Source organism: Panicum virgatum, chromosome 2N (assembly GCF_016808335.1).
Source record: "Panicum virgatum strain AP13 chromosome 2N, P.virgatum_v5, whole genome shotgun sequence".
Classification (NCBI taxonomy): domain Eukaryota; kingdom Viridiplantae; phylum Streptophyta; class Magnoliopsida; order Poales; family Poaceae; genus Panicum; species Panicum virgatum.
This window is the reverse complement of record NC_053146.1, coordinates 44,276,583-44,345,958: the sequence shown is the minus strand read 5'-3', so window position 1 is coordinate 44,345,958 and position 69,376 is coordinate 44,276,583. Positions and strand designations below refer to the sequence as shown.

At 48.3% G+C, this 69,376-nt stretch overlaps 5 protein-coding genes across 7 annotated transcripts; 2 read left to right on the top strand and 3 right to left on the bottom strand.

Annotated features, from left to right (window-relative positions):
• The first annotated feature begins 15,581 nt into the window (after positions 1-15,581).
• LOC120660624 (dihydrolipoyllysine-residue acetyltransferase component 4 of pyruvate dehydrogenase complex, chloroplastic-like) lies at positions 15,582-18,827 on the top strand. Of its 2 annotated transcripts, XM_039939220.1 has the most exons (6): positions 15,582-16,959; positions 17,063-17,254; positions 17,368-17,455; positions 17,535-17,605; positions 17,711-17,794; positions 18,572-18,827. In XM_039939220.1, exons 1-6 carry the CDS (start codon positions 16,135-16,137, stop codon positions 18,674-18,676), a joined length of 1,365 nt encoding a protein of 454 aa, XP_039795154.1. In that variant the 5' UTR covers positions 15,582-16,134; the 3' UTR covers positions 18,677-18,827. The 2 variants fall into 2 exon arrangements, with proteins under 2 accessions (XP_039795154.1, XP_039795155.1); XM_039939221.1 differs by lacking the exon at positions 17,063-17,254.
• A 191-nt stretch (positions 18,828-19,018) lies between these two features.
• On the bottom strand, positions 19,019-20,042 carry LOC120660625 (heavy metal-associated isoprenylated plant protein 25-like). The gene is made up of 3 exons (XM_039939223.1): positions 19,839-20,042; positions 19,665-19,746; positions 19,019-19,590 (listed from the first exon to the last, which is right to left on the bottom strand). The coding sequence occupies exons 1-3, from the start codon at positions 19,848-19,850 to the stop codon at positions 19,415-19,417; spliced, it is 270 nt and encodes an 89-aa protein (XP_039795157.1). The 5' UTR covers positions 19,851-20,042; the 3' UTR covers positions 19,019-19,414.
• Positions 20,043-20,554: 512 nt separating this feature from the next.
• Positions 20,555-29,267, bottom strand: LOC120660623 (DNA mismatch repair protein MSH6-like). 2 transcript variants are annotated; one of them, XM_039939219.1, is made up of 21 exons: positions 28,027-29,267; positions 27,846-27,942; positions 27,545-27,647; positions 27,405-27,458; positions 27,250-27,324; positions 27,060-27,128; positions 26,901-26,984; positions 26,510-26,707; positions 25,878-26,383; positions 25,671-25,800; positions 24,782-24,873; positions 24,411-24,592; positions 24,015-24,217; positions 23,825-23,926; positions 23,045-23,207; positions 22,162-22,451; positions 21,945-22,082; positions 21,781-21,860; positions 21,570-21,666; positions 21,351-21,480; positions 20,555-21,221 (listed from the first exon to the last, which is right to left on the bottom strand). In XM_039939219.1, exons 1-21 carry the CDS (start codon positions 28,907-28,909, stop codon positions 20,977-20,979), a joined length of 3,921 nt encoding a protein of 1,306 aa, XP_039795153.1. In that variant the 5' UTR covers positions 28,910-29,267; the 3' UTR covers positions 20,555-20,976. The 2 variants fall into 2 exon arrangements, with proteins under 2 accessions (XP_039795153.1, XP_039795152.1); XM_039939218.1 differs by having other exon boundaries at positions 26,510-26,733; positions 26,813-26,984; positions 28,027-29,173.
• A 2,033-nt stretch (positions 29,268-31,300) lies between these two features.
• Positions 31,301-36,383, top strand: LOC120660620. Its single transcript, XM_039939216.1, has 6 exons — positions 31,301-31,460; positions 33,027-33,145; positions 33,219-33,302; positions 33,427-33,554; positions 33,881-33,960; positions 34,360-36,383. The coding sequence occupies exons 1-6, from the start codon at positions 31,316-31,318 to the stop codon at positions 35,367-35,369; spliced, it is 1,566 nt and encodes a 521-aa protein (XP_039795150.1). The 5' UTR covers positions 31,301-31,315; the 3' UTR covers positions 35,370-36,383.
• Positions 36,384-36,593: 210 nt separating this feature from the next.
• On the bottom strand, positions 36,594-41,556 carry LOC120660621 (probable ubiquitin receptor RAD23). Its single transcript, XM_039939217.1, has 11 exons — positions 41,351-41,556; positions 40,315-40,476; positions 39,910-39,957; positions 38,852-38,925; positions 38,671-38,733; positions 38,330-38,510; positions 37,639-37,776; positions 37,444-37,557; positions 37,249-37,367; positions 37,099-37,174; positions 36,594-37,006 (listed from the first exon to the last, which is right to left on the bottom strand). Exons 1-11 carry the CDS (start codon positions 41,414-41,416, stop codon positions 36,860-36,862), a joined length of 1,188 nt encoding a protein of 395 aa, XP_039795151.1. The 5' UTR covers positions 41,417-41,556; the 3' UTR covers positions 36,594-36,859.
• Between the last annotated feature and the right edge of the window lie 27,820 nt (positions 41,557-69,376).

Genomic DNA, 69,376 nt, shown 5'->3' with positions numbered 1-69,376 from the left:
TGGATGTCGCGGATTAGCTCCTTGCCCTCGGGGACGGGGATGCATCGTTGCATGACACCCGAGGGACTGCGTTTGTATAGCTCGTTGTCGATTAGAACGAAGGACTTGGCCCGCCTAGCGAGGCGCCGCGCCTGAGTATGGTTCGAGGGTAGGACCCCTCGAATCATCCAGTCAAGGGACTGGACGCGCCAATCTTGCAAGGTGGGGACCTCTTCGACTTCCATTGCTTCGGCCTCGTCCGCGGAGGTGGTCTCGAAGTCAATGTTCATGGGCTCGACCCCGTCCGCCGGGGGGTTCCCGCCGGGGGACCCGGGGGACGAGGGGCCCGGCTCTGCCGGATCCTTGAATTCGGTGGAGGGCTTGGTGATGTCGCGAGCGAAGATGTTCGGGGGGACGGTGGTCCGCCCCGACGCGATCTTGGCTAATTTGTCGGCATCCTTGTTGTACTTGCGCGGGACATGATTGAGCTCTAGGCCGTTGAATTTATCTTCGAGGCGGCGCACTGCATTGCAGTACGCCTCCATCTTCGGGTCGAGACAGTTAGACTCCTTCATTACTTGGTCGATGACGAGTTGAGAGTCACCGCGCGCGTCGAGGCGTTTAACGCCGAGCTCGATGGCGATGCGGAGGCCACTGAGGAGGGCCTCGTAATCCGCCATATTATTAGACGCAGGGAAATGCAAATGTATCACATACCGCATGTGTTCTCTGAGGGGTGAGATGAAGAGGAGGCCGGCACCGGCGCCGGTCTTCATCACTGACCCGTCGAAATACATAGTCCAGCATTCGGCCTGGATTTGTGGTGGGGGTAGCTGAATGTCCGTCCATTCAGCCACGAAGTCAGCCAAGATTTGGGACTTGATCGCTTTGCGGGGGGCGTAGATGAGAGTCTCTCCCATCAGTTCCACAGACCATATGGCAATTCTACCCTCGGCTTCCCGGTTGCGGGCTATCTCTCCTAAAGGAAAAGACGAGACCACGGTGACGGGATGGGCCTCAAAGTAGTGGCGCAGCTTGCGCCGAGCCAGAACCACTGCGTAGAGCAGCTTCTGAATCTGTGCATAGCGTGTCTTAGTTTCAGACAACACTTCGCTGATGTAGTACACCGGCCATTGGACGGGGAGAGCATGGCCCTCCTCTTGTCTTTCGACCACGATCACCGCGCTGACCACTTGGGTCGTCTCAACAACGTACAGATAGAGGGGCTCGCCGTCCGTGGGTGGTGTAAGAATGGGAGCGTGAGTGAGCGATGCCTTCAGCCTTTCGAGGGCTTCTTAGGCTTCGGGGGTCCATGTGAAACGCTCGGTTTTCCTCAAGAGTCGATACAGGGGTAAGCCTTTCTCGCCGAGATGCGAGATGAATCGGGTAAGAGATGCTAGGCATCCCATAACCCTATGTACCCCCTTTAGGTCTCGGACCGGTCCCATCCGAGTGATGGCCGAGACTTTGTCAGTGTTGGGTTCGATGCCCCGCTGGGAGACAATGAAACCCAAGACCATGCCTCGAGGCACGCCGAACACGCATTTCTCGGGGTTGAGTTTTACCCCTTTGGCCCGTAGGCAATCGAATGCAATCCTGAGATCGGCAACCAGGTCGTCCGCCTTCCTGGTTTTTACAACGATATCGTCGACATATGCCTCTACGTTCCGCCCGAGATGGCCTCCGAAAATGTGGAGCATACACCGCTGGTATGTGGCTCCGGCGTTTCTGAGGCCAAAGGGCATCGTAACGTAGCAGTACATGCCAAAAGGTGTGATAAAAGAAGTCGCGAGCTGGTCGGACTCTTTCATCTTGATTTGGTGGTAACCGGAGTAAGCATCAAGAAAGGATAAGAGTTCGCACCCTGCAGTAGAATCTATAATCTGATCAATTCATGGCAAAGGAAAGGGAACCTTCGGACATGTCTTATTTAAACTAGTATAATCTACGCACATCCTCCAGGTTCCATTCTTTTTCTTCACTAATACGGGATTAGCTAGCCATTCGGGATGGAATACCTCCTTGATGAATCCGGCCGCCAGAAGTTTCTGCAACTCCTCGCCGATCGCTCGGCGTTTGAGCTCGTCGAAGCGTCGCAGGCGCTGCTTCATCGGCTTGGAGTTGGGTCGGATATCAAGGGAGTGCTCGGCGACCTTCCTTGGTATGCCAGGCATGTCCGAGGGGCTCCACGCTAAGATGTCAGCGTTGGCGTGGAGAAAATCGACGAGCACCACTTCCTATTTGCCGTCGAGGGTGGCGCTGATCTGCAACGTCTTGTCGTGGGGGTGGCTCGGGTCAAGGGGCACCTTCTTGATACCCTCGCCGGGTTCGAAGCTCCCGGCATGTCAGTGCGTGGAGTCCAAGGCCTCGCTTGCCATTTTGTCGAGGGTGGCTGCGAGGGCCTCGTCCTCTGCTTGAGCCTCCGCGCGCTCAACACACTCAACGTCGCACTCGTAGGCGTGCTCGAACGAAGAGCCGATGGTGATGACGCCCTTTGGACCCGGCATCTTCAGCTTGAGGTAGGCGTAGTTGGGGACGGCCATGAACTTGGCGTAGTAGGGACGACCAAGTATGGCATGATAGGATCCCTGGAACCCCACCACCTCAAAGGCGAGTACTTCCTTGCGGAAGTTAGCTGCCGTGCCGAAGCAGATAGGCAGATCGATCTGGACGAGGGGTTGGACGCGCTTTCCCAGCGCAACGCCATGAAATGGCGACTTGCTGGGGCGAAGCTTGTCCAGTCCAATCCCCATGAGCTCCAAGGTGTGGGCGTACATGATGTTTAGGCTGCTGCCTCCGTCCATGAGCACCTTGGAGAAGCGGGTGTTGCCGATGATGGGATCGACAACGAGGGGATATCGTCCCGGGTGCGGGACGTAGTCGGGGTGGTCCTCGTGGCCAAAGGAAATGGTGTCCTTCGACCAGTCGAGGTAGGATGGTGTGGCCTTGGTGACGGAGAAAACTTCCCGGCGCTCGCTCTTGCGCTGCCGAGAAGTCATGTTCGTCGTTGCTCCTCCAAAGATGAAGAAGGCGTTCTCCACTGGGGGGAACTTGTCATCTCCACCTTTGTTGCCCGCATCCTTCTTCTTGTCTTCGTCGCGTTGCGCGACGTGGTTGTAGTATTTCTTGAGCATCCCGCATTGCTCGAGGGTATGATTGACCGGGCCCTTGTGGTAAGGGCACGACTTCTTAAGCATGTCGTCGAACTGGCCACCAGCACCTCGAGGGGGGCCTCAAGGTCCTTTGCGGTCTGGGGCGGCAGCGAAGGCCTCTTCGGAGTCCTCTGCCCGCCCCGACCCGTACTAGTTTGGTGGGACCGGCTTCTTTCCCTTCCTCCCCCGCTTCTGTTTCTTGGCGGGGGCGTTGAACTTGAGGTTGCTGCCCTCCGCGGGCGCATCGTCCTTGCGCTTGCTCGACTTGTCATCGAAAATGGCACCAACAGCCTCCTCGCCGGCGGCGTAGTTGGTTGCGGCATCGAACAACTCATTGGTGTTGGCGGGTCAGCTTCTCGCAAGCTCGTGCACTAGGTTCCTGCACGTCGTACCCTCGAGGAAGGCGTTGATGACCTCGACGTGGGTGACGCTAGGGAGCTCGGTGCATTGCATTGAGAAGTGCCGCACGTAGTCGCGCAGGGACTCGTTGGGCTTCTGACGACACCCTTTGAGGTCCCAGGAGTTCCCAGGGTGCACGTAGGTGCCCTGGAAATTGCCCACGAAGATCTGTACCAAGTCGGACCAGTTGTGGATCTGATCCGTGGGCAGATGCTCGAGCCACGTTCTTATGGCGTCAGCAAGGTGAAGGGGAAGGTTGCGGATGATGACCGCGTCCTCCGTCGCGCCGCCTAGCTGGCACGCTAGGCGGTAGTCGTTGAGCCAGACTGCAGGGTCAGTCTCGCCCGAGTACTTGACGAGGGTGTTGGGTTGTCGAAAGCGCGGGGGAAAAGATGCAGTACGGATCTCCCAGCTGAACACCCGGGTGCCCGGAGGCTCCGGTGACTCACCCCTGTCGTGCTCGGGGTTGAAGCGTCCACCCCGTCGAGGGGTGTATCTCCTGCCGTCGATGATGCAGCGGGCGTCGCCGTCGCCGGCATGCCCGCGTGTGTCACGGATTCGCTCCCTTACGGGAACTCTCTCGATGCGCTCGTGCACCGAGGGTGCCTTCGCACCGGGCGCTACGGCTGACTTGCCCTTCCCTGCTGGTGGTGTGTGCACAGAAACCTCGCGGTCCTGTTGCGCAGTCTCGCCATGCTGCTCCGGGGCTTTCGTGCGCATACGAGACGCAGAACTCTCGGCCTGCTGCAGGGCAGCCTGCTGTCGATGGCTTGGGCATAGCTTGGAGTAGATAGGCCGCAGCGACGAGTTTTTTGCCGGCCGTCTTCAATTCCGGGGGTTTGTCGACGTTGTCGTCGGCCAGGATGCGCTCCCGGGCAACACGTCCTGCCACCTGGGCATGTGCACCACACGCGGTATGCTACTGCTCGAGTGCGGTGCGCAGCTCCTGGGTCTGCCAACGCTGCTCGTCGAGCTTGGCTTGAAGCTCCTTGAGCTGTGGCAGCTGTGCTTGCCGCACCGCCGAGCTTGACGAAGAAGAGGGGGCTGCAGGCGGCACCACCGGTTGGATCACCTGCGCGTCAGCTCCGCCGTTCCCGTCATCACCCGGAGCGTTGTCGTCTTGCCCGTCCGCGAGCTGGACCATGAGGCACTCCCGGGCAGGATCGTAATCCCCCTTGCTGGAGTCTTCGGAGCAGGTGAGGTAATTAGCCGTCGCCAGCTAGAACGAGTGGAGAGCGTCGGGGTCGTAAACCCCGGAGTAGTCCTCGGCCTCCCCGGCCGTGAAGTTGTTCATGAAGAAGTTGACATCGTTGGTGATTGAGCTCGCCATCTCGGGGTAGGATTCATCAGGAGTCGACGCGATGAGGCTGCGGATCGACAGAAGATGATGACCCGACAGATCCTCATACTTGGTGAAGTTAGCGCTGGTTGACGAGGCACAGGCGGCAGCGTTGCGCATCCCGAAGGGGAAGGGCGACGGCGAGGTCGAGCCCCCCTGGGAGGCACTAGTGCTGCAGCAGGTGACGGTGCCGGCGCAGATGACACCGAGGCACATGATGACGAAGCGGTGGCCCCGTTGGCCATGATGCTGAGTTGCGACATACCAGCCCCAACCCACGTGGGGGAGCTATAGCGTGCCGCACGGCACCGCTCCGCGCGTGCTTGTCGCTAACGGTGGCCCGAACGCCTGTTGCGCTAGGCTGGTGGTGTCGGAGCGACGAGGTTGCGTCTGGGCGAGAGGAGCTGCATGAGGTAACCGTTGCCGGTTGCTCTGAACTCGAGACTCCCGAACCAGATCACGTGTCCAGCTGGGAGCGGATCCGAGACACCCATGGGGTATGTGCTGGATCTGCCCGCCATCCCTGGAGATTCAAAAGGGAACAAGAGAGAAAAGTGTCACGCAGCCCCCCTACCTGGCGCGCCAACTGTCGGCGTCCCGACCCGGGGGTCTGGATCCCAACTAGTAAATGCTGCGTGTTACCTCGTCCCAGATGATGATGCAAGAGGCAACACAGTAACGCATGGTTTATCCTAGTTCCGGCCGCGGGGCCATACGTCGAGCAAAGGGGGTGTGCGAGGGTACTGTATTATCTTGCACCCGGAGTGCTTGTAGTAGGGGATACAAGCGAGGCGAGAGAGGGAGGGAAGCTCCCAGGTCTCTGCTAGAAGAGGAGTCGGGTATGGCGATGATTGTGAGTGTAGGTGACCGCGGTAGCTGATGTCCAGAAGCGTCCGAAAAGGGAGTCAGCCAGTCCGTTCCGCCACTCGTCCGTCCGTTTAAAGGAAGCCCGCCTCCTCCTTTTATAGTCACAAGGAGGGGCAGTGTACATGACTGGGGCGTGGAAGTCGTAGTTTTCCCCTGAATCGCGGGGGTACAGTGATTGAACACTGTAGGAAGTACACTGTGGGGCATGGCGTCAGGCGTGGCAGTCATCCTGGATATCGTCCTTGGTCCTGCGGAGATCGCGCCGGCGTCCTGCCAGCCCCTGCGGGCGGTGTGGTCATCACTGTAGGGTGTACGGGCCTCTAGATATGGCGTTCCATGGGCCCTGCAGGTCAGGGTCCTGCGTGCCCCAGCGGTGGCGAGGGGGGAGGTCTGGGACTTCAGCTACGTGTGCTGAGCATCCCTCGAGGAGGGGTACGTGGCATCGCCGGGTCCTTTCCCAAGCAGGAGACGGGTCCGGGGCTATGCGTATGATGAGGTGGAGTCCGGTCAACCGGAGTTGGCAGAATAGTAACGAGGACTGTGATGAGCGCGTCTTGTCCCGCGTCGCATGTTCCACAGTGACGCCACAGCGTCCGGGATGGCGGAGAAGTGACCGAAGTTGGCGGATGGGACTCTGGTCGTAGCCATCATGAGGAATGGCGGTCTGACACCGTCTGTCCTGGGCGCCGTGGAGGAGTTGTCGGCTTTTAATTCCCCCGTATGGCAAGCGGTTGAGCGGCGGGGCCGTTTGTCCTTATGCCAAGGGGTGGCCTCGAGCAAGGAGGAGGTGCGTTGCTTGCTCGAGGGTAGTTCCTCTACCCTCGAGCGAGACGGAGGTGCGTTGCTTGCTCGAGGGTAGTTCCGCTACCCTCGAGCGAGGCGGAGATGCGGGGCGCAGTCGAGGGTCTCGATAGGAGCCCTCGAGCGAGGCGGAGATCGTCCCGCGGGCCCGAGAGGGGTGCGAATGGGCCGCATGCTGGGCTTTGTTGAGTCCTTTCCTTTCTTTCAGATTGGAAGGAGGCCGTGGGCCTTCGTGGGCCCAGTTGCCTTAACATGTGTTTGCGTTTTAAAGCGATCTTAGTACCCCGATTAGGGTATCCCTAATCGTGGTACCCGACAATAGTTGTAGCTCGTCGTCGGTGACTGTGGTGCTAGGGTTCCGAGAGCGGCGGTGATGGAGGAGCTGCTTCGACGGAAACCCTTGACGACGATGGTGGTCCAGACGTCGTCCTCGGTGATCTTTTTGTCCGCGATTTGGTGTGGGTCCTCCCAGCTATTCTTGGTCATTTGTTTGGGGCTCCACCAGATCAGCTGCGGCTTCTCTTCCTTCTGTTGGTTCATCCAACGAAAGGATTTTATGGGGCATCCGTTTCCTTAGGTGTTCGATGTTCTTACAGTTTTGCTTGTTCTCCTTGGTGCTGGGCTTGTGTATGGATGTCATGGGGCAAGTCAAGACGATGGGTCCAATAGCTGATGGGTGGTACTAGAGGATGTGCTGGAGCTTTCCAATTAAGAGTATTAAATGTGAATAACTGACAAAACTCATTGCATAACCCCCAGATAATAAGTAGTAAATGTAGTGCTTTCGGCCCCCGTATCGCTCCTCCCTGGAGCGGCTCAGGCGGAACCGACGTATCCCTGAGCGCCGCCGCCCCCCAGCCCTGCCCTCGTCTCGCCACCACCCGAGCAGATGCCGGAAGTCCGTGCGGTTGCAAGGAAGGCGGCGGCGGGGCTCCAACTTCTCCTTTTTTTCCTCTCCTTCCCTCCCCTCGCCCTCCCTTGGTGGCTGCCCCGTCTATGGCGCCGGCGGCTATCCCCGGCTCGAAAACGGCCGGATCCGCCTCGGGAGCGGCCGGATCTGCGCCCTCGGCTGCCATTCTTGCCCTCCGTGGGTCTCGGCGTGGTGGAACGCCCCACTGCACAGCGGTGGCGGCGCCCGCGGCCAGGGTGCAGCATATCGCGGTGGCGGCGGCTGTGGCCTCGGCCGCCAGATCCGCCCTTCCTTGGCCTAGGCGCAGCGGTGGCGGTGCCCGTGGCCGGGGCATGGCGGGGCGTGTTGGCAGTGGCGGCTGCGGCGGCGCGTGCAACCGGGGCACGGCGGGACGCGATGGCAGCGGCCGGTGCGCGGCGGCGAAGACTACTGCGGCTGCCCTGGGGCGCGAAGACGGCGGCGTTCGCGGCCTGGGCAGTCGGGGTGGCATGGCTGCTAAGGTCCCCAGCGGGGGTGCAATGGCAATGGCATCCGCGGCCTGGACGGCGCCTGCGGCTACCACGGCATGCTACAGCAGAGGCTACTCCGGCCCAGCTCTTGCTTCTACGGCGTTTTGTCAACCTGCACGGCGGTGAGTCGGCGGCGCCTCGATGGCGCGTGCCGACAGCGGTTAGCTCGGGCGTTGGCCAGCGTTGCCATGGTGGCATCGTTGGCTGCGGCCGTGCGGTGCCTCACCAGTACCTCCATGGTGGTGGGGCTAGTGATGTCGGTCGTCTCTTTTTACCGTGGTGATGATGCGGGTGAAAACCTGTAGCAGCACCATCCAAATTAAACCGGCTTAAATGCACTAACCATCATCTTAATACTTAATCAAGTTACTGTGCACTTAAAATGGTGTAACCTGACAGGCTGTCGGGTAAAATCCCGATTAAACTACTGTACTCCAGGATCACAATTGCACTTAGACCCGTACGAAGACGAACCCAGGTGATACCAGCATACAGAAATCTTTAAATTAATTTACAACACATGTTTTACATAAAAATCTTAAATACAAGCGACAGAGTTTAAAACACAGCGGAAATTTAAAACTGAGTTCGAAATACAATACGGTAACCACGACGATGATATAAGGTGAGCTCCACATCCTGCCCACCGATGTGATGCCAACCTGCCCAATCTTCACGGGGAAGACGGGGCCCACTCGACGGTCCACCCAGGAGGAAGCGGCTGTCCAATCCAGGACGCACATACCTCCTCGAAGTCAGCGGGAACGCAACCTGCTTAGAAGGGTTACAACAACAACCCTGAGTATACTAATACTCAGCAAGGCTTACCCGACTTTGGGTATACTTAGCCCATTACCTAGACATGTAAAGCTTTTTGGCTCTGGAGTTCTTTTGCTGAAAGGCTGCTAGAAGTGAATCCTTACTTTCAATATTTTAGCTCCATTTACTATACCAAGTATGAACTAAATTCGCCTAATCATCTAGAGCACACATGGTGGAACAGATTATCTTTCAGTAACTCCCAAACCGGCCTTTTCCATTCCGTATTCATTCCACTTTCTTACTACAATGTGACAAAGTGACCAAGGTTCTCTTAACCGAGAGAGATGGCGAATCGATCTGATTTAACCTTGCAAGGTGGACCTAACTCACACGACACGTGAAAACCACGTCGGGCCACACACGTCAACTGTTCCCATCCTCACCCCGACGTCTGAATCACGCCTGCCAAAACCCGGGTGAAGGGTCCCTCACGGCGAACTCCCAGAGAACCCGAAGGCGACATACAATCCAACACCCGCCATCATCCCACTCCCAGAATAGCAGGTCGCGATTCAAAGTATCATTGCAATTCAGGCAATTAGCTTACCGGTTTCGACAACCTCCTACTTCCGGCATGTGGTTAGTACTGTTCAAACTCGGTCAGCACTGCCAACAACGGTACGGTCCTCAATCGACACAGGCGGAGGCTTACTTTTCATCCATTCCATACCAATAATCCACTCATTTCCGCCCGGTCTCCATTTCTTTTTACTCAACAACTCATTTCAAAGCCGTAGCTAAGGAACCAAGATCCTAAAACTCGCAAGTGACAGTAATCACTCGACTTTTACCGAGATCCTACTTAGCATGGCATTGCTAACGATACCTGCACACTAGTATGGACTCTCAGGTACCAAGGGAGAACATGCATACTAGGGTTTCATACAACTCCTAATACTTAAATGCACAAATACTTAAGTAAACATTGAATAATTAAATTATGGTTATGCTCCGGGGCTTGCCTTGCAGGTCAGCGGGGTTAACGAGGTCTTCTGGAGCGTGCTCAACGGCGTCCTTCTGCGGCTCTTCTGCTCGTGGCTCCTGGACCGGCTCAGCGATCAGCTCGTAGGCGGCTTCGTTCGCGGCGTCTACACGAATACAAATATGCCATGCAACAGTTAGGACACAGTGCAATGCATGAGTGCTTATGATGCGATGCAAAGAACTCATTTTAGCCTGAAGTGTTTCCTTCGAAAAACAACTACTAAACTTGCTTAGGGTAGCAGGGATTTTAAAAACAGAGGCTTGTTTTGCATGCATGAAACAATTAACTAACAACACTAATAAGGAAAAGAGCATAGCTAGGGCAATATAAAAGTAAAAACCTAACTTGCATACATGTTCTAGCAACAAAAATTTACCAGCTTAACTTGAAAGCAGTATGCATGCCACCCAAATTTTTCTATCATTTAACGACGATCGAAAGCATTTATTTTAACCCTAGATAAGAATTTTAACAAGAATAGCTCCACCAACATGCACATAGGCCATGTACCTGAAAGTTTTACAGTGGACTACACATATAAGAAGTAAGCCACTGTGAATTTTTCATAATTTTTAGAGCCATGGAACTACCGACATTAAATAAACTAGGTCAAATGCAAACTGAATTTTCAACAGGGGCAAAAGTGACATTTCACATGAAAAAGTATTTTTCCTCTGAAGATCTCGATTTTAGAAACCTAACAAAATTTACTTTGCATTTTTAGGAATTTCCTGTGATTTTCTATGCAATTAAGAAGTTTCAGCCGAGATAAAGAAATAAAATGGAAAACATTAAAAAGGGGGGCTGACAGCCGAGCCCCACTCGCCAGGGAGCCCAGCCCGCCCCCTCCTCTGCTTCGGTCGCACGGGCGGCGCGCGCTGGCCGGCGCAGCGGCGCTACGCCCGCCGGCCCGCGGCTTGCCGGCGGCGGGTCTTGCCCGGCCGCAGCCAAGGCTGCTCGGCGGCGCCGGCGCAGGGCGGTCGGGGGTCAGGGGCGCGCACGGGGCGGGGCACAGGGGCGCGCGCGGGTAGGGCGGCGGCGGCTTGCGGCGGCGGCGTTCCGGCCGCTGCGAAGCTCGGCGGCGGCGGGAGTGGGCGGCGTGGGCTTCAGGGAGTCTAGGCGGCCCTAGGGCGCGCGGCAGCGGCGCGCGGGCTGGAGCAGGAAGGCCCGGCGGCGCGCACAGTGGGGGTGGTGCACGGTCACGGCGGCGATTCGGCGGCGGCGGCCGCGGATTCGGGTGGGGAGAGGGTCGGGGAGGGCGAGTAGGGTGCGGCCGTGCTCACCGTGGCTCGATTTCGAACGGAGGAGGTCCGGAAGAGGGGCTCGACGGAGAGGCGAAGCTCCGGCGGCGGACGGCGATGGCAGCCGGCGCTCTGGAGGTTGATTCGGCTGGGTTTTGGCTCAAATGGGCACGGGGTGGAGTGGAGACGGTGGACGGCAAGGCTGCGCAGCTCGGGGCGCGACCTAGCTCCGCGCGAGCCTGAGGATGGGGATGGAAGGGAAGGACGGAACAGGACGGGAAGGTTCGAGGCGTCCGCGTGGCTAAGAGCGGCGCTCAGACGCCGAGGTCGAGCACGATTGCCGACGCGTGGCGTCGCTCGCCGGCGGCCAGCGGTGGTATGGGCGTCGGGGGCGTCACAGTAGAAGCACTGGAGACTACTGTTTACTCGCTAAATGATTTTGACTCCAGTTTGACCCGCTAAAACTCCAAATTTCATATAGGTACTTGAAATTTGGTCAAAATAAAAGTTGTAGAGGAAGGAAAGATCTACAACTTTCATTTTGGGCGAAAATTGATTTGAAGCTCAGATCAAGGAGAAAAACGAGATCGAACATCGCTAAGTCGAAAGTTACTAAACGAACGCGATTAGCGCTAACGACGAATTGAGTCCACAATTAGCGAGATAAATCGTGATTAGCGAGCACAATTAACACAGGGGTGTTACAAAACCCTTCCTTCCTGGGACGACATTGATGGCGCTATTGGCGTCATTTCCTTGCTGAAGGCAATGTCGAGCATCTCTAGCTCTGACTTCGGCTCTTGCCTGAGGCTATCGGCTTGGGTGTTGGTCATGGACGGTTCCTTCAGCGTGGGCTGCTACCGGAGGGCGCTTTTCTCTTTTTTCCTTTTTTTTAAAAGAAAAATAAAAAAAGTTTCAAGCCGTGTTGTAGGTTGTGGTGGCTCGTGTCGATGTCCCAATCCGACCGGGGCAGTGTTTGTGGAAGCCCGGGTCGATGTCCCAATCTGATCGGGTGGAGTTTTAGTTGCGGCTCGCGTCGATGACCCAATCCGACCGGCTGGTGTTGTGTGCTTGAGTTGGTGTGGTGTGGTGCTTGTTGATGTCCCAATCCAACCGCCTGGTGTCGCTAGCTGTAGGTTTGTAGCGGTAGGTGTTGTAGTTTTAGTCTGTTCGGTTTTCGGACCCGGTTTACCTATAAACAGGGTCAATTCTCTTCTTTTTATTAATATACGCCGAACCGCAAGCTTCAGGATCTTTCAAAAAAAATAGTAAATGTACCAAACAATTAGACTTAATTGATTCTCTCACGATTTTCCGTACATTCGTGTAATTAGTTTTATAATTAATTTATATTTAATATAATTAGTGTGGTAAAAGCTGCCGAAAACTTTTTTAACCAAACTCTTTTAGCAACTATAAACGCGCCCTAACTGATGGGATAGACATCCGTCTTCGGGGGGGGGGGGGGGGGGGGGCAGCCTTTTTTTGCTGGTGCATTTTTTTAATTTTAATAAACGAGATCGGTATTGGCTACACAGCTCATAAGGCGGCGGACTCTGTTCCCTCTCGCGAGGCGTCGACACGGGCACGCGGCAGACGATAACGTTTAGCCTCCAAAGCATCACATCTCGGGGCCTGTTTAGTTCCCAAAATTTCCCGTGTGCTACAGTAACTTCGAATGTTTAACCACTGATTAGGAGTATTAAATGTGGATAACTGATAAAACTCATTCCATAACCCCAGGTAAAAAATCGCGAGACGAATCTAATGAACCTAATTATGCAATGATTAGACAATGTCGTGCTACAGTAACCAATCTCTAATGACGGATTAATTAGGCTTAATAGATTCGTCTCGCGATTTCCCGTCTATCCATGTAATTAGATTTACAATTAGGTTATGTTTAGTTTTCCTAATCTTCGGTTGAAAATTGCTATAATAAATTTCCCGTCTATGCTGTAATTAGATTTACAATTAGATCCGGGTAATTAGATGTGAGATGTTGGTTAAAAAAGTTGCCGCGAGCAGGGTTCACCAAACCGGTGGGAACCAGTCCGGTTTGACCGGACCGGTCCGGCCCAGTTCCGGTTTGGGCCGGTATCAAACCGGCCCAAATTCAAATTTCAAATTTGAATTCAAAAAAATGAAAAATTCCCAAAAAAATTCTTAAAAATACTTCAAGGTGCGACGAATCTAATGGTGTCAAATTTTCTCAAAAATTCATTCATTTAGTATAGTTTGCGGGGATTTGGAGTTAAACAAAAAAACGTGCATATAAAAGTATACAAATACAATGTAAAAGTAGTACAAAAGAGGGTTGAAGGGTTCATTTAAGCTAAAATATATTATACAAACATTTTATTTAGTATACTTTGTGGGCATTTGAATTTAAACCAAAAAAGAAAAAAAATTTGATTTTGGCCGGTTACCAGTCAAACCGACCGGTTACCAGTCAAACCGATCGGTAAACCGGCCAAACCGGCCGGTAAACCGATCCAACCGGCCGGTAAGCTGGTCCGAACCAGTTGAACTGCGAAATTTGAATTCCACCGGTTCCGACCGGTAACCGGCCAAACCGGACCGGTATACCGGTACCGGAGTCCGGCGGTTTGGCCGGACCTGTCGGAAATTAAAACCCTGGCCGCGAGAGCCAGCAGCGTCACATCTCACATCTCACATCTCAGTCTCGGACCTGAGGTGGGTTCAACTCTCTTGTGGTCCGGCGCGAGGCCGCGAGGGAGGAGCAGGAGGAGGGACACGCGACGGAGCGAGCCGTGGTGTGCGGACCGCCGTGAGGGAGGAGGAGGGCGGCGCGGAGCGGAGCGGGCGGACCGGCGAATTGAGGCCGGCGGCGAGCACCCTGCGCCAGAGAGGAGGAAGAAAGGCGAGCGGAACTCGATGCGGCCGAAGCAGGGGAGGTGGACGGCGGATTTGGCAATGGAGAGGTGCCCCTGCAGGTCGACGGCGATGCCGAGGTCGGCCTCGGCCGCACGGACGAGAGGGCCAGGAGGCGGGCCTGCGGGCGGGAAGCGAAGCTCGAGGCCGCCATGACCTTCGCTGCGCACCGTGGTCGACAGCTCCGCCCCGGGCGCAGCTCCGCGCGCGCCGCCGCCGGCCGGCCACGCCTCGCCATCCCACCCCGCGCGCACCGCCCCGCCGCCCGCGCCCTGTCCGCTTGGACGTCGCCGGGAGTAGGGTCCTCCGCGTGCGCCGCCAAGCCCTCCTCCATCCGCCACCGGTGGCAGGGTCCTCCGCGCGTGCTGCGGAGTCCCCCCTCCCCTCCGCCGTCGCGGCGGACCCGCGTGGCCCTCCGCCGCCTCCCCGCGCACCTGAGCAGACACTGCGGCTGCCGCAACGCCCGCGCCAGATCCGCCGGAGAAGGAGAGGGAGGGGGAGGGGCGACCGGTCGAGCGGATCTAGGTCGGTGGAGAGGGAGAGGGAGAGGGAGGCCGGCGCGCGCGCGAGCTTCGCCGGTGGAGGGAGGGAGCGGAGGGCGGTGCCGCCGCGGCCGGCGCACGCGGAGGGAGTAGCGGCCGGCGCGCGCGTGGAGGGAGAAGGGGTCGGCACGCGCGGAGGGAGCGGCGGCCGCCACCGCCATAGGAGAGGGGCCCCTGATCTGCCACCGACGGCCAGCACACACACGAGCTCCGCTGCCGCGGCCGAGAGGGGGAAGGGGAGCAGAGGGCCGCCGCGCCGCGCTCGGGGAGGAGCAGAGGGCCGCCGGCGGCGGCGGCGTGGAGGGAGCAGAGAAGGAGATGGCCCTGGGCGTCCGCCGCCGCGCCGGTGGCCGGAGAGAGGGGCGTAGGTGGCCGGTCGCGGGAGAGAGAGGCAGAGGGGTAGGGGGAGCTCGGGGAGGGAAGAAAGAGAGAAACATAGGGAAATAAAGAGCTGGAGGATGACACGTGGACCCCAGCTGTGGTAGTTGGTATAGAGAAGGGATATAGAGAATGGATGAGTGCAGTGAAACTGAAAATAGAGTAAAGAATCTTAGAGCCTGCTTGGTTGAGGTCCAATATGTGCCGTTTCAAGCTATTGTCATGGTAAAAGTTTGGCGCTCACTTGGTTCAAAACCAAAATAAGTTGGCGGGCCGAAGTCTTTTGCCAAAGCGACAGTATTCCGATGCCCACATTTTGGCTGTTCCGGCCAGACTCCCTGCTCCATCATGAACATCGGCAATTGATTTTGACATAAAACCAATCAGTGGCTAAAATATTGGCTAACACATTTTGGCACCAAATCAATGTGCTGTCCATAAATTTTTGCCCAAGTTTTGGCAAAAAAATTTGGCATGCCAATATTTTGGCCTGCCCTCATTTTGGCAAATTAAACTTTGGAGCTGAACCAAGCAGGCTCCTAATGACTAGAATGAAATATTCTATTTAGAGGATGAATTTAGAGTAGCGCTAGGGCAGTGCCTTACTGCTCCGAGATATACAGCAGGGCCATCGACGGCCTTCGCCGCGAATTGTCGATCGAACGGTCCAGACAAGATTTGGATCGCGATCGCGCTGACGCCAGAGATGCAGGCGTCACGGAGCATCACCGAACTAGCACCCAGGTCCCACATGGGCATATTTTTTGAACGCCTCTCATCTGGGTACAGCTGTAGCATCTGTTCATACACGCACGCACGCACCACCCTACACACGCACACCACACTCACACCACACGTGTACAAGCAGACCTACAACTACACACAGATATGAAGACCGCGTCCTTCTGGGAATCACCGGAAACCTCCAAGGCTCCGTAGGCAACGGGCGCGTTGCACTCCCTTTGTGGCACCACGCGTGAGAGGCAAACGCTTGGAATCCATCCAAACGGAGACTATACAACAGGGAACTACTGTTCCGGTGGGAAAATCACGAGTTCGAGCGCGCTCGAACCGTGACCGGCGGCCTCCACACCCGGAGGTCTCGCCACCCGAGCTACGGCTCGGTCCCGGTCCCACATGGGCACATGACAGTGGGTTCCGCCTTCAACTAACGCTCCGGTTCGTCTCCCCACCTCGCGCCGCCGCCGCCGCGCGGGTCGCCGGATTCCGCCGCCCCCTCGTTCTCCTCGCCCCTTCCGAGTCCTGACTCCCGAGAGTTAGTTCATTTCTTCGGGGGACGAATCCCCCGCGGGTCATGGCGTCACTGGCTTCCCCCTCCTTCTCCATCCACACCGTCCCGGGGCGGGCGCGCCTTGCTGCTGCCGCGGGGGCGCCACCGCGGCGGCGGAGATTGGCTGTGGTGCGGGCGAAGGTGCGGGAGATATTCATGCCGGCGCTGAGCTCAACGATGACGGAGGGGAAGATTGTCTCCTGGACCGCCGCCGAGGGGGACCGCGTCGCCAAGGGCGACCCCGTGGTGGTCGTCGAGTCAGACAAGGCCGACATGGACGTGGAGACGTTCCACGACGGAATCGTCGCAGCCGTCCTCGTCCCGGCCGGCGGGACCGCGCCCGTGGGCGCCCCCATCGCCCTCCTCGCCGAGTCCGAGGAGGAGGTCGCGCTGGCGCGGGCGCGCGCACAGTCCCTCTCCCAGGGACAGAGCCAGGAACAGCCCTCTCCCCATGCCACCGCAGCCGCCGCCACCCCGGCACCACCTCCTCCAGCGACAAAAGGCGTTGCGACGCCTTATGCCAAGAAGCTCGCGAAGCAGCACAGGGTGGACATCGCCGGGGTTGTCGGCACGGGGCCACACGGGCGCGTCACGGCGGCTAACGTTCAGGCAGCTGCTGGCATCAAACCGAAGCCAAAGGTCACTCCACCTCCACCCCCTGCCGCCGTTCGCCCTGCACCTCCGATGGCCTCGGGTGCAGTGCTGCCACCACTGCCCGGTGGCAGGGTGGTGCCGTTCACAACAATGCAGGCGGCGGTGAGCAGGAACATGGTGGAGAGCTTGTCAGTGCCAACGTTCCGGGTTGGCTACTCCATGATCACTGATAAGCTCGATGCACTTTATGAAAAGGTACCATTTCTATTGATCTCGTGCACAGTGTTGAATGTCACCTTGAGATGCTGCTCAATTGTTCATGTGTTTAGTGATTGTCGGATTGAAATGGGTGTGGTAGGTTAAGTCGAAGGGGGTTACAAAGACAGTGCTGCTGGTGAAGGCAGCAGCCATGGCCCTAACCCAGCACCCTGTTGTAAATGCTAGCTGCAGAGATGGAAAGAGCTTCAGCTACAACACTAATGTGAACATTGGAGTGGCTGTTGCACTTGAGGGTGGTCTTCTTACGCCTGTCCTGGATGATGCTGATAAGGTTCATGGTTATTGAAATTGCTGTGTTGTCTGTTAAGTGATGTAGGTTTGTAGCATGCGAGTACATCTATATTTTTATTGAATAAGTGAATAGCTCCAACAATTACATGGCAGTTGGATATATATCTGCTTGCACAAAAGTGGAGAGTTCTGCTCAAGAAGGCACGCACCAAGCAGCTACAACCAAATGAATATAACTCAGGTATCGATTGTTTTGAGTGCTGTGCTAATGTTTGCTGTTCCTGATAACTTTGCTTACCTAAAGAACTGATGATGTATAGGGACATTTACACTGTCCAATTTGGGTATGTTTGGGGTGGATAGATTTGATGCAATCCTTCCAGCTGGTCAGGTACGGTTTTCTCCCTGCTGCCCACGTAGTTAATATGAAATGCTGATGGAATTGTATTTATGAAATGTAATAATAAGATTGATTATATGTAATGGCTCGGTGCAGGGAGCTATCATGGCTGTTGGAGCATCAAAACCTACTGTGGTGGCTGATAAGGATAGTTTTTTCAGTATCAAGAGTGAAATGCTGGTTAGTTTGTTGTCCTATCTATATAATTTGTATGCGAAGAAGCTCTGGTTGTTGACTTTTGTTTAGTCTGCTGTCCTATATATGCAATTGTGAAGATCAATATGTGTGTGTGTGCCCTAGCGCATATAATTGAAGTGTGTTTCATTGTATCTACCATAGCTAACCTACAGTAAAGTGTCATTACATTTGTTTTGGCAATAGCATAGCAAGATACCTAGCTAAAATCCCATACCAAAATTTGTGTGATCAATGTTATTGATTCTTAGGACATGCAAGTGAAAGCTATTTCACAGTATCTTTTTTACGTGATGGTTCATAATATGAACTTAGTGTGATAAGGAGCTGCACAACTGCGCCTGAATGTTGCCTTAAAAAAGAAGAAAAAAAAGAAAACTGCATCTCAATGTAAGAGGCATAGAGTGCTGACTAACTGCAGCTTCAGGTAGTATTATGTGATGAGTATTACAATGCTCAGCATTCTTATTCATTACTAATGAATTTTTTTGGCTGTCATAAATACATGCTGACTCTTGATTCCTTAATATACACACTAATAACCTCCCATAATGTGCTATAAAATTTTATTTTGATAACAAGAACTACTACTACTTAAGACCTATAAACATTCATCCACATTGACACACCATCATAATCATATTCACAAAACAACAAAAAGCTTTTTGAACCAAGAGTGCGGAAATGTTCTATAGTAGCAACCAATTTGTCTTGCAGAGATGCTACTCATGAATTTAACCTAGTTAATCCTTGCATTTCCAGGTGAATGTTACTGCTGATCACAGAATTATCTACGGTGCTGATTTGGCAGCATTCCTGCAGACGTTTGCAAAGATTGTTGAGGATCCTGCAAGCCTCACATTGTAAAGATAGTTCCATATGATGGTTCTATGATTTCTTTGATTCCTAATTGGGAGACATTGCCAATAAATAATAATGCTATATAGAGTTTGTAAAGGGATTAACAGAAGAATAATGAGCCACTTCTTAATTTTGCTCCCACAGAGAACTTTATAAACTATACACTTCCAAATCATGGACCTGCCTGTTTTCAGTTTGGGTCTACTTTTTTCTTGGATGCGGATCCCGATTCAAGAAATAATGAATAGTATGCATACTACAGAGCGCTAAAAAAATTCTCTAAATGAAGTGCAAGACGGCTTCTGTTGTCACACTATCCTGGCTTGGACCATACTGATTGGCAAGAAATTGGATAAAGCATATCTTTATTGTTTCCAGCAAAGGTTAAAGAAAATGCTGACGGGGAAGAGCATAGCCTCTCTGGTAAGAGTCTTACATATGGTCTGTAAACTCCTGATTTATGGTGGAGTTTTAGTGTGGTCATCGACAACCATTCTGGAAATAGTGCTGGTATGGCAACTTTAAGTTGTGACTGAAATGAAATACTGAAATTTTCTGGCTACGTCATCAAGCCTTACAGAACAAAATGATGCATAGTACACACATCTTCTGGTGCTGCGAGAAGGTCTCGCTCCAAAGGTTTCAAGCTCAGCTGCACTCTACCGGAACTGAAGTCACGAGTAGTATGATGAGCACCAATCAATGGTGGCGCTGGTGCGGGTAAGAGACGGCGCCCTGTTTCTTTCAGGGCATGTGGCCGGGGCCGCCGTCCTGGGCGGCCGGCGCGGCCTCGCTGACGTCGAGGATCTCGACGCGGCGGTTGGTCCGCTTCCTGATCTTGATGGCCACGTCCTGCGGGCTGAAGGCGCCGCACACCATCACCCGGCCGTGCTTCTTGTCGATCAGGTGGCTCTCCAGCTCTGCACAGAACGTTTTCATGTCGGGGAAGGGACTCCTCATCAGGCTGAAAATTCCAGAGAGATTGCGTGTCTACCTCGGATCTGGAGGAGCGCCCTTCGGATCCTCTGGTAGCACCCGTTGCAGTCGATGCTCATCCTCAGGGTCATGCAGTAGTACTGCAAAGTCACAGCAGACACGTCATCGCCTTCCAGGTTTCAAAAAATGCTCTGCTCGAACTGAAAGCCACAGAAATGGCGGCGGCACTTACCCTGTAGTCCATGGAGCAGGAGGAGGAGCTCTTCTTAGCCCGGCGCACAGCGGGTTCGACCTGACAGGAGAGGTGCAGAGTGTGAGAGGCTCCAGTGAGAGCGAGGGCTGTGTGTCAATGGCAGTTAAAAGCAGGGGATTAGCGTGAGAGGCGTGGCTTGATTCTTGCTTCTTGTGCTTTGTTTTGCTTTGAACTTGAGGGCTGAGCCTCTTTATGGTCGAGTCACCTGCTCGGTTCATTCCAATCCCGTGTGGGCTCGACCGGTGAGCGTTCTGGGAATCAGATTCTGGGGCAGCGCAGGCTGGCTTCCATGCGGTGTCCTTTTCGCTTCCACAGCTTTTGTTCCGGCTGCCTGGTCTTTGCCTCTTTGGCACGTTGATTTGGACGCAGGACCGATCGGTATGGATGGATGCTCGTATGCTTTCAGATTTTTGTATACTCAGATTCACCTGGCCTTAAAGATATTCTTGGAACAGTATGATATCCGGTTTAGTTTTTTTTTTTTTTGCGAAGTCCGACTATGGGCATTCCTTTTACAAGATTTCTGCAAGTCCAAGTGCTCATAACAGATCAAAGGGGACGTTTGGATCGAGGGTGTCTTGTTGGAAAGTTTGGATTCTGGATCAAATTTCAACCAAGTACAGAACTTCCAACAAAATGCACGGCATCCGAACACCGCCCGAATGACCCAAAAAAGTCCAGAAAGGACAGGCATGGAAGTAGCTAAGCCTAAATTGGCTTGCAAGCGCAGTTCCTGATTTCCGTTTCCCTATACACCTTCCATGGAACCATCTCTTAAAATCTCGGAAGTTTTTACGCAGCTCAGTTTAAAATTTGAGCCATCTACCCTCTGATCATACAGTGGCCTAACACATCACAATCCAGTACGGGTGACCATCCTTGGGCTTCTATCACAGAGCAAAGAAAATTGTTGGAAGGGATAGTAAAGCTACGTGGACGACGTTGAATCGTCTCCATCTATGGTACATGTCCCAATTCTTTACACGGGCTTGAGCCATGACGATTCCACAATGAGCTGTACTACAGCGCTCTCAACATGACAGCGATCCAAAACAAAGCCACCAAGGTAGCAAAATGCGTCAATCTCCACTAAGCGAACAGGTCATGCAACAATTTTTTAACCTTCCACAGCCAGCACCTTGGCAAGCTTCTGCGCTTCATGGAGCATTCTTATACTCGCTGCCTGATCACCAGGATGAGGCCATGCCTTCACAATGCGTAACACATCCCTGATGGCAGAAAACTCATCTTCGTGCTGTGAACTGGCATGCTTATCTTTGGTAACACAGCATCGCTTCCCGTAGTTGGCCTCAAAGTCAATTGACTTCTCGTTTGCCCTTAGAAGCACCGAAGCAGGTATTCCTGAGTATCAGGGGTGAAGACAACATGAGCATCGTAGTATATGCTAACATAGTAAGGCCTTGGGAAAAGGAGCATTTCAATTTTGAGCAAAATACATGCTGAGAATGAACATATTAGCTTGAAAATAACCTGCCAATCGAGCAACATTTACACCGTAGCTTTTGGGGCATGCACCAGCTGTTAATCTATAAAGGAAAGTCACTTCTTCCAGACCTCCTTCACCCTTGCCTACCTCGCATGCCATATGACACAGCGATACCTGTGATGTGCAATATTCATATATGCATGTTACAACATTGGATAAGGTTGGATCCAAAAAGAACAAAAAGAAAAGGTATGTATTGTTACCTTGGTATCCTTGTGTTCCACTGCTAACCTATGGTAGTGTGTAGAAAACAAGCCTAGACACTGCACCTGATGGACTAGATAATCCAGAACAGAGGCCCTGTTTTAGTAAGAGCAAGTCAGTGAGCATTACAGATAACTGAGACTCCACGAGAATAAACAGGTATAAGGAGTACTCAAACAAATCAATGTTATGATCTGTAATTCAACTTACGCGATAGCTTGTCCATCAGAAGTTGATGTACCCCGCCCAAGCTCATCTAAAGCCACAAAAGAGTTCTTGGTAGCTGATGACTGAAGCAAAATTTTAAAAAATGGTGAGAAAACACACAATTTTAAAAATAATACACATCATCATATCTCGAAGGAAGAACTTACAAGCACCGAGGCAGTTTCCATGAGCTCCACCAAGAATGTACTTTGGCCGGCCATAATATGATCCCTTGCTCCCATTCGAACAAAGATTCGGTCAACAAGAGAAAGTTCAAGGTTTTCTGCAGGAACATCTGCTCCAATCTGGGAAACAACAAGAAGTCAGTCCTCCTGAACAAGCAATGATGACACCTGACAGAATGAGAGATAAAGACAGTATTACCTGAGCCAATATAATGGTAAGACAAACTTGGCGCAAAAGAGTTGATTTACCACCCATATTTGGACCAGTAAGAACAATAAAGCTGGAATTCCCTGGCCCACCTATCTTAACATCATTGGGTACAAAAGAACCCTTGCCCAAGGAATCACTTCGTAGAATGGGATGTCCAAGATTTCTGGCATGGAAAGTAGGAGTATCATCTGAGCCATTTGATTCTTTGATAGTTGGACAGCAACTTGGTCCCTCAAAATAATTACTTGCAATAGCAAGACTTATTAAAACATCAAGCTCTGCATGATAAAATCAAACGCAGCATTTAGAGTAGAAAATCTACCAACACAAAGTCTGTCATATGTATTTATGCATCTTTATTAGAAATAAACTAGCATGATAACAATTCTTTACTAATCATGCATCACCTGACAAACTGTGTAATACTTAGTCATTAACCAACATGCTTGTTTGCTCTTGTCAATCAAGATTCCATGTAGTAGATCATGCAAACACACGCTTTTCCGAAGAAGGAAAGACAATATATACTTGGCAGGTAATCAGTTGGTCTATGCAAAAATAGTAACCTGTTTTCAATAAATCCCTCAACTTAAATGGTCTAACAACCTTGCAGCTAGATATTCAGTAAAAAAATACAGTACCAAACATTCTCAGTATTTTTTAATAATATCGTAGCTTCTTTGATGAAATGATAAACAGCTCTCCTGTGCGTTCGAGGGGGAAAAAATCATAGCAACCCGGAGTACAGTACATGATAGAGGAGCAACTAGGAGGGAATATCATAGAACAATAGGAATATTGGTAACCTTAGGTAAACTAAAACTATAGACTATAGTGCAAGAAAAGAAAATAATGTCGCATGAAGTGTTACCAGCAACAACAGAAACCAGTTGCCTCCACTCGCTGTGATGCTCCACAAATAGCTGAATCAGATTCTGAAGAATGCCTTTCAATTTTGATTCTTTCTCTGCCTCAGCTTTTGAAAGTTCTGATATTAGTTCTTTCAGTTCTGGCGTCCAGTACCTATAGGAACCCTGGATGGAACATTTAAATGTTCAGGTAAAGTGAAAAAATGTGCAGTAATTTAATGAAAGAGAGGGAACAAATGAATCCAGCAATAGATGATGAACAGTCACTGAGAATCTGAGTCAATTAAAATGAGCTTGTTTTAAGGCTCTTCTCTAGTCAGCATTACTAAAGGGATTTCCCAGATAAGTTGCCAGAAACATAAATATCAGAACCAACTCCAAGCAAATTATTCAAAGTCCAACTAAAGCCGAAAATTGATACAGGACTTGAGGACTAAACTTTGAGGCATGACCATGATGTTTACCCTAGTTTACGCATAATGGCACAACAAAGTTGCAAAAACTTTGAATATGACCATGATGTTTACCCTAGTTTACGCACAATGACACAATAAAGTTGCAACTAAACATTTCGTGTTTACCCTTTAAGTTTATCAGAAAGCGTTGACTAAAGACTCTGAAAAATGTCCAATTGACTGCAGTATTAGTGCAAGGTACACATATTTGTAAAACCAGGATTGGATATATATTACATAAACCAAGCATGTGCAACAGTAGGAACTCACACATATACTTATGCACTTATTTACATTTAAATACAAGAGAGGTAAAAACATTATTACTTTTTTTGTAGACTGCAACTGATAATTCCCTGGAACAGAACCTCCCAAGCTCTCAGGCACTTCAATTAGGTACATATCTTTTCCAACATTAACATAGGTAACCTGAAGCCATTGTTTATTAATTATTAGTGATTGGCAAAGATACTATTAAATGATGCAAAGCTTGAAAAGAAGCAAGGTGCAGCACTACCGATGCACATCTCAAAAGTTTCCGTTGCTCCTTCAGGTATTCTTTTAGACTGGATTCAATTTCCTGTATTGCATTGCAAGTGGCATCATATTCAGGATCACAACCTTGAAGAGGAATGATCCGACCGTTGCGATCTGCTTCTGACCAATCAAATGCATCTCTGAATCGGTCCAAAATATATGATACATTCGGTAGCCCTTTGCCTGTAAAAAGTTGTCGCTTGCAAGGGTTACCTAATGCTTCAAATGCCATTATATTAAAATAATGGAACCAAAATAGGAAAATAAAAAAAGAAGACAAAAGGAGGAACTTATGGGTGTATCAAGAAAAGTAATGAGAAGATGCATTTAGAAATGGTCATTTGTTGTAGAGTATTGAAGAAAGCTATTATTCTACCTGGTGAGAGCAAATCATTTAGTTGAGAATCCACAGAATCTTCTGTGCATATCAATGTACTAATCAAAGAACATGCATGGAACATCTGCTCGCAACCACGAAGAGCTGCAGTAAACTGTTGAAGCAGTCTCTTTGATGCATCTTCATAAAGAACAATTGATGAACTTCTTTTGTTTCCGTCACTGCAGAGGAAGTTTAGCATGAGCCATTCAGGTTAGAAAGAGCCAAAAGATTTGAAAGATCCCAAAGTAGAAAAGCAACAGAGTATTCTGAAGGTAAACACAGAAACGGTTGGCAGCAACCAAAAGGCGCGACAATCCAGTTTGTTGCATCGTATATCTATTTATATACCACATAATATACTGAATTACCATCTAGAGAAAAGACGTGCAAGCAAGCGTTCCATGTCAGGGAGCCTACACAAATCCTTACGAAACTGGGCAGCATAGTTGTTACCAACTCCCTGAAAAGAAGAAAATTCGAGCGATGATGCAAAATCATAGGAAACATGATAATAAAGCTATATGTTGCAGTACAGTACAAACAGATGTACGATCAGCATAACACAGTACGTGTTAAACATCAGTTTGAAATCTCTGGAGTTTTCCTTTGACCATTCTTAATCTATGGCACAGTTCAATATATAGGAATCTGCACAAGTTCTCACTATAAATACATGTAAAACAGTACAATGAGGAATCTCCTCGGCCCTCTCTCATCAATGACTAAGGTGAATCATGTCGTGTAGTCCCAGGTAGTTCTTTAAGAAACAAAGTGAACTGATAAGCAAATCTACGCAGATGGAAAATAAGCTTTTCATACCCTGTTTTTAGTTAGATTCAAACAGCAACAAAGAAGTTCAAAATAAAAATGGCATACTGAAAATATGAAATAATGTCATTTTCTAAAAATTCTCAGAAATTCTCAGAAAAAATTGCAGAACATATAGAAGCTGATTAGCAGTTATGACTATACTGAGAGAATAATTAAGTGCATTTATTCACTTCCAAAGAAGTAATAGTGCTCATTCTAAAGCAGAATCATTTATATACAAAAAAAAGAAATAATAGTAACTGCATAGAGATGTTTCCCGAAGTTCACATGACATAATTTTCCCATTGCGAACAGCAAAAACAAAACAAAGATAATTCAGTGTTTATGATGCTCTTTTTATCCTAATTTTTTTGGATTAATGAATACTACCCTACTAGGCAAGATGGCACCAATAATTTTAGGAATATAGTTTTATAAAACAGAAACCTTGAAAGTAGCAATAGCTCTTTGACGTTGTAGTATTGCTCTGCAATCATACAATGGCCTTGCAATCCAACGTTTAAGCAGCCTCTTTCCAAAACCAGTAACACAATGGTTCAATTGTGCATACAGGGTCCTGAAGGATACGTATTAGTACTTAACGCACCAGAATCTGGTTATTATAGAAAACAAAATGTTTGAAGCAGGCATTACCCTGACACGCCACCAGTTCTGATATTTTCTAAAAGTTCCAGATTTTCGAGCGCTGCTGAATCAAGTATCATATGCTTTCGGATATTGTTGATGATCCCCGAGCATGCAAGGGGCTCAAACTCAGCACACGGAACTATTTTCTCATCCAGAAGGGTTTGTCTTAAATAAAATAAGGAACCTCCTAGAGCAGAAAGCGCATATGTTTTATCACCTGCTCCAATTAATTCGCTTAATAAGTTAGGCAGAGACTCCAGACTGTCTTGTACATTGTCGACATTGTTTTGTTTATCTGCTGAGCTGTAGTACTTCTTTATCTCATTAATAGTCTTTTCTGCATCCCAGAATTCCGTGGATGGAAGCAACTCATTTATTAAAGGTTCTCTTGTGTTGTTCTTTAATGCCTTCTCAGTTTCTGGACTCAGCATTTTACCAGGCTTGATGATTTCCACAGGCCTCATTTCAGACAAAATTGAACATAATCCATGGCGCTCTGGGTCGTCTTGGAACTGTAAAAACAAACAGATACAAGAGTAAGCGGCTACACAGTTCAAATTTGCCTCTTGAGAAATTTGCCTAGATTGATAATAATTTTCTACAGTTCAATGCAAATGGATGATCTTGTAAACACCAACCTGTCCTACAATAAATTTGCTTGTCGAAACATCAACTATGCAAACACCAATGATACAAGTGTATTGACTCTTGTTTGAACTTTGTTGGAGACTTTCAGTCACAGACAGGAGATATGATGGATCTGGGTTTGCCAATAGGTGCTCTCCTTCTGTCAGTGTCCCTTTTGTGACCATTGCACATATTTCACGCCTGACAACCTTCCGAGAGTAAAGCATGCCAAATACTGCGATGTTACTCACATCTATGTTTTGAATTATAGAATAAAACAAAGGAACGAAACATTGCTAAAGTTTGCAACCTACATTTAGCAGAAAACTTTGGTATATCACATTTGGAAGTTGCCTCAACACAAGAGATGACTTTGACTGACACCACGGAATCGAAGCATACCTTGTCCTTTATACCCATTGCCTTACGCCGAAGTTCAAATTGCTCAGGTGTTTCAGTTTGCTCCACAACCAGAACTCGATAGCCCTGTGTAGTGGTTGCTATTACTAAAATGCAGTTATGTCAAATTAAATTAGAAACATAACATAACCAAGTTCTGACCTTCTTAGCTAATTTCTCTAAATTCACTGATAAATTCTTCTCTGGGAATCCACAGTGAGGTTGTTCACCCTAAGATAACATGATTGATGACAAATAAACAATAGGTTTTGGGTAATAGGAAAAAAGGCGAGCTGTATTGCTGAGTAATAGCATAAGATCAGTAAGCATAAACATAAGGAGATGTTCTTGCCTTCATGTACTGAAGATCAAGGTCCTTTGCCCCAACATGTGCATCCATCTCAAATAGTTCATAGAATTTGCCCATCTATTCAAATTCATATTATAATCACTAAGTGATAGGCTTCATTTAAGTGCTCAATAATCAGTGAAAAAATATATATGTACCTTGAAGAACAGAACCTTATCCATGTGTTGTGATTTAAATTCCCACCATTGTCTCTATTTATCATTACCAAGAATATCAGTTAGCATTCATACAGGTAGTGCCACAAAAAATGAGGTGCATTATTAACATGAATTTATACCTGTCCTCCTGTCAAACTCTTCAAGAACTGGGAAGGCAATAAAAGTGTTCTTGGATCGTAGCCTGGGCTTCCAGGGCGTCTTCCTTTTGCATCTTTGCGCCCTCTACAGTTGAAAATTTTGTTACAGCTAAGAAAATTGATAGCCCTTTTTATGCGAGGAAATTGAAGCTGCTTCTTTGGATGAAACAGAAATAAGACAAGGCAATAAAGTTTCTACTCGATGCATTTCAAAAATATATATAAATAACACATTAGTATAACAATGTGAAACAAATACATCTGGCAATCGAAAAGCACTCACTCTCCAAGGAATTTGAACTTTTCCACATCGCGCTGTCCAAAGCGCTCAGCTGCCTCCCCAGTAAGAGCAGTGTTAGCATTCCCTGTAGCTTGCTCCTCTGTAACAATAGCAACCAAAATCACAAAGAGAACAGCCAAACTCAAACTCATCAACAGTTTAGAGTTGAGATTCCACTACTTACTCCGGCCACAGCTCAGCGGCACTTCTGGGTCAACTTTTCCAGTGGTATTAACTGTTTCAAAGCTGAACTTCTTAGCACAATCCAATGAAGCCACATCCACCTTTTTCATCTTCGAAATTGTTGACCCCGATGCTGATGTCAAGCCAGAGCCCAATGTCGATGGCGTTGAACCTGACACCGGCAAGGAGTGCCTCGTCTTCCCCTTCCGTGACCTCACCGCAACAACCTCCTCCTCGTCCTCCAGTTCCACCTCCTCCGAATCATCATCCGCTACAGTATCCCTCTTCCAGTCCTCGTCCTCAGTGGAATCCCTTCCACCATCCTCCGCCAGACCCGGCGATTTCGCCACCGCGGTATCCGACATCCGCCGGAGACGCCGCAGCTTCCTTGCCGGCAGCGGGGTGGACTCCTCACCCGTGGCAGCCCACTCGAACCGCTCCTTCCCGAGGTCGACCTGCTCCTCCTCGCCGTCGTCGTACTTGACCCGGTGCTTGCGGGAGCCCGCGTCGTAGGCATCCACCCTCCCCTCGTACCACGCGTCGTCCAGCGGCCAGTACACCCGCAGCCGCCTACCCACCACCTCCGCAGCCGCAGCCGCAGCGACCGGGGCAGCAGCATCCCGATCCTTTTTATCCCTCTTCGCCCTCTTCTCATCCTGCGCCGCCGCCGGCGGCGGCTGCTTGGGAGGGGAAAGGGAGGCCGCGGCGAGCGTGGACCTCCGCGCTGCACTGGGATTCAGCGGCGACGGCGAGGGCTTGGACGCGCCTTTGTTCGGCGTGGACGGGGAGGGTGAGGGTGTGGACGAGGAGGAGAAGAAGGCGGTGATCTGGCTCTGCTTCCGCACGAGCGGCGAGCGGCCGTTGCTGGCTCGGCGCGACGCCATTGCGGAGGGTGGGGCGACTACTCCCCTCCTCCGAGGGTTTAGGGTTTTGGCGTTTTGCGGGGGGGATTGCTCGCGGCAGGGGATTACTAGTAGGAGTGGGAGGGAAGGGAAGGAGGGCCCGGCGGGTGGGAGGGGGAAATGGCGCGGAGAAGTGGCGGGAAACGGAGGCGGGGGAGGATGGGGAGGGATGATGGGAGATTGGGAGGGAAGGAGCGGGGTGACACGTCAGCGGCCACCGGAGTCGCGGCGCGGCGAGTGCGGCGGCGGAGCGTGGGGGTTGAGGAGCTCCGTGCGGGGGGTGGTCACGGGACGCTTACAGGTGGGTCCCGTTCGTCTTGGTCAGGGTTCTATTTCTGTAGAATTCATGAAGACTGAGTGAGGTCGTGTTAAAATCGATGCTACACCTTTCAAAAAAAGATGTGATGCTACACCTTTCGAAAGAAGATGCAAAATGCAATACTACATCTCCGTGATAGAGTTGTGTGTTAGAAAATATACATAACTATTTTTAGTTTAGCATGTGTGTGTATATATGGTACATTGGGTATTCAGCATCTTCTTTCGAAAGGTGTAACATTATACTAGCGTTCCCATCCACCTGCGCTCTACTCAACGTGTAGCCCGGTAGCCCCCACCCTCCCTTGGGTCGTGCCTCTTCGCTCCGCACTCTCTCTCTCTCTCCTGATTTTCACCGCCCTCCTCTAGCGGTTTTCTTCTACGTCGCCCTTAGCTCACGAGCATATCGGTGGTTTCCGTTCCCTACAGCACTCCCTCCTCTCGTTCCCGACGCCGCACCTCCTTCTGATGTCACTCTCCTCCGACGACGCTCCTCCTCTCGATGTCGTTCCTCGAGACCGTCCTCCCGTCATCGTGGCCCTAAGGAGATCCTCTTCTGACCCACCAACCAGATCCTCCTTCAGCCTACCTTCGGTTCATGGATGAATCAATGGCACGGCGTGGATATGGTTCTCCCCGCTCAAAGCCTTTTGTATGTATTATTGCCAAATGTTTGATATTGCAACAGCACATTCTTGAGACTTTTGATGAATAATACAATTGTGGTTTGTTACGGTGGATAGAAATACAAGTGAAGCGGATCTGTGCACTAGAACAACATTATTGGAATCTCAATGGTGATCAAGAAATGTTGGTTATACAGGTATTCTTTTGAGATTGAGATTCTTAGGTGCTCAGATTGGTGAATAGAGCTGATAAGAAGAGATTATCAGTTACAGACCACAGGTATGTTCACACTTCTCTCTTTATGATCTTTTTTTGCTCTCCTATGTTCTGTTACGAAATGTCTATCGTCCGCATGATCAACCTACATATAAGTAAAGCAGTTTGTTTGTAAAAACAATAACTTAATGGTGACGAATGTTCAAAACAGCATAAAAAAGTCTAAATTGAAAAAAATAAAGCAAACTAAATTTCATCTGATGGGTAGACGAAATTTAAAATTTTTGTCAACCTGGTGGATGAAAATTGAGATTTCGTTCGGGTAGACGAAATATATTTTCGTCTACCCATTAGATGAAATTTGTATATTTCGTCCTTTTGGAAGACAAACTAGCAAATTTTGTCTGCTCAGCGGACGAAATCTCAATTTTGTCTATTGGACACACGATCGTGACCTATTTTTGAAATTTATCAGATCTGGTGTATTATTTCGTAATTATTGTAAAAAATTGTATTAAAAATAAAAAATTTGTTGGTTGAGCGCCACCAAACAAGTTTTTTTTCAAGTAAACACCAAACAAGTTTTGGAGCTGGAACGTTCACGAGCGAAAACAGCTGGGAGCGAGAAGTGATCAAGTGAAGCGAACCCAGTCTGGCTGATGCGCGCCGGCAGGCTGCGCGGCGAGCGCGACGGTCGCCGGTTCCGGAGAGGCCGGCGTTGACACGCCCAAGACCAGTTCTTGCAATCCCTTCGGTGCCATCCGACGGCCGGCGTGCGCCGCTCCAGCTCATAGGGCATCGTGGCCGTCCGCCTCCGCCTCCGCCTCCGGGCTCCAGCTCGCTCCTCGCCACCCTCCGGAAAAAGAGGGGTGGGGAGCTCCAGCTACTCGAACCGAAAAGGCTCCTACTAGAACGCTGCGTGGAACCCACTCGTCAGCGACACGCCTGCGGCCACGCGCCTGGGTTCCTCTCCCACCCGGTGCTGGTTGCATGCACCTACTAGTAGCCTACTCGCACACACAAGAAGGCTCGAATCCTCCACTCGCCGTCTCTCCGTCTCCTCCTCCGTGGCCGTCCGCAACCGCGCTGCCAATGAGAGCCTAGGCGAGGAGGGCCGCTGCTAGGGTTGGTGTTTCGCTGGGTGGGCCTCGAGGCAGCGGGGCCGGCGCCGGCGCCGGCTGATCGATCGGCTGGTCGGCCGGCGCGTGGGTGGGTGGGTGGGGGGTGATGGGGGATGTGATGGCGGAGGCGGACCTCGCGGACCCGAACCCAGACGTTCAGGACCTGTTCCAGCACTACGACCTCCTCTACTTCCGGGGCGGCTCGCCGACGCCGTCTTCGTCGTTAAGTGGGGCTCCTTGCCATCCAGCAGGTTGGGGCTTTCCCGTTCTTGGTTACCTCCTATCGGCGGCTGCTCCTTGGGTGCTTGGTTCCCATGTTAGGCGCTGGCTTTGCACAGCCTGTTCTTTTGCTGTAGGGGGGGGGGGTATTTTTCGAGGAATTTCGGGGTTCTTGGAGTAATCTTCTGGCCTGGGGAAATTTGGGCGCGTTTGGGTGTTCTGCTTTCCCTATGATGTGCCTCGCAATTTCTTTGATTTTGGTAGTAGTTCGCCAGTGGCAGAAGGTGACTCCATCATGTACCCTTTTTTCTCACATTTTCGGGGGGGCAAATTTGTTGGGGTTTTATTCTTGTTTATTTTTCTTCCTTTCGTTTTCCGGAAACATGGTTTCTTTGATCATGGAGCTTCAAAATGGGTAATATTCGCTATATCTCTTATTTTCTTTTAGCATTGGTTCTCAGATTTGCATAGAAAGGACCCGTTTTTTCTGCTCGTACTGGCTTTTTCTGTGCTATATATGCCTATACGCCTATACTGTGCTCCCTTCAATCATGGAGATTTTCATTTTCCTTTCCTATTCGGTAGTTGAATCTTTACTGTAGTATTAGAATATGGAGTGTACTGGTAATTATAATAAGGATTATGACGTTAATAATGCATTGTTAGCTCTGAGGATATCATGCAAAAATGTTGGGAAAGGGGAAAACTTCATTCTTTTTTTTTTTGTGTGTCCCCGAGGCTCAGGCTTCTATCTTACCGGATACAGATGACATGCTATAGTTGCATATGAATTTTTGAGACTTATGCGAAAAAAAATAAGGGAAGCAAATCATGTCACTGGTTTATTTTTCTTTGGTATTTCACAACTGCCGGGTTAAACTGGTATATATATAGTCCCTCCAGTCAGGATTGGTTGACGTTTATTGTAGCAAAATATAACTAATAGTAAGTGCAGACCAATTTGATTGTCTGAAACATCAACTAATTTGGACTCGATGTAATCAGTGACCCTATTCATCTGCTAACTGTTTGTAGTCTGGTTTGGTGGTTTGTATGCCACTGCCTTTTGGATATCTTAAATGGATGGGGAAGCATCATGAAATTGAATGGGTAGTTGAAGCTTTGTTATGTCAAGTTATTATATATCATCAAACACCAAAATAGGAACTTTGGTGGTGCTTTCAATGGTTGCCATACTAATGACTCAATCTGATGGTTGTATAATGAACAAGTAGTAGTAAATATGGGCCCAGAAAAGATCATACTTGCAAGTTTATATCCTTATATTAGCATCCCCTAATTTATTGTTTTAGATGACAGCATCCTTCGGATGAATGATCTTCATTTAGTTTTCAATTATGGATCTTGTAATAACACTGATTGGGTTGTCTATACATAGTTCTTTTGGATCTTGCACCTTTGCTAAACCGAGAAATACCATAACACTCTCCGAGCCGGTTCTGAAGTATCTCTCATGTACTGACCGGAAGAATGCATTGCTGCATGAAATGATTCATGCGGTCATATATGTTAAGTTTCACAGAAAGGACAGGTAACTTCTCTTGTCCTTAACTAAGAGCTGTGTCCTTAAATTGCAGTTAACTCTGCTCTGCATGCCTGCTACTTAAACTTTCTGTTAAATCATGTCAGCTGCCATGGCCCTCTTTTTCGTGCTTGGATGGATGCTATTAACTCTTGCTCCATAAAGGATCACCAAGTTAGTATTTCCTGTCTGAAAACCTATAAGCCATTATACCATGTTATTGATTTCTCCTTGTCTTGTTCTTCAGAGACCAGATGGTGGGTACAATATCACCACCCGCCATGATTTCCATCCAGAAAAGCCGCACAGCTTCAAGGGTATCTTGTGGAAGGTACTTCTGAAATTTGTCCATTATGTAGTCTGTCTTTTTTTTTGTTTGTTTCAAATTTCCTTTTTGGCACTGTTATGTGTTATCATAACCTGGCATGATCAATTAGACAATTACTACTTTCCAGTGCAAATCTTGTGGAGATACACTTCTTAGGGCTACAAACCAGGGTCCTCCATCTGATGCCTGCTGCATTGAGAATGTTAACAGCGGTGGCGGCGCATCCTGTGGGAACATGCTTTGTCACTGGCACAAGTAAGACTGTTAACTATAACAAACAAAACATTATGGTATTTGGATAGAGTAGCTCTTGTACCAGACACAGTAAAATTTGGAGATCAGACCATTTGAGTCTTGTTAAAAAGTTCATTCTATGCAATCACTAGTGAATAATTGACTGATGCCTTCAAAACTGGACATTGAGTTTGTTCTCAAAAGTCACCCTTAGCTGATCACGGGATGTACATTCCCCTGCCCTGCAATTTGGAAGAGACTCAGTTACTACCATTAGTGTACTTCCAAATAATATTAACTTGCAGCAAATGTTTCCAGCTGTGTTATTGATTGTGTTTTTTCTGCAGCCACAAGAATGACTGCTGTGGCACATACGAAAAAACAGAGTTGGAATCAGATGCACTATCTCAAAAGAGAGTTCCAGGAGGTATATGTCTAACTTCTCAATATGTAATATGTATTTATTTGGAAAAGCTGGTCTATGCAATAGGGATTATGAAAGCCAAACGTGGCTCCTGCACTTCATGCTTGTCCAAATATTGTAATACTTAATACTTGCAAAATCAGCTAGGTGCATAATTGTTTTCATTCTTGATGCAACAAAAAATTTTGTGCTGTGATAAAATTTTCTTCATTTTCCCCAAGCAAACCATAACAAAACCTTTGAGATGTTACTGAAATTTTTGTGTTGTGATAAAATTTATTGTTTAATATTGTCTTGTTCTGTGAACTGTGGTTATCCTGCTGTTACTGGACAGAGGCATTTGCTCCATATCATTCTAGTGAGGTCATGTTACCATATCAACTCACACCATATACTCTCCAGGTGCTCAGTTACTTCTGACTTACCCGTTGGAAATGTCCAAGTCAAAAGGAGCCATTCGAGAATCCAGTTCATCTGCACTGCAGGGCACTACTAAAGCTACAAAACCGAATGCTGAAGAAAATAATATCCCTCTAGTGAGTGGTAGCAAAGCTAAATCTCAGGGGAGTAGCTCGTCCAAGAAGGCAAGCAAGAGACGCAGGACAGAAGTAGTTCTAGAAACAAGTGTTCTTCTTGCTGAATCTCCAAGAAAATCAAAGGGGAAGCAAGATTTGGTTGCAGCAGAGGACAACATTTTATCTCTAGTCAGTTGCAGCACTCCAAAATCAACAAGAAGTAGCAAGAAGGTAGTCAAGGCAGACATGCAGCATAACCCTGAGGATGTTCAGAAATCCAGTGGTCTGCCTGCTTCTCTCGAAGGAAAACCAAATCAGAAGAAAGTTGGCAAGCGGCATAAGCCTGATGATGACCAGAAACCTACTGGTCTACCTTCTACACCCCTAGGAACACCAAAACTGAAACACACATTGATCAAAATAGAAAAGGACAAGCTTTCTGCAGCAGAGGACTGCAATGATGCAAAATCACCAGGAAGATCCTTAAGGAAAACAGGAGAGCAGCATGAGCCCCAGATCGCTCAGAAAGCCTGTTCTCAGCCAGCTTACCCTCAGAAAGCACTGAAGCAAGACTTCGTTGCGCTGGAGAAGAGAGAACCTTCCCCTGCAACTGGCTGCAGCGATGAGAAGTTACTGGATAGGAGCTCTTCAAGGAAGGCACAAAGGCAGCATGAGCCTGAAGACATTAGGAAAACTACTATTGTGTCAGCTGCCTCAAAGAAAGCAGGAGAGCAGCATGAGCCCCAGATCTCTCAGAAAGCCTGTTCTCAGCCAGCTTGCCCTCAGAAGAGACTGAAGCAAGACTTGGTTGCACTGGAGAAGAATGAACCTTCCCCTGCAATGGGCTGCAGCAATGAGAAGTTACGGGGCAAGAGCTCCTCAAAGAAGGCACACTGACAGCATCAGCCTGTAGACATTAGGAAAACCACTGTTCTGACAGCTGCCCCAGGATGTAAAGCAAAGGCATCAGGCGTTGTTGCATCGGAGAAGCAGAGAAAGGGAAAATGCAAAAGGAAGCCTGTGAGGGAAAAGGAGTATGCTGTGATGAGTGCGTGGCTGGACTACTATGAATCAGACAGGTCAAGCTTATCAATCGAGCCCCTTGTAAACAAAAGAACAGAGCGAAGAAAAAGAGAAACAGCAAGAATTCTGACATATTCACGATCAAAGAAGACTAACCCTGCACCATTGATCAGCTCTAGGACAGACGCACCAGTCAGTAGCCACAGAATCAAGATGTTGCCTCCTAAAGACGAATCAATGCAACAGTCCCGACTACCACCTCCATGCTCTGACACTGGTGTTCTTACTACTGCTAACCAGACCTCGGTAGTGGTGACACAAGCCACTGGAGATCATTGCAAGCCATCTGCTGCTCCATGCCTGGGTATCGTTCCACTTCAGCCAACAGACCCACCCTATTTAACATCTTCAGATCAAAGCACCGCCCCTGAAATTATAGCTATTTCCGATGATGACTGATTGTGATGCTCCTTTTCGGTGATGTTATCTTAGCTTATTTTGGATGGTTGCTGGGCTCAATGGTAGCAACCCTGCCACAGGCAATGCAGTCATATGGATGAGCAACAATCTCACTGGATGTGGGTGTTGGAAGCGACATAGATCTGGTTAGTTCTTTATTACTATAGAGTAGTTCTGATGATCCCAGGACTACAACTCACGAGTCACGAATCATCCTAGCGTAAATTGCTGGGACAGAGTCACGTATCTGCAACATGTAACGTTGAACTGTTTCGTGAACATGACGCCAGAGTGCGAGTACTACAGCATAAATGCCTTCGCCTAAATGTTTCATCGAGTGTGCGTGATTTTTTTTTTGTTCTTATTTGATTGTGCCACTTGAAGTGCTGTAACAGTGTATAGAGTATGTAAACGAGTTCAACTTCCTCAGCCCACACGGGATCCCCGTTCAGCGACGGCTTCTCCTCGATCTTCGGGTCGAGGGTCTTCTCAGCGACGGTGCTCCCTTTGGCCTACGGTGCGGCAGTGGCTGCTTCTCGTGTTCCTCGCTGGCGGCCGGCGGGGATTCCTGACGGAGCTAGCCAACAAGGGGTCCAAGGGCTTGGTTGGAATTTTCTTTTTTTCTTGAGGCCCTTTGTGTAGACTTGGTGGAACAGCTGTACTTCATATTCTTGTACGGTGTACTCGTACCTGTACTGGTCTGTGTACTGGTCTTTGTACCGTATCATTCAGTATAATACAGGTGCGTACCGATCAAAAAAAAAAGTTATGTACTAGACAGCAAAGCCAAACAGAAACAAATTCAACACTAGGGGTAGCGAACAGGCAAAACAAATTCCAAAAAAGTTGTCCTAATTCTGCCCTACAGTTCACATGATGCAGAGCTTGCCAGCGGTTCGACCACCTTACAGTGGTGGCCCCCCACCAAGTGCGTCGTCATTGTCGAACTCATGCATGTGATCCAAGAGGTAGTTCGCAGCCAGCTGCTCATTCTTGTTGCAGGCAAAGAAGACTTCTAGGACAAGCGCCCGGTCAAAGCCCATCCCTTCAAGCTGAGCGTGATGACGAGCATGTGAATTACAGTGGTGAGTATATTGCAGGCGCAACCAAATGTGCAGAAACTGGTCAAGATCCATCAACTTACACGAAGTATAGCTTCGTTTTCCTCTGGAGTGACCGCAATGGTCTCAGCTGCATCTGCAATCTGGTCCAGCATATTCCTGGTTCAGGAAGTAGAAAATTATCAAAAGATGCGAGCAAAAGAACATGGGCAGCACAAGGAAGAGGTGCAAACATTTCATTCTCTTCATCTCCCTCCAGAGGTTCATTGATCAAGCGCATGAATTCTGCTTGGTTTTCCTGGATCAGCTGAATGACCTGGGGATTTTGTTTGCCCAATTCTTGAAGCAGTGGCTGCACATAAATGAATTGTCAGTGGGTTGCAAGTGCGGGTAGGTTTTTTGAAAGAAGGATGGGAATGGAAAAGAACCTGTAAAATCTGAGGGTTAGCTTGCACCAAACTGATCAAATTTTGGAACTGTCTATTATTACGCAAAACATCAAGATTTCCTGCGCCAGCATTAGCAGAAGCATTTGGAAGAGCCTGCAATTTTGAAAAGGATCATTAGGATTAAATTTAACTACCACAAATGTGTGAGCGCATACATGGGTACAAGGGAGTTACTTGAGGGAAGAGGTCCAGAGGGTTAGCATTTGGTCCAGACGAAGGAATTGCAGCTTGAGCTGGTTGTGAAGGCTGGACAGGATTGGCTGCCTGGGAACTCAGAGGTGGTGAAGGAACATCCATCTGCTCAGGAATCCCCTATAAACAATCAGAAGAAGATGAAAGACATTTGTATGGCATGGGACACTTGCCCTATAAAGATAAGATGAAGGACCACAGTGCATTTGTAAAACAAAACCGTGTCATAATGTTTGTTGTACATTACAAAGAGAACTAAAATTCCCTAACAGACACAAAATCACCTGAAAAAGAATCAAATTAGACAAATGTGCAGTTATTTATCATGTAGCTTCAGTCTTTGGTAAGACATAATGTGTTCACTTTCTAACAGGTATTTTAGTAGTTCTGCATCAAGTAAGATCTACTCCCTCTGTCCCTTTTTAAGTGTCGCCGTTGGTGTGCGTGCCACAAGTTTGACTCGATTTGTAGAAAAAACGTGCAACATTTGTATCTCCAAATAAATTTGTTAAAAAACTAGATTAAAAGATCTATCTAATGATATTAGTTATGTATCATAAATGTTAATATTTTTTATATAAAATTAATCAAAGTCATTTCTCGGGAAGCGAAAGCAACAGTTATTTAGGGACGGAGGGAGTAGAAAGTAAGTAGAAGAAAGAATCATTCTTACAGAATATAAGTACTCAACAGCCCGCTCTGGATTGTTATACGCCGCGCGTAGAGCATGTAGCACAGTGTCTCTATCCCATATCCCACCACCCATTTCAAGAATTGATTGGATGGTCCCTTCTAAGTTGATGCCAGCAACAAGGTTTGAGGCGGCGACCTGACCGTAAGTATCTGCTTCAGTGCTGTTCAAGTGGCAGCATAAGAGAAAAGATATGTTAAATGTGATTAGCAATTTTTACCAGCTATACTTAACAGGAAATATTAATACATCATAAAATAAGAACTGCCATCAATACAAGATCAGTTAAACTGTCTACAATGGAAGGAAAATCAGGAACTCACGATACAGCAACCGCAGGAGCTGGGGAGGCAGTGGCAGTTAGAGCAGGTGCACTCACAGGTACACTAATTCAGAAAATGTAAGAAGGATAGAGTTAGCTGGCAACTGCTGACCTACAACCAACTGAAAAGGATGTGAACTGTCAATCCTCACACAAATCAAGTTTTAAAGTGAGAAACACACATAGGTGCCGCTACAGCTGGGGACGCCGGTGTTTGAGGTGCGGGAGTAGCAGGCACTGTCTGAGTAGGTGGTGCCTGGAAAAGTAACTTAAGTTAATCTCAACAGAAAAATAGTTCAGAAACCTTCTAGGTTGTAGCGCACAGTGCACACTCAAGCATAGATATTTGTATACGGAAATATAAATGATTTTTACAAGGCAACAAACATCAACAGATGGCAAAAGTGAACTACAACACAGCCCAGAGTTTTTCCACTGTGGTTCGACCATTTTGGTTGGCTTAGAACTATATGACACGTCGCCGTTATGCAGCAGACTTTATCTACGTTTTGCCAATAAAAAAAAAGTAAAAATGTGCCCTACTTTTATGTCTTTATGTGAAGTGATAATATATAGGGATGCAAGTTATATATATTTTGGTTCATTGGGTCAACCCAAAAAGTTGATAAAATGAACTAGAATGGCATTGTGTAAAAATATTTTGGGAGGAGAAATGAACTAGAGTGGTATGCCATCGTAATTAATTAGCTGACCCAAAAAACACTATCGGATACCCACTTGCATCCTTAATAATCTACTATAAAGATCGAATTGAAAATGTTTCTTACCTATATCGGGTCCACATTACCCCTCATGATGGACCCACGTGTCGGGATCGAGGGGGGTGGGACGAAAGGTAGACCCATAGAAATCGCATGTTCAGGAATGTTTTGGTCAAAAAGCTATTTCTTTTCTCACCACACCTCCCTATCCCACCTATCGTACCCGGCACCCACATCGCACACTAAGAAACATACAAATTAGAAACCTATACATGTGCTCGTAACCACCTCAAATGCTAACGTGTCCTTATAAAAAAGATAGTGCTCACATGAATAACCAGGAGTCGGGCTACCCAAACAAAATCACGTGCGACACGCACGTGCATTATCCTAGTATATAATAAGGAATAAATAAAAACATCGACTAGAGTTCCTAACAAAAAAAAAAGTGAAACGCAATCGGTATCAACAAATACGCAATCGGTATCAACAAACACACAATTATTCTAACATCTCACCTGATTTGCGGATGCCTTAGCTGGTGCTGCACTTGATGAGCCCTTGTTCTGTAAAAGATTAAAGTTAGGAATGGAATAAAAGGAGCTCTATTATGAGAAGTAGTATAACTCATTTTTGAAGCAATTTTAGACATTTCAAACTCATAATAGGCAGCTGCCTTATCAAAAGGCAGAAGAAAAAGAACTCCTGAGACAGTAGTTTTTTGTGTCCATACATACATTTATGTCGAACAAGCCAGCAATAGCGGAAAATGACGATGAGACTCTTTCAAATCGATTCAGTGCACTATTTTAACACTACTCATAAATCATTACTTGAGAATAACTTTCTTGGTTTTCCATGCACAAATATGCCATCCATGATTTTTGTCATGTATTAACCATTAATATCAATAGGTAGCCTACCTGTCTGAGCATTATAACAAGAAAATTGTCCTCGAGAACTTGGTTTTCCTCCATTGTTGAATCGTCTTTTAACACCTTTCCTTGGTGTATGAGCACCTGTTGGTCAGCTGGGTAGACATTTTGCCCTTGTGTACTCTCTATGACCTTCTTCACATCAGCAACCTATTCGAAGCACTTACGTCAGGAGCAGGCATGAAACACCACCAGTTTCTTATCTAGATAGAAACTGAAAGAACCACAAAATTGGTGCCAATAGAATCTAAAATTGTCTTATATATATATATATATATATATATATATACACACACACACACACACACACACACACACCCTGATACCATAGACAACAAAAACAGTAAAAGTATACTAAAACTCTCGCAGACTTGATGGCAGCAAATTCATGCACTTATTTCATCCACTCCGACAACATAACCAAACAGGTAAAGCCCAGCATTACATCATAAAGCTGCCTAGAAAGTAGAAACAACTGTCAAAAAGTAGCACATGCCGACAACATCTAACCTCCCAAACACAAACTGAAATCGTCAAATAATAATAAATGTGCGGGTGCACGACGTATCATGCAGCCTTAAATGTTTCAATCAAACATACAACTACAAAAATGTATAGCAGCAACAATAGATCGACTGCAACTTCTGCAGTCCATCTAGGCCAATAGATTATGGTCTCTTAACTTCGCCGTGCCATCTGATTTCTGTATCACCAAAAACATCAGCTAAAGGCAACGCAAACCAAAGCCACCGCGTCCACAAGCGAAGCGAATTCTACAACAGTTCAATGTTCCTATATGCCCTACTCGCACCACCGGAACCCAACCAGCAACCTACAGATTGGATCCAACTATCCAAGCAAGCTTCGTCGCGGGCTTCAACACCCCCATCGTCTACGCACGGGAACCCACCAAACCCTAGGTCCCCAACGAACCTAACAAGAAGCCAAATCCGCGAAACAGACGCGGGAATCCATCCACCAACCAGAACCTTGACAACAGATCAGGAGGGCGGGCGATTGGTACCTTGTCAGCGGGATTCACTTCGATCTGAAAGCTGGATCCCTTGAGCGTCTTCACGGAGACCTTCATCTCGCCGCGCCGCCGCGGCCTGCATCGAGCAAAGGGTTGGGAGGCGGACGAGGGAGGAACCGAGGAAGGCGAAAGAGGGCGAATTTTTTTTCCTTGAGTTTTCTATTTCGGTCCCTGAGCCGAAGGGCGATTTTGCTGGTTGAGCCCCCTAGTTTGGTCAATTTATATGTGCCCGTTGCTGCTTCTGAAACGTGTGCAAATTGGTCGCGCGTTTTCTCTTTGTGGCGCGCGCGTGTGGGTTCCGACGCGTCCCAGAAGGAGGAAATATTAGATATGTATAATTGTTAATTTGTTAATTTGCTCGTTGATAAAGGGCTGGTTCGACTCACATATGGGATGGACTAAGGTCCACATGTCAATGACCAAGGCTAAGGTTCATATGTCAAGTAAGTAGAAACTTTATTTGCTTTAGAAATAGATATAGAATATATTTTGTTTTATCTTCAGAACACTCTCTCTTGTGATGAACTTTTCTTCTTAGGAATAATATTCCTGGAATATTGTTTTGTGGACGTAGGTGAGGATGATGGCCAGCGAGGTGCACGGGGCGTTGGGCGCTAGTGGTGTCGGCCTGGGATGCAGGCGCGGCGCCTGCAAGGGCGGAATAGGTGGACGCAGGCGAGGATGACAGCCGGCGAGGTGCGCAAAGGTGGCGGTGGCATGGGGCGTGAGTGGCTAGGGCGACAGCCTGCATGGGCATGCGGCGGGATGATGGGATGGGAGATGGGGATGGGAACAGGGGCATTGGCAAATGTCTGATGAGGATGACGAATGACTTTTGAAATATTTGTATGTGTTGCAGTTTTTAGAGCTTTTCTGAAAAAGTAATAATAGCTTTTAGATTACGCTATTAACTTTCTAGACATAAAAAACTATAAAAAGCTATGAAAATTGAGTTTTTCAGCTTCATATATATATAACCTCAATTTTTTTGATCTTTTAGCATTCTGGAAGCTACATGAGAAGTTTGTTGTTTGTTTGAGTTTTTGGCTTTTTACGTTGTAAGTGTAACAGAACCATTTTTAATGTAGCCAGCTTTCCTTTCTCATATTTGTTGCATGTTTGTAAATTCTCACTATGTTTTCATTGCTAGAGATAAGTTCCATTTTGAATATGTTATTTGTATTGTTATACTCCCTCTCCATCTAGAAATATTAGATATATTTTGATCAGGGAAAATCTTCCATTTTGAATTTTAACCTATGATTTCTCTTATCACATAATATCATCAATCACTTAAGACACGACATAATCTCAAAACTACCTTGAATACAAATATATTGATGCAAAATTTATGCATAGAATGTATATATAATTTAACTAATTATGGGTCAAGTTTGGAAAATTTGACCTTTTTTCAATCAAAATACGTCTTAAATTTCTAGATGGAGAGAGTACATGAGTTTGTTCATGTTTAACTGGATTATTTGTTTTCTTTTCTTAAAAACACACAAGAGAGTTGGTTACATGGTTTGGGCACACCATTGTTGGGTAGAACCACAAGATATCCTAATATCCTAGGATGCTGTCCTAAATTTCTTTTATAGCAATTATACCTATCCCAATAGAAATTAAAAAAAGAAAATGAAAGCTTGCAAATGATAACTCAGTTGCGTATTCAAATGTTTCTGCATGCATGTTTTTCCTTCATAGATACATGGAGACTCCTCATGGTCCCTGACTCCCGATTTAACCACAAATTCCTCTACAGTCGATGGCCGTAGGAATATCCAAAGACAGTGGAAGATGGAAGCAGCGCATGCATGTGCCAAGACAATGAAAGTTGGAAAGCAAGCGCGAAACCTCCAAATGTAGCGTACTGTTGTATAAGGCAGGTGGTGTAGTTGGTGTAACACGAGATAAAAGGCTGGAGGACATGTCGAGAATGTAGAAGGCACTACCAATGGAACTTGGGACCATCAACCGATATGTTGGATTTTTACTATGTGTTTATTGTTTTTCTCTTATTATGTAAGGTCTTCACATGACAGGTTATTGTTAACTAAAAATTGACAATGCCAAATGCTTGTTCAATCAATAGAATTTATAGATGAGGGTGTGTTGGTCTTTGTCTAGACCAGAAGTTTCAGGCTCAGAAAATGTGTCCAAACTTTGGCCATAGAGAGCTGTCGGGTTGAGGTTTTCATGCTTTTTTCGGGGCGGGCTGAACTGGCCACATTTTTTCATTGGAAAATAAATGAAAGCCGGGGCAAGCCTGGCTTGGGCTTGATTTCCTCAGCCCTTATATAGCTGTGGGCCGGGCTTAGCCCACCAATCTTGGGTAAGACTGGACCGAGAGTTTGCTCATAGGTTTGACTTTTGTCAAACCTTGAATCGATATTTGATTTGACTCAATTTTATTTATGAATGACACTTGAGATTGTTAGATGTGCAAAGAAATAGAGCCCTTCCATCACCTTTCGGGCAAAAACATCAAAGGCAAATCTCCATGTTATCCACTAAATTTGAAATATTTTGATACTTTTATTAATATATTTGTGTGGAACTTTTGGTAAAAACCTCCAAGACCACGTACCATGAATGCAAGTAGTTACTTAATAATATTTTTAAATTAGCTGGTTTAGTTTATCTTTTCTTCAAATTTATTATATATGTTATTTTAATTTATATTTTATCATATCTTGTGTCGATCATATACAAACAAGTGTAACCACCGTTCTATTTTAGCAATCCTACTATATTCCTTCCACTATCCCGAAGTACACTTTAATGAACTCTCTAGCCTAAATGGGCAAATCCGAACCTGTAAGGGTGTACGTGTCAAAACGTGCACCATACAAAAAGCAGACAGGGCCGTCCCGGCATAAATCGGGGCCTGTACGAAAGTTGAAAATAAGACCTATTAGACTAGCAAAATAAACTAAAAAATGACACATTCTCCACGTATAGTACAATATATTGTGTAATATATTACATAGCAATATAAATAATCAAAAGTCATACCTATTTAATTTAGACTGCATAATCTTTGCTTGAATAACATCTTTCTTTTCTTGTTTCTTGAAATGAAAGTTTCAATGACAGACTCAATCAATCTTCTCCAACATATCACTCTCAAGTGCTATCACAGTTAAATTCTTTTATAATAAACCTATCCATAACTCCTTTTCTATATGATTGAGTTAAATTATCAATTCTTTATTTTTTCTAAGCTTTTGAGAACCTGAGTGATATTTGCTAGACTGATTGCAGAAGATATGACCTGGATCTTGAAACAATAGATGCCTAGATCAATTGATCACGCGTGAAAAATTCTCATCATCCATCAAATGAATAAAAGAAAATAATACCTGGACTTGTAGCAGGTACGGCTGGAAGTTTAGTTTGAGCACGTACACATCCAAACTTCCAGCCGACCAGGAAAATTAAAGGATTAGTGGAACAGACGACACGATCGATCGATCACTCAATTAGCAAGCGGCAGGCGTCACTTGAAGCAAGCAGCGGACGGTGCGGAGCTGTCCAGAGGGCCTCTCCCACGCAGCAACCGCAGGCAATCAGCCGCCGACGCCCTGCGCCCCTGCCCAGATTGTGCGAGGCGAGAAGACGCTCGCGCCGTTGCGGCCGCGGAAAAGGAGCGACGGAACAAGTTCTCCTAATGCAAGAGCAAATGACATGGGCCAAATATTGACAAGCCAGCCTCATGAGCTACTGATCTGGGGGCCCCTGCAAATTGGGGGCCCTGTTCAACCGAACCGGCTGCACGCCCATGGGGACGGGCCTGAAAGCAGAAAAGGCGGCGAATTAATCATTGAAATATTCGAGGTCGCGCACGTGTGGGACCGTGCGTCGCAAAAGGCCCACCCACGATCCAGCTTCAGTCCACTCGAAGCTCCGGCCGCGCGCTCTGCTGCAGTCGAGCCGCCCGAGCAATTGAAACGGTGCAACCCACCGCGTCTTGCAGCCACGTGGTTAGTTGTGAGGTCACAGGATGCACGCAGCTGATCTTCTCAGCGTTACGGCTTTCTGCGATGGGCCGGGATTCTTTTTTTTTTTTGTGCGAGGCACCCCCTTTCTGTCAAGCCCATAAAGTTTGTGCCATAGCCCCAAGTCTGAAGTCCATTGGGCCATCAGTCCATCAGCCCACCAAGACGACGAAGAACAATAAGGAAAAGGAGCCGACACCATCCAAATGTTTCTGCATGTATTTTGCCAGCATTTCTTTTTACAATTTTTTCCAGCAATGAGCATAACGGGCACGAGTAAGCTAAGTGCGGAGACCTAATGATCCAGGCTAACGCCGAGGACTTAATGGCGGACAAGTTTTCAGAGATAATGGTGCAACTTGCTTGAAGAAATTCATATCAAAGTTGGCGCCTCTCTCTCTCTCTCTCTCTCTCTCTCTCTCTCTCTCTCTCTCTCTCTCTCTCTCTCTCTCTCTCTCTCTCTCTCTCTCTCTCTCTCTCTCTCTCTCTCTCCAGCCTCCTTTTCAAAAGCTCCGCAGAATCAAAACCGATACAGCCTAGTCGCTACTCTTCTCCTTGATCACGCAGCCAAAGGTTGGCTGATAGCTGTCAGAAGCGAACAAAAAGGCACCTCATGAACAGGTCAGAGCCCTTGACGGGATTCTCAAATCCATCTGATGTGCCCGTTTATACTTGTAGGATCTGGCATTAGTCAGCGGATTGTGCTGGTGCTAAATATATTTCAGCCTCCCAGTGATGGCCGTTTCGCACCAGCTGCCCCACCAAATTTCACACCGGGAAAATGTCGTCCGGAAACTGAGCGGGAAACCCTCTATAAAATCAGAACACGAGGATTTCTTGGAGATCACGTGCGCCAAGTGGTTTCGTCTGTGTGTTTAGCCTGGTAATCTTGGGAAGACGTCGCCGTCGGATCGAGGAACTGTTGGCGGGGATACCCTTTGGAGTAAAGGCGTATCACAACAGCTCTGAGACGGCGAAGCCTCCTTCACAAGCAGCGCCATAGACAATGGCACGAAAATTAATGCAAGCATAATAACTTCTTGTATTTAATGTCCCACCAACTGCAGTTACACGAGTATTTATAGTCGACGGTTCACCTACCTGTCAACCTAGATTCTCCGTAATGCCCCCTAACAACTAGATTCCGAGAATATTCCACGGGCAATTTGGTAACATTACAACATTGGCAATGGTAGTGGGTTACAGCTAGGCCTGCAAGTGGGCCTCCTACTACCTTCGTGTCCTTCGCCGCCCTGCTCCGCGCCAGACCTTCGAGTCCACGCTCTGGCGCTCGTGTTGTCGAGCCTTCGGTCTTGCGCCTTTGCCCGCGTGCCTTCGCTGCTCAGTCTTCGTTCGCCTTGGCCCGTGCCGAGTCCTGTGGGGGATCCCCCCTTGTAGCGACGTGGCTTCGCTTCGATGTCTTCGGCGAAAGACTTCGCTATGTGACTTCGACGTCGTGGCTTCGCATACACATCTTGGCCCCGGGCTCCGAACCTCGGCCGCTGCACCTTCGCTCATCGTACCGAAGGTGGCTCCCTTAACAGTAGCCCCTCGAGGCTGCGGTTGCTCCTCGGAGGATCCGGAGCCTCGACTTTCTGGCACGTGAAACGCCGCCCGAAGCGCCACCCTTCGGACGGGCGAGCCTGCACGGGCGTCCGGAGTACCTGCACTATCATAAAGAAAAAATACTTCGCGGTCTTCGCCGCGTGTGAGGTTGCGTTTTGGGATTTTGAGCGAGATTTTAATGAAAAGTTATAATTTAAGGTGAGGCGGTCCAACTGCTTGATGGAAAGACGCGGATGCCCCCGGGGCGATCCATCTTCCTTCGTGTGGGACCGAGGGCAAATATGTCTTTGCACCTTAGGTGGCTCGCGGCTCGGGGCGGCTGGGTTTGGGAACAGGCACTATATAAGCTAAGGGCTGGGGGTGTCTGGGACCCTACGCTCTCAGCTCCTCAGCCCCCAATCTTCTTTCCAGCTTCCTCTTCGCCTCGGCGCTTCGGCTTTCGTTCGTTCTCGGCTTCGGCAGTTGCTCGCTTTGTTTTCACGACGACCTCTTCCGAAGACATGGCTCTGAGGGAACGAACCCGCTATGCGCCGACTTCTCACCTCGGGAAGAGTGGTGTGACCCCGGTCGTGATTCGTGAGATGGAGAGGCGGGGCATCCTCGAAGCGGGCCAAGCACGTGCCCCTCCGACCGGCGAAACTGCTGCGAAGCCGAACCCGGACGAGGTGATCGTCTTCCGTGACTTCTTCACTGTGGGTCTTCGGTTCCCCCTCGACCCGATGGTTGTGGAGATCTTCAAGACGCTATCTGCAGGATTCTCCCTGCCGGTGAAGGGGTGGACGCCGCCGTCACGAAGGCCCAGCTCCGATCGATGCGTGAGGCGTTGTTCCAATGGCCTTCGCCGTAGGAGGTCCGGCCCGAAGCGCTGCCTCCGCTGCCAAAGAACATCGCCAAGAATTTCACGGCAACCTTCTTCCGGTCGAGCAGGCGAGACCTCGTCCGCACTGAAGCCGAGCGATTGAAGGAGCAGGAACTTAGTGGTTTCAGATCCGCACAGATTTTGTTTGGTTGAATGCTGACTTCGGGTATTTGCAGCTTCAAGCTAATGCCGAGGCCTGGGCATGCGCCTTCCTCGGCTCTGCTAACACTGGGAATCTCCGGGACGCAGCTACGGGCGAGGAGGCGGGGCAGAGTGGTGAACGCGAAGCCCCTGGTGCTGGCGAAGATGGCCGCGAAGCTCCGCATGAGGACGGTGACGAAGATGTAAATGTCGAGGTGTCCCTCAGCTTGGTTCAGAGTAAGTGTCGAGGGCATATGGTCCCTCAGAGTTAAGGTCATAGAACCCAGAATAGAAGGTTTGATGTGCACAGAATGTGAATTAGTGTCTAAAAGAACTCCTTGTTCCTTCATCCAGTTCATGCCAAGTATAATATCCACTTTTTGAGTTGGTAGAACTATAAGGTGTGCACTGAAATCTTTTCCTTGTAACTGAAGAGGCACTCGTCTGACAACTTGGTTGGTAATTATTTGCCCCCCGGGCGAGTGAATATTGTACGAACTTGGCATGTTTTCTATTTTCAATCCCAGCCTATCGGCACACTCCTTACTAATGAACGTGTGTGACGCACCAGAGTCAAATAATATAGTAACGGGTTGATCGTTTACTGAAAACGTACCCGCCATCACTGGAGCTCCTTCTGGGATACCCTCAAGGGTGGTATAGTATACTTGCCCCGGCTTGAAATGAGCCACTTTGTTCTTCTGATTTTGCTAACCAGATTGCTGGCCTTGCTTTGGTGGCATTGGGCAGTTACGGGCGAAGTGTCCCGGTTGTCCACAGTTCTAACATGGAAAGAAATTGGGGCGCATCCCCAGCTGCTGCACCCAAACTTTCTGCTCATTCTGCTGAGGAACAGGAGGTCTAACAGTCCCCTATGCAGGTGGGTACTGAGGTGGCCGATAACCCCACTGCTGCGGCTGGTGCTGAAAGGTGGCTCGCTGCGGGCCCAACGGCACCAAGCGAAACCTCTGGGGAGCGCTGCTTGAAGATCCCGCTGCCAGTGCCTTTCTTTTCTTCTCTGCCTTGTGAGCTAGGTGGGCGTCCTCCTGAATGATAGCCCCATTGACTAGCTCACTGAAAGTGTCAAACTTAATCATCGCCAGGCGATCTTGGAGCTTGCTGCTAAGCCCCTGCCTGAAGCACGCCTGTTTCTTCTCATCAGTGTCTACGTGATATCCCGCATACTGCGATAAATTGTTGAAGGCCTGGGAATACTGTAGCACTGTTGTTACCCTGTTTCAGGGCCAAGAACTCGGTGAGCTTCCTTCTGATCACTCCTGCTAGAATGTGGTGTGCCCTGAATGCTTCTTTAAACTGGGCCCAGGTAAATCGAGTGCCCTTGGGAAACATGGCCACGTGATTGTCCCACCAAGTGCGTGCGAGACCCCTGAGCTGCTGGGCTGCAAATCCTGCCTTGTCCCCATCATCGTACGGGTGCAGGGTGAACTTGGACTCGATGGTTCGGAGCCAGCTATCTGCTTCCAGTGGCTCATCTGCTTTGTGGAACAGTGGCGGTTGAGTGCTCAGAAACTGCTCATATCCGGGGACAGCGGGCTGGTGGTGCTGCTCATGCCGCTGCGCTCTGCCTTGCTCAACAATCTCCCGGAGGAGTGCCGTCTGCTCGTCTCGTCCGGTGAGCATGGCCGCAATGGCCTGAGCCAAATCAGGAGGGTTCGGGGGTGCTGCCATTCTGCATTCAACCATGTTTGATTTAGTCACAATATCTTGATTACCCAAAATAATCAACCATGGAAGAATGTAGAAAGCATAAATTACATCAAAAGGCCGGAAGTTTAGCATAGCCCCATCCGGAATATCCGGACTCTCATATGGAATGTCCGGACACCACACCCGGACTATCCGGACCTATGTCCGGAGTATCCGGATACACTCGTTGTGTTTCACTTTGTTCCCACCCCCCAAGATGCATGAATTTTAAAACAATGAATGACATGATGCATGATCGCCCTACGGTAACCTCTTAGCCCAAAACCAACCATCTACCTGCGACTCTAATACTAACTATATAGGGCTATTACAAATAAACCTGCCCACACTACCAAATAACCATTTATCTCAAGTTGAAATTTTGTTTTTAATTCGTAAAAATCACAAAATTAGTCATGCTCGTACCTCCCCCAGTGCGTTTCGGCTCTCATACCAGCTGTGACGGAACCGCCAAATTAAAATTCTAAATTAAGCGTAATGGCTATCATTTGAACACATCAGGCGCATTAGCTTAATTGCTTAATTTGACGGTCCTTTATCAACCCACGGTCCGATCGAAACATCACCGGTAGTCTCACGCGAAGGTGAGCGCAGATGGTACAAGCACGACATAATACTTAAAATACAAGTACAATACGATTATGAAACATTAAGTTTTACATACCGTTTTACAGATATTTACATAATTTATAAATTTTTACAACATAAGAAACCCAAGTTTGGAAATAAAAAGGTCTACCCCTCCTCCATACTGACCAAAAGCGTGCACCCCGCCAACTCCAGGAACTACTCCTCAAGCTCAACTACTACCCAACCTTCTACATCTCGACGGATAAACTTGGCACAGCAGGGATAGAAATCGACGTGGGATGTACCTGTAATAAATTTGCAGCAAAGCCCTGAGCAACTAATACTCCGCAAGACTTACCCGCCTATTGGGTATACTTAGCCCAATATCTAGACATGCATGGCTATCTGGCTAGTGGTTTGTTTTGCAGAAAAACCATCTATAGGTGGATCCTTACTTTCCATGTTTTAGCCGCATATTTATATAGATAGACTATCAACAATTGTTTGCATATCTAAAGCAAGCATGTTGGAGCATTCAATAATGATTCAAATTAGTATCATCATGTATCACTAACATTCTAGCTCATTTCTACGAGGTGACAAAGAGATCAAGGTTCTCATATCCGTGAGACATGGCGAATCGATCCGTTTTAACCTTGCAAGATGGACCTAACCAACATGGCACGCATAAGCCCGTCGGACCACATGCACCAACCATTCTCCTCCCCGCCTCGAACTACAGGACCGCCCCACCATCATATGGTCAGCCGAGCTCAACGTGAGACCACCAAAAGTAAATACATGCATCCTATTTCTCCGCGACTACTCGACTACCCCAGGAGGTGAGTTGGAGTCCTGTACTTTCGAAGCGAGGCAGTACTAGGCTTACCGGTTTCGACTACCTCCTACTCCCGACATGCGGTTAGTACAATTCAATCCCCGATCAGCACTGCCACAATGATCGGTCCTTAATCGACACAGACGGGGCTAAGACAACCAGGAACCCTATCCTGCTGCCATACCTATACACCATCTTCATTCCCCGTCCGGTCTCAAGTTTCCATCAACTTCACATTTGCATTCCACAACTCACTACTGAAGTACATCAATAATTAAACGTCTCGTGAGTAACCGAAAATTACTCGACTTCTGAAACATCCTATATCTCGCGAGTGACAAGAAGTCACTCGGCTTCTACCGAGTCCTATTAAGAATGGCATCCTAGCGACCCCTATATACTAGTATAAACTCAAGGTATCCTATGGATCATGCAACTAGGGTTCCAATTAACTCCTAAAACATAATGCACAAGCAATACATACATACATACATACATATATGTACATATATATGTATATATATATGTACATATATATATAGACACATATATATAGTGAATCATAAGTTGAACTAATAGGACATGCATCGGGGCTTGCCTTCGGGCTGCTGCTCGACACTGAGCTCAGCTGGGCCTTGGGCCGGGTGCTCACAATTCTCCTGTTGAACTTGCCCCTGCTGCTCCTGTGGCCCGGCGATCACCTCGTACACGACTCCCTCGGCGGCAGCGTCTACACGTATGCAAATGATATGAGAATGCATGCAATATAATTTGTAACTTTGAAATAAACCTTAACCGATCATAAATACTGCTAACCGAACAACCCGACGCCCAACAGTTTTGTAGAACTCGGATTATCTGGATTTTATATCCAGAATATCCGGGTTAATACCCGGAGTATCCGGGTTTTGCACAGCTTTCGCCCCCCAAAACTGAAATTCTGATTTCTAGAAAAACCAACCTACAAAAATCGAAACCCTTCTAGACCCTAGTAGAGGGACTCGTATGGAGATGATTGACCCAAAAGAAATCGCTTAAAACATCCGAGAATGATCACCCCCTTAAACCCTAGCTCGAGTACCTTGAGTAGGCTTCCCTTGCACCAAGAGCTTGAACCGAAGCCACCCCAAGGTTAAGCTCATAGAAAGGATGATTCCCCATGCCGGTAGAAACTTCTTGGGCCATGGAATGGATTTGTAAGGAAGGATTTGGAGTTTAGGGCTAAGGAGAGAGGGAGAGCTCGTGGGGGAGTGAGGAAGAGAGAAAAGCTGATGTTTTACCGTTTGGAAACAGTAAAAGGACCCTAACACGTGATATAGGATTTCAAGTCCGGACTATCCGGTAGAAAATCCGGATTATCCGAGTTAATCCAGAGTTTCTGGGTTAAAACCCGGAGTATCCGGGTCCACCCGACTCTAGAAAATAAATCTGAGTTTTGATTTGATTTGTGACTCGATTTGCGACGAAATGAATTACTTGCTAAGTATCTAGTTAATCCCAAGTTTAACACTCGAGTGTTACATGCCACCCCCCTTTGTACCATGTGTTTGGCGATATTTGGGTGCATCCGTCTCTGCGAGTATGCAACATTTTTTATCATGAAGCGCCGCCCCCCTTTTGCGTGCTTGGAGGGCGTGGCGTGCCCAAAGATTGTTGTCTTTGGGCTTTGTTCCCAAGAATTTCGAGACGCGAAGTATATGCGATAAGATATTGTGTGCCTTCGGCATTTCACTCGGAAGAACTTCTCTTTAGGGGGACCTTCGGCTCTTTAGCACGCATAGGTGGGCCCTAGCCTTCGGCTTTCGCGCGATAGGACTTTCCATGCCTCCGGCAGTTTGCACGAAAGGGCTTTTCTTTAGGGGGACCTTCGGCTCTTTAGCACGCATAGGTGGGCCCTAGTCTTTGGCTTTCACGCGATAGGACTTTCCATGCCTTCGGCACTTGGCACAAAAGGTCTTTTTATGATTGAAAAATGTGTGAAGTGAAGCCGAGGGGTGATGCGGGCCGTTTAGCCCGCGAGCCCCGGGCTTACTTCTTCAAGTGTTAATCACTTGTACCACGCCGATGACTCCCCTCTTTGCTATGACAAAGAGGGATAGACGCTTCGGCGCTTTCTTCACCCGCAGCGCTACTTTTTGGGGACCTTGTTTATATTCCACAAGGGGTTACATAGGGTTGCCGCCTCGTTAAAACCTCACACCTTCGGCAACCAAAGAGGCTAAGGCTTCCCCTGTGAGGAAAAGAGTACGGGCCCTTCGGTACATGATGCGAACTTGTCGCGAAGGAAATGTTTGCAAATTATTACAAAAATCGGAAAGAAGCTAAACATAATAGCGTTGGAGCATGTCTTTATTCCAAGAGTATGGGTCCTCGACCCTGTCGAGTGTGCGAAGTCGGCATGCTTCGGGTCTGGCCATCGAAGTGACCAAGAATGGCCATTCCCATTTGCTGTGCATTTTGCCCTTCAGCTTGCTCTTCGGGATTCACCAAAGCACGAGGTCACCTTCTTTGATCTCCCTTGGTCTGACTTTCTTGTTGCGCCACCTTCAAGTCTCCTCCTGGTATCTGTCAAGGTTTTTGGCTACTTGGATCTTGATGGCTTCGATGGTGTCAATGGTTGACTTTGTATCTTCTTCGGGATTGCCCGGATTCTCTGTCCTGTATGACCCATACGAAGCTCCTCCTGAGTCATTGCTTATTCGCCATATAGGAGCTTGAAAGATGTGAACTTTGTTGCCCTTGATTCAGTTGTATTATGAGACCGGATGACCTTCGACAGCTCGTCCACCCACTTGCCCTTTGGCTATTATGTGATATTTTTCTTGATGCTTGTGAAGATGATGTCGTTGGCCCTTTTGAATGCTCCGTTGGATTGTGGGTGGTATACTGAAGTGAAGCATAGCTTGGTTCCCAACTGGGAGCAAAACTCCCGGAAAGTGGTGCAGTCGAATTGCTTGCCATTGTCTACTGTGACCTCATTCAGGGCGCCGAAGCGATACACAATGTTCTGCCAGAAAAACTTTTGAAGGGCTCCGGCCGTGATATCCCGAAGCGCCTTGGCTTCGATCCATTTCGAGAAATAATCCACTGCGACTGCTGCATACTTGTAATTCCGCGGAGCCGTAGGTAGGGGATCGACAATGTCAATGCCCCATCGGGCAAGGGGCCAGACCAGAGGTATGAGGTGGACTTCGTCCGGGGGGAACTTGCTGTAGTGAGCATGTTTCTGGCAACTGGAGCATGTGCGGACAACTTTGTGGGCGTCCGACACTTCCGAAGGCCTGTAGAACCCTTCACGGAAAGCTTTGCCGACCAAGGCCCTTGTGCCAATGTGCGAAAAACACATGCCTGCGTGGATCTCTTGCAGCAGTTGCTTGCCTTCGGCTCGCAAGACACACTTCAATGGTAATGCGCAGATGCCCCCTTGATACAGTTCTTTTTTAATGATTGAATAATTGCATGCCCGAAGGGACATTTGTTTTTCTTCCTTTTCATCCTCCGGGACAAAGTGCCCGCGAAGGTACGCCATGATAGTGGCCCTCCAATCTTCGCTGGTAATGGCATTGACAAACTTCATTGGCTCTTCGATGCAGTTAACTGATCCTTGCTTCAATGTTTCAAAGAATACATCAGGGGGCGACGGTTGACTCTCCGCTGCTGCCTTCGCAAGGATGTCTGCTTGCTTATTCTGAGCTCTAGGGAAGTTTCGGACGCTGAAACCCAAGAAATACTTTTCCATGCTTCTGACTATCGCTAAGTACTTCGAGAGATCTGGCTTGGGTGCTCTGTAGGATTTGCCGATGTGGTTTGTGATGAGATCCGAGTCGGAACGGATAGATACGCTTTGCGCCCCGAGTGCTCTCGCTTTGCGAAGGCCGAGTCACAGGCCCTCGTATTCTACCACTTTGTTGGTGCACCCTGCGAAATCGAGCCTGATAGCGTACTTGAGCCGAGTGCCTGAAGGTGCTGTTAGTACTATCGAAGCCCCTGAGCCATTTTGGCAATAAGCTCTGTCGCACTTCAGTTGCCATATGGCTTCGATCACTGGTGGACTTGGTGAAGGCGTTGCTGGTGTCCAATCGGCTATGAAATCTAAGAGGACTTGGGATTTGATTGCACTTCGCGAGACGAAGTCTATTGTGCATGCTGTCAGTTGGGTCGCCTATTTTCATATTTTGCCGGAGGCCTCTCTATTCTCGAACATGTCCTGAAGAGGGTAGGATGTCGGGACCTTTATTTTGAAGCTTTGGAAATAGTGTCGAAGCTTCCGAGCCGCCATCACCACTACATATGCCATCTTCTCCATCTCGGAGTATAATAACTTCGATCCGCTGAGGGCTTCGGATACGAAGTATATTGGGAACTGCTTGAGGGTCGCTTCGTCCTTTCTCTCTTCCACGAGGGTTGCGCTTACTACAGACCCCGAAGACGCAATGTACAACAATAATTCAGCTGTTGGCGAAGGACTGGTCATGACTGCCACGTTCTCGTGGCATAACTTGAGGTCTTCGAATGCCTTGTTTTGTTCTGGTCCCCATTGGATGTTTTCGGAGCCTTTTAGCACCTTGAAGAAGGGAAGGCACTTCTCTGCTGACCTTGAGATGAATCTGTTCAGCGAAGAGAGCCTGCCTGTCAGCTTTTGGACCCCCATCTTCGTTGTCGGGGGCTTAATCCTTCTTATGGCTTCGATCTTCACGGGGTTGGCCTCGATGCCCTCTCTGTGATCATGCACCCCAACAATTTGCCGCGCATTACGCCAAATACACATTTTTTTGGGTTCAGCTTGAGCCTGTGGTGGTGGAGGTTAGCGAAGGTCTCGTGAAGGTCTTGAATGTGATCTTCGCGTTTCTTGCTTCGCACGACGACATCGTCGACGTATGCTAAAATGTTTCTATCCAGCTGGGTTCCCAGGACTGGCCCGACGGTTCTGTTGAAGGTGCTTCCGGCATTGCGAAGCCCCTCTGGCATTCTGATGTAGCAATATGTGCCGAAGGGTGTAGTGAAACTAGTTTTCTCTTCGTCAGATCTCTTCATGAAGATTTGGTGATAGCCGGAGAAGCAATCTAGCATGCTTAGCATCTCCGATCTTGCCGCAGCGTCCACCAAGGTGTCGATGCGGGGTAATGGGTAGTCGTCCTTCAGGCAAGCTTTGTTGAGGTTCGTGAAGTTGATGCACATCCTCTACTTTCCATTCGTCTTCGGGACCATGACCACGTTGGCCAGCCACTCCGGAAATTGCACATTGCGGATGACTCCCGCGTCGAGCAGCTTTTGGACCTCGGCTTGGGCTGCTTTCTTCCTGTCTTCAGACATCATCCAAAGGCGCTGTTTTCTGGGTTTGACCTTTGGGTCTACTCGCAGCGAATGTTCCATGACTTCTCGGCTGATGCCTCGCTGTAGGATCAAGAACACCGACTAGAGGGGGGGGTGAATAGGCGGTTTAAAAACTAAAGTCAACAACACTAGAGAAATTTAATTAGTACCAAAGGAAAGCCCTATGTCAAGCTATTACTATCTCTAGATGGGTTTGCAACGTAGGATGACAAGATGCAAAACAAGCTCTAGTAAAGTAAATTGCTCAAAGTAAAACAAGAATTAATGAGAGCAAGAGAAGTAACCAAGCTTGACACAAGAGTTTATCCCGTGGTGTCGATGACTTGCCGGTCACCCCTAATCCACGTTGAGGTGGATTCCAAGAATCAACCGCTCCTCTATCAAGAACCTCTTGATCTTGAGCCGGCTTGAATCAAGGAACTGCTCCACACCTCGATTCCACTAGAGTTGCTCTTCACCACTCCGGTGAGGTGAGCACAAGACCTCTCACAACCGAAATCGGGGCTCCTCAATAATCTCCTTGGAGGTGCTCCACGAAATCCTTTTCTCCAAGCCGTCTAGGGAGCGGCAACTCCCAAGAGTAACAAGTTGATGACGCTTGCTTGAAGTTTCCCTAATGCCACAAAGCTCAAACTCTTGATGCAATGCACTAGGAAGCTCTCACACTCTCAAGAATGCAATCTCTAAGCAAGTGTGTGTGAGAGAGGGATGCCTTAGCTCTAATGTGTCAAGAATGCTGTCCAAATGGCCAAGAGAGCCCTCCAAAGGCCGGGCAATGGGTATATATAGACATCCCTCCAAAAACTAGCCATTACACTCTTTTCTGCGAAATCGCGGACCGTCCGCGGTTCAAAAACCGGACTGTCCGCCGTTATAAACCAGTGAGTCAGAGTGCATTTAATGCGTGTTAGAATTAGCCGTTAAGCCCTGGCGGACCGTCCGCGCCCCAGGGGCGGACCGTCCGCAGTTAAGAGTTCCACACCACCAGAGACTAACATCATCTCTGGAACAACTTTGAGATTAGCCTGCGGACCGTCCGCGCCTCAGGAGTGGGCCGTCCGCAGTTCACTTTTTAGCCCAAACCAGAGAAACAACCTCTCTGGTACAAAACTGAGATTAGCCGGCGGACCGTCCGCGCCCCATGGCCGGACTGTCCGCCGTTCAACTTTGAAGCCCACACCAGAGAGACACCCTTTCTGGTACTAAATTGAAATACAGTGGCCGACCGTCCGCCCACCTGGGCCGGACTGTCCGCCAGCCCACCAGAGCCTCTGCAAGCTCTCTGGAACGGGCGCGGACTGTCCGCCCCTGTGGTGCGGACTGTCCGCCGTTACTCAGTAAGCTCTCAAACTTAGTCTTTTTAAAATCTTTTCAAAACGTCGTTAGCCCTCATGCATGCAACTAGACATTTTGAGCAAAATGGCACTAAAGACCCGTCAAGCATGAGTACACAACCCCTCTTGATAGTACGGCTATCTATCCAACAAATCCGGTCACTTTTCATCCACTAATCGCCTTGTGACCGGTAAAATGCAAAAGCCCTATTTTATACCTTTGCCTTGAGCCCGAGCTTTGCTCACATTTCCAAAACTCCATACATTCACAACCAAATCTCTTTCATCCGTGGATCAACCTATACTCATTATCTCAAATGAAATTGTTAATCCACAAACCGTTGTCATTAATTACCAAAACTCGAATTAGGGGCCTAGATGCTTTCACTCGCAAGTCCGAAGATGACCATGTGAAGGCGTCCTGGTTGTTTTGTTGACGTAAAAAGGTCACACACCAAGCCCGAGAGCACCGTTCGCCAAGTTCAGACTGCAAATGCTTCAAACCGAGGCGTGCCAGTCAATTTGACCTATAAATTGACATGAAATCAACAAACCTTCAAATTCGAGAGCGTATCGGCTGGATTTCCGAATGACTCTCACGCAGCGTATCGGCAAGGCGCCGCCGATACAGAAAATGACAACAGATCGAGTAGGGTAAACAAGTATTAAAAGTGATATGCAGGAGATCGGCAAGAAGCTGTCGATATCGATAGCAACAGACGGCTAGATCCAACCGACACGTGCCAACAGGTAGTGCACAAATCCACGGATGTATGGATCTGAGCAAAGCTAAGCTCACAACTGATCTAATCGGCTCTGCAAGATTTAACGTGACAGCAAGAGAACTAACAACCGATTAAACGGATTATGAGCCAGATAAATTGTGAATAGGTCTAAATAAGAAAACAGCGATGCGCCAGAGATCAAAGCTTAGATAAATTCGATAACTTTTGAATAGATCTGAATGAAGCAACAGCGATACGCCCGGAAGCTAAAGCTCAAATTTACTCGGTAAACGAACACTTACCAGCAAACCAAGTCGCTCGAATGTGAGGCGTCCTTGATCGGCTTGAAAGAACTCGCAGAAAAGAAAATAGCGAAGTCACCGACAGAAAAGTAAATTGCAGGAAATTGTAAAGTTGTGTTTGTTGGATGTGTATCAATCTTTTACAAAAACCGATGGCACATATTTATACCCCACGCTAACCAAGTCCTAGCCGATTATGGCAAAACACAATCTTGACACAAAAGAAAAATCTATTCTAAACAAAATATCGCCTACCAAACCAGGACCCACCGAAATCTAGTCAACTTAATCTCCCGCCGGTCAACAGGATCTCCAAGCGACGAACCATCAGCCTGCCAAATCCAACGCTTCCCTCCAAACAACAACCTTTTCTCCTTTTCAACACTCAATCTTGACACGTGTCAAAATCTGGTGTCAACACATGTCCCCCAATTTTGGAGTAAAACGTCCTTTTATTTCGAAATTAAGTTCCGTCATGATGGCTTTTCTGAACGGTCGCCTCAATGCTGCCACTCCTTGTATCCCGTGCGGGCGGCGAGCCAAAAATTCTTCTTTGCCCTTCACCTTTCGCCTTCTCGTCCACACAATCGGAACATGCCGATTCACCTTCTGTCTTTTCACCCATACGCTCCTCCAATTAAATTCAGGGGTAAAAGTCGCTCAGCACCCCCACGGCCGATTCATCTTCCCTACTCTAGATCTATAAATAGCATCCATCGGCACAGCAGACTCACCAAGCTTTCATCAGCCACATCCCCTCTTGCTTCTTCTTTCTTTAGCCAAAAACCCCAGTTTCTCTCTCCCTCAGCAATGGCGAACAACAAACGCGCCAGCCAAGGTCCCTCCGATGAGCCTCCATCTCTTCGCCCCCGCCACGGGTAACACATTCTTCTTATCCAAGACCAATGCTGTAGCTCTGACCGGATCTTAACCAGTTCTTGATCTTTGCAGGGATGACAACACCAACCTGCCGGAGAACTTCCACGCCCTTGACGAGGGCACCCAGGGGCTCATCCGCAACCCTCTCCGCGAGAGGGACGAGGTCCGCCGCCAACTCGACGCGGCGCAGACTGACCAGGCCATCATCCACGGACAGCTCACCACCGCCGACGCCAGGGTTGCCAATAAGTTCCCTCGAACTAGCTCTCCCCATAGTTGCTCCAGCTTTTTTGCTTCTAATCTTCTTCTTTTCAGGCCTGGAGTCGCAGATTCAGGACCTCCTCGATGCAGCCCAGGTTGCGATGGACTCGGTGAACGCCCGAGGAGGCACCGTTGCCGCCCACCTGCGGAACATCCCTAGCCGTGTCCGGGAGGTCGCTGGCCATGGGGCCCATCAAGGCGCCGCCGTCGCAATCGCCGTAGTGTTGACCATGTTCGGGGAGGACTACCGGATGTTTGATCCAGTCTTTCTCGTGGGCGATGCACGGGAGGAGTTCGACGAGCTCGTTGATGACCTTAGTATCGTTGCCGATGCCATCATCGACGACATCAGTCTAGATGCAGTGGTCGACAACGTCTTTGGCAAGGAGTTAGATTAGGTTGTTGTAGTCAATGTAACAGCCTAACCGGCTCCTTGTAAATATTAATCAATGAATGGGCCTCCTTCTTTTCTTTGCTTCTGTCTTGTTCTGAATTTGGATTTCCCTTGCATTGACCACAAAACCATCGTATCAACTGAATTCATGCACCTCCATAATCCAAATTAGAGAACCCATCACCAAAAACCCCAACAAATAAGGGAAAAACACCATATGACCTCGAATAGAACTCATTTAAGTTGGGTATGTTTTTGCACTAAGGACGCTACGTATCATATCGGCCATGAAAGCAACCGAATGCATCCACATTGCAATCATATCTTTCCTACTTTCGCACTAACAGATGATACCTCCTGTATCGGCTATATCATGAACCAAACCGATTACTCACGCTATCGGCTATGCATCTAGCCACATACTAGGGTAATATTTCTTCAAATATTTTTCATTAAGTGCTCTGGAAAACTCTTCTCCTTCTAACATTTCCAAAATGTAAGCATTACTAGGAACACATCTATTAATTTTATATGGCCCTTCCCATGTTGGGGACCACTTGCCGAATTTAGTATCCTTGGTTCCTATCGGCAAAATCAATTTCCACACTAAATCCCTTTGGTCAAAAGTTTTGACTTTAACTTTCTTATCATACCACCGGCCCACTCTAGTCTTGTTTGCTTCAACATTTATGAGAGCATTTAGCTGATGACCAACCAAATCTTCCAATCCATCTTTCATTAACGCCGCATAATCATCGGCCGTCAACTGATCCTGGAATGCTACACGCTTAGAACCAAGCCTCAACTCCCATGGAAGAGCGGATTCATGTCCATATACCAACTGATATGGGGATACCTTGGTGGCTCCATGACAAGCCATCTTGTAAGCCCACAAAGCCTCATTAAGCGTAGTATGCCACTTCCTAGGCTGTTCGTCGATTTTCCTCTTAATCAACTTAATAATCCCTTTATTGGACGCTTCAGCTTGGCCATTAGCTTGGGCGTATTATGGAGAAGAATTAAGCAATTTGATCTCCATGCTTGTGGCAAATTCCTCAAATTCCTCAGAAATAAACATACTACCTTGATCGGTTGTAATGGTCCGCGGAATACCAAACCGATAAATAATGTGCTACTTAACAAATTTGACCATGTCTCTGGATGTCACATTCTTTAGAACAATTGCCTCAACCCATTTGGTGAAGTAATCTGTTGCTGCCAATATAAATTTGTGATTCTTGCTGGATGGTGGATAAATTTGACCGATTAAATCAATTCCCCATCCTCTGAATGGCCACGACTTAATTATGGGATTCATAGCCAATGCTGGTGCTCTCTACATGTTACCAAAATTCTGACATTCTTGGCAACCCTTATAATATGTAAAACAATCTTCTAGCATTGTCGGACAAAAATACCCGTTTCTTCTGATTACCCACTTCATCTTGTAAGCCGATTGATGAGATCCACAAACACCCTCGTGTATCTCTCCCATCAGAACTTTAGCTTCTTCTTTATCAAGGCATCTGAGAAAAACTCCATCAACCGTTCGATAATATAATTCTCCTTCAAGCAACACATATTTACTTGCGTGAAACCTGATTCTTCGGCTCTCTTTCTGAGAAGGATCTTCCAAATAATCTACAATTCCCTTTCTCCAATCATCAGCGGGTAATTCTAAGGCCATCACACCCTCCATCGGTCGATAACCAGAAGCATGTTGTGCCAACCGATTTGCATCTCCGTTATAAAATTTGGGGACATGCTCTATAGTAACTTTCTTAAACTCTCTCGGCAATCGGCAACATTCTTCATGATAAACTCGTAGAATATCATCTTTGCACTCATATATGCCGATCAACTGATTAATCACCAACATGGAGTCCCCAAATATCTCCACTACATCAGCTCTATTTTCTATCAACAACCGAATTCCTTTAAGTAAAGCTTGGTACTCGGCCTGATTGTTAGTAGCAGTTGCTTCTATCGAAAAAGACAATTCAAAAGTTGCTCCCTGAGGCGACACCAGTACTATACAAATACCAGATCCTGCTCCACATGATGAACCATCAAAAAACAATGTCCATGGAACAAGATCAACAATTCCTAACTCTGGCCCACAATGTTGAACAACAAAATCGGCCATGATCTGCCCCTTAGCCGCTTTAGCCGATTCATATCTCAGATCAAATTCAGATAAGGCCAAAATCCATTTTCCAATTATCTCATTTAAAATCGGCAGTGAGAGCATGCACTTAATCATATCATATTTGCTTACCATAACACACTCAACTGATAATAAATAATGTTTAAGCTTAGTACAAGAAAAATATAAGCAAAGACATAGTCTCTCAATAGGAGAATACATTGTTTCAGCGTCTAGAAGCCTTCTGCTGACAAAGTATATCATACACTCCTTTCCCTCGAACTCCTGAATAAGGGCCGATCCGATAGCACATTTATCAGTCGATAAATATAATTTAAACAACTTGTGCTTTTGAGGCGGAACCAACACAGGACGCGATGTTAAATATTGTTTGATTTCTTCCAATGCCTTTTGTTGTGCCTCTCCCCATACGAATTCCTAACCGGCCTTCAACTTCAATAAAGAACTGAACGACTGTATTTTTCCGGATAAATTAGAAATAAATCTCCTGATTAAATTAATTTTGCTGATCAACGATTGAAGTTCAACTTTTGTCTCTGGAACCACTACTTTGTTAATCGTTGTAATGGTCTTCTGGCTAATTTCAATTCCTCGTTCATGAACCATAAATCCCAAAAACTGACCAGCCGATACACCAAATGCGCATTTGTTGGGATTCATTTTCAACCCATGTTTTCTGTGCACTCCAAAGCTTTGCGCAAATCGGCTAGATGTTCACGATGCCCTCTGGACTTTACCACGACATCATCAATGTAAATTTCCTCAATCTTGCCGATTATTAGCTCATGAAAAATATAATTCATGGCCCTCTGATATGTAGCTTCAGCATTTTTTCAATCCAAAGGTCATGATAATCCACTCGAACAAACCAACATGCCCCGGGCACCTGAATGCAGTCTTACGGATGTCTTCTTCTACCATAAATATCTAATTGTATCCAGCATTATCATCCATAAAACTAATAATTTTGTGTCCTGTAGCAGCATCTACCAGCATATCGGCAAAAGGCATCGGGTAACCATCCATCGGCGTAGCTTTGTTGAGATCCCTGAAATCAATGCACACACGCAACTTTCCATTCTTCTTGTATACAGGGACCACATTAGATATCCATTCAGCATATCTACACTGCTGTATGAACTTTGCCTCTATTAACCTTGTGATTTCAGCCTTTATATCTGGCAAGACTTTAGGATCGCGCCGTCTTGCACTCTGCCGAAATGGCCGATACCCAGGCTTAATAGGTAACCGATGCTCAACAATAGATCGATCCAATCCAGGCATCTCATAATATTCTCAAGCAAAATAGTCCTTATATTCTTTCAACAATTTCACCAACTCACATTTGTACTCTGGATCTAACTTGGCTCAAATGAACGTCGGCCTTGGCCTGTCACCATCTCCAATGTCTACCTCTTCTAATGCATCGGCCGACGTATGTCCTAGTTTACCATCATCGTCAAGGAATTGATCCATTAGACACCATTTGAAAAACCGACTGCTTGGATCGGGGGTAGCATGACAACCATGTTAACAGGTGTAGCCGATGACCCAGGATCTTGCTGATCATCAGCTCTTGGCTTGACACGCCAAACTTCCGACCTGACTCCCTTTTTCTTGAGAGCCTCCTTTCTTTCTTTCTCCAGCAATTCTATCTGACAAAGCCTCTGAACACACCTATTTTGCGATCTGGTCAGACCTGCTGGGCACCACTGAGGCCGATCAATGTTATCATGAACTGGCTCTCTATCTGGATCCCTATGCATCGACTGATCATCAGGAACTCTGTCATTTGCCATCTCCTCCAACCGCTCATTTGCAGGAATCCTTCCTCCCGTAGGGTCACACAGCATGGTCCTGCCCCCCAGCCGATCATGCACTGAGACCCTGCCCCCCAGCCGATCATGCACAGGAGTGCGTCTTTCATCACCCCTCTCCCTGATGATCGGCCCTCGAGGCCTATGGTCGACACGTGGCTTCTTGTATGATCAGTCATCACAGTAGAAATCATTGCACTCAGGACAGTTATCCACTGTCGGCAGAGTCAATCTTTCCTCCCAACATACACAAAGAAAGGACAGCTCCAATGCCCCTCGTTGCGTCGTGCAGTTTCTTCTCTATACCGACGAGCTTGCTTGCCCCACTGTAGATGGAATAAAGAACTCTAGAGGCATACCAAGACCAGTAGCAGGGTCCCATCCTACAGGATATCCTGGCATGAAGCCCCCTTGCACAGATGTGGTCATTGGTGTAGAGTTTATAAACACCGGGATAAACTGAGGTGGCACTGTCAAACTGATCGGCTGTGAAATTCCAATGCTCCCTTCTACTTGACTCTGGGGAACAATTGGTGGCACTATCGTAACCGATCCGGTAGGGGCAAAAACCATCTAGCTAGCCTGCTGGTAAGCTGGCCCCATGTATCCTTGTAATCCCCCTTCATGCAGTGTCTTGACCACAACATTATGAACAGAATTGGTCATAATGGGTGCGTGACTGACAAAAGCCTGCTCGACCGCTTGATGCACCATGTCCAGTACTTTGTTCTCACACTGCGCCTCGGTCAAGGGCTGGAGAGTAGGGAAATCAAATTTTTTGATCACCTCTCCAGTCCTGGTCGCACTGAAGGATTTAAGGCACTCTTGTTCATAAGCTTCCATAGCCCTCTTGAGCTCTGCCTTCTGTTCATCCTTCAGCTTGTCTTTGTCCACCGGGACGTAGTTGTCCTCGTTGACTTCAGACTTTGACATGTTGAGATTCTTCTTGTCCCACCGGGCGTGCCAAAAGATGTGTTGACGCGAAAAGGTCACACACCAAGCCCGAGAGCACCATTCGCCAAGCTCAGACTGCAAATGCTTCAAACCGAGGCGTGCCAGTCAATTTGACCTGTAAATTGACAAAGAATCAACAAACCGTCAAATTCGAGAGGGTATCGGCTGGATTTCCGAATGACTCTCATGCAGCGTATCAGCAAGGCACTGCCGATACAGAAAACGACAATAGATCGGGCGGGGTAAACAAGTATTAAAAGTGATCTGCAAGAGATGAGCAAGAAGCTGCCGATATCGATAACAACAGACGGCTAGATCCAACCGACACGTGCCAAGAGGCAGTGCACAAATCCACGGATGTATGGATCTAAGCAAAGCTAAGCTCACAACAGATCTAATCGGCTCTGCAAGATTTAATGTGACAACAAGAGAACTAACAGCTGATTAAATGGATTATGAGCCGGATAAATTGTGAATAGATCTAAACGAGAAAACAGCGATGCGCCAGAGATCAAAGCTTAGATAATTTTGATAACTTTTGAATAGATCTGAATGAAGCAACAACGATACGCCCGTAAGCTAAAGCTTAGATTTACTCGATAAACGAACACTTACCAGCAAACTAAGTCACTCGAATGTGAGGTTCCTTGATCGGCTTGAAAGAAATCACAGAAAAAAATAGCGAAGTCGCCGACAGAAAAGTAAATTGCAAGAAATTGTAAAGTTGTGTTTGTTGGATGTGTATCAATCTTTTACAAAGACCGAGGGTACATATTTATACCCCACGCTAACCAAATCCTAGCCGATTACAGCAAAACACAATCTTGACACAAAAGAAAAAAACTATTCTAAACAAAATATCGCCTGCCAAACTGGGACCCAACGAAATCTAGTCAACTTAATCTCCCACCGATCAACAGGATCTCCAAACGGCGAACCATCAGCCTATCAAATCCAACGCTTCCCTCCAAACAACAACCTTTTCTCCTTTTCAACACTCAATCCTGACATGTGTCAAAATCTGGTGTCAACATGTTTCTTAGGAACTGGATCAGTCTAGCCTCCTCGGCTTCCTCTAGCCCCTAGCCGATGATCACCGTGCGATCTGAGACGTCTTCGCAAAGCGGGACCTTCTTTGTGTGTTCTGTAGGCGTGACCCCCTCCGGCTTGTATGCTTCATCGGGCTTCGGAGACATCCCCTCATCCTCTTCTTCTTCTGCTTCTACGGCTTCGATTGCATGAACATTTTTCATTGCATATGCCGCATTGTCTTCGCATCTGCGTGTTTCTTCTTGGTTGCCGAGGATCGTGATGATCCCTCCGGCTGTTGGCAGCTTCATGCAGAGGTATGCCTAGTGGATGACTGCCGCGAACTTGATAATGGTGTTGCGGCCGAAGATGGCGTTGTATGGATAGTTGATGTCTACCACGTCGAAGGTGATGGCCTCCGTCCTCTGCGTGTTCCCCACGCTGAAGGTCACATTCAATTCAATTTTGCTGAGGGCCTCTATTTTCTTTCCGCTGAAGCCGATGGGAGGGTATTGGGACTTGTGCAAGTTTGGTTGTGTCAGGCCCATCTTGACAAAGCCCTGCTAGGTGATGATGTCCGCGGAGCTGCCATTGTCGATGAGGATGTGACCTACGTCGTTTTCGGCGAAGTGCACGGAGTTTTTTTTTTGCCGATGTTGGCTCGGATGACGAGGGGGTTGTTGTGTGGGTAGTGTTGAAGCCTGAGGTCGGTTTCAGAGAATGTGGTTGGGACATGGGACGAAGGAGTGCGGAAGTGCTTGCCTTCGCACACATGTGAGACTGTGTGGAGGTATTCTTTCCTCTGCCGCTTCGTCTAGTGTACAGGCTCGTTTGATCCACCGGAGATGGCGTTAATGACATTCACCATGCCTCCAGCAGAATCATTGGCTCTTTCTGGGACTTGGCTTGGCTCTAGCTTTGGTGGTGGGGAAGGTAGGTGGGGGTTTGCGCTGCGGGTGGTTGCTGCCACGCTTCTTGTGGCGCCGAAGGGGTGTGGGTTTGTGGTATTTGGGGTGCCGAAGGGGCTGGTAGGCCTGGAGGTGTGTATGTGGGGTTGTAGTGGAATGCTGGGAGGGATGAAGAGAGTGTGGGGTATGCCGAAGTCCAGTGACGTTGTTGCGAAGGCTGCCACTGTGTGTGTGTGGGGGGGGGGGGGGCAGGCCTCGCGGCTGGTTGTTATAGGTGGTGTAATTGACAGGCTTCGGCGGCTAAGTGTTGCTTCGGTCAAATTCTTCTTTCTTTTCTTTGACAAGGGGGCAATCGAAATCGCTCGTCGAATGCCCCTTGTCCTTGCCATGGATGCAGCAATATGGAGTTTTCTGCCTTCGGCTGGTGTTGTCTCCGCGGCCGCGGTTGGTGTTGCTTCGGTCGCTCCTCCCTCCTCTATTGTTTTGAGGCCGGGAGTCGCGCGCTTCGTCACCGGAGACCGTGTTCACGGCCTTCACAGTCTTCGTCTGGTCGAGCTGGTGTGGTTTCGACCATTCGCGGTTCCGCGTCCGCTGCTCGTTCATCCCGTCAAGTCTTCGCCGCTTGCCCTTGTCCGAGAAGCAGTATTCTTGCATTATCTCAAAGAGCTTGTCGATGGTCTTCGGCTTGCGGCGCTAGTGGTACTCTCCGCACAGCCCGAGGCTTAGTCCCGCGACGGCAGCGTCGATGATTATTTTCTCGGCCACCTCTGGAGCCCTCGCGCGAAGCCTGACAATATGGTGTAGGTACTCTTGTAGGCTGGAGCTTCCTTGCTTCAAGTTGTGGAAGACGCATAATGTAATTTCGTCAGGCTTCGGCGCTCGGAATGCGGCGGTCAGCTCTGCCCGTAACTGGTCCCATGCGCTGATTGGCCATTTGGGAGGTTCGAGTTCCAGTGCTGTGCGAGGCCCCTCAAGGAGAGGACGAGGGCTTTGACCTTGCAGGCGAGGACTTCTCCAGTTGCTTCGACTGCAGCTTCATACTTGAGTAGGAATTCTCTAGGGCCGGAGTCTCCGTCTTACTGCGGGAGGATGACCGGGTTGAAGCACGGCGACCATTGGAGCTCTTTGAACTCCGCGGAGAGAGGGGTACTGAGGCCTCCACGGTTCCGCCAATGCTGCTGCTGCATCATGATGTACTCGCCTTCTTCTTCGTCTGAGTACATGTCTTCATCGAGGATGATGGGTCGTGGGCGAGGCCTGATAGGTTGATGAACGTTCGGGGCCGCGGGCGCCGGCTTCGGGCGAGGGGCCTAGTCTTGCTGTAGCATCGCCATGCACTGCTGGATTTGCTGGCGCATCTCGTTGCAGCAAAGCTCTTCTTTCAACTTGTTGAGCTGCTCCTGCAACTCTTCGGCGGTGAGTGCTCTTTACTTTCCCTTCGCTCTTGTTGCCATTGTTGCGGCCGACGGATCAGCCTGGGCTGCCGCCTGCCTGGCGTACGCGACCTCTCCGCGAGGCGCGCGTCGATTCTTCTCATGGATTGGATGTCTTCGGTCGCGATGCCCATGTCGTGGAGCTCGATCTCGAACTCCCCATCGGCGAGGTGGTCAACCGAAGTGTCTTCGCTGTTGACGGCGTTGTTGGTCGTGATGATGGCGTTGTCCGTCGAAGTGGGAGGCTCCGTCGAAGCACTAGTGTTGGTCTTCTTCGCTGCCATGTGGTGTGTCGGAACGAACCGCGGGTGGGCGCCAAAACTGTTGGTGGGGGATACCCTTCGGAGTGAAGGCGTATCACAATAGCTCTGAGACTGGAGGGCGAAGCCTCCTTCACAAGCAGCGCCACAGACAATGGCACGAAAATTAATGCAAGTGTAATAACTTCTTGTATTCAATGCCCCATCAACTGCAGTTATACGGGTATTTATAACCGATGGTTTACCTATCCGTCAACCTAGATTCTCCATAATGCCCTCTAACTGCTAGATTCTAGGAATATTCCACGGGCAATTTTGTAACATCACAACAGTGGCAACGGTAGTGGATTACAGCTAGGCCTGCAAGTGGGCCTCCTTCTACCTTTGCGTCCTTCACCGCCCTACTCCGCGCCAGACCTTCGAGTCCACGCTCTGGCGCTCTTGTTGTCGAGCCTTTAGTCTTGCGCCTTCGCCCGCGTGCCTTCGCTGCTCAGTCTTTGTCCGCCTTGGCCCG

Bases quoted from the DNA above. Each gene is read 5' to 3' on its own strand.
- LOC120660621 (XM_039939217.1), bottom strand. From the start codon at position 41,416: ATGAAGGTCTCCGTGAAGACGCTCAAGGGATCCAGCTTTCAGATCGAA. The intron at 37,558-37,638 runs GTAACTCCCTTG...TCAAAATTGCAG, and splicing joins CTCTGGACCTCTTCCCTCAA to GCTCTTCCAAATGCTTCTGC. The intron at 37,368-37,443 runs GTTCTTTTCCAT...ATTTATGTGCAG, and splicing joins CTAACCCTCAGATTTTACAG to CCACTGCTTCAAGAATTGGG.
- LOC120660625 (XM_039939223.1), bottom strand. The intron at 19,591-19,664 runs GTAGACACGCAA...CGTTCTGTGCAG, and splicing joins GGCGCTCCTCCAGATCCGAG to AGCTGGAGAGCCACCTGATC.
- LOC120660623 (XM_039939218.1), bottom strand. From the start codon at position 28,909: ATGGCGTCGCGCCGAGCCAGCAACGGCCGCTCGCCGCTCGTGCGGAAG. The intron at 23,208-23,824 runs GTAATAATGTTT...TGTTCCATCCAG, and splicing joins AGTTGCAGTCTACAAAAAAA to GGTTCCTATAGGTACTGGAC. The intron at 21,667-21,780 runs GTAAGTTGAATT...TTACTAAAACAG, and splicing joins TCTGATGGACAAGCTATCGC to GGCCTCTGTTCTGGATTATC.
- LOC120660624 (XM_039939220.1), top strand. From the start codon at position 16,135: ATGGCGTCACTGGCTTCCCCCTCCTTCTCCATCCACACCGTCCCGGGG. The intron at 16,960-17,062 runs GTACCATTTCTA...TGGGTGTGGTAG, and splicing joins TCGATGCACTTTATGAAAAG to GTTAAGTCGAAGGGGGTTAC. The intron at 17,255-17,367 runs GTTCATGGTTAT...ATTACATGGCAG, and splicing joins TCCTGGATGATGCTGATAAG to TTGGATATATATCTGCTTGC.
- LOC120660620 (XM_039939216.1), top strand. From the start codon at position 31,316: ATGGGGGATGTGATGGCGGAGGCGGACCTCGCGGACCCGAACCCAGAC. The intron at 33,303-33,426 runs GTACTTCTGAAA...ACTACTTTCCAG, and splicing joins TCAAGGGTATCTTGTGGAAG to TGCAAATCTTGTGGAGATAC. The intron at 33,555-33,880 runs GTAAGACTGTTA...TTTTTTCTGCAG, and splicing joins ATGCTTTGTCACTGGCACAA to CCACAAGAATGACTGCTGTG.